The following is a 72,089-nucleotide window of genomic DNA, read 5'->3' as shown; positions in this document are numbered from 1 at the left end:
CAGCGTGAGTAGGTAGGAGGTACACAGGTGAAACGTGTCTTCCTTTACAAACACTCAGCTGAGCCCAGCCCAAATTGCTGAAACACAGAATCATGAGTTTCTTGTTTTAAGCCACAAAGTATGGGGGTGGCTTTTAGTGGAACAGTCAATAGCTGAGCCCTCCAGGAGGAGGCTGTAAAGGAAGAGCCCTAACCTGGGAGTCAGAGAGCCCACTTGCTCCAATCCTGGGTCCATCACCTGTTACCCAAAAGGTCTCAGGGAAGATGCTTCACCTCTCCAAACCTCAGTGTCACCAGATAACAACTGCTCTCTTGTCTACCTCAGTGAGTCGTAATGAAGTTCTCATACAACTACTTAGACCCCTTGAGGGAGCTACTAGCATGGTCTGAATAGCACCTGGCCATGAAGAAACTTTGTTGTTTAATAATTATTAATAAAGCCATAAGAATAAAGAGCTGCATTCACACTTTTTTTTTTTTGGATTTTTAGGGCCGCACTCACAGTACATGGAGGTTCCCAGGCTAGGGGTCCAATCGGAGCTGTAGCTGCCTACCTACGCCACAGCCACAGCAATGCAGGATCCGAGCCGTGTCTGTGATCTACACCACAGTTCATGGCAATGCCAGATCCTTAACCCACTGAGCAAGGCCAGGGATTGAACCCACATCCTCATGGATCTTAGTCGGGTTCGTTAACCACTGAGCCACAATGGGAACTCCCGCATTCACACTTCTTATACATTTTCTCATTTGATCCTGGTAACACCATCACAAGGGGGATACTATGATCCTAAATTATAAATGAAGATGCTGACATTCAGTGGGGGGCTGTAACTTGCTCAAGGTCACATAGCAGGACACAGGGAGACAAGCATGGGCGCAGATCCTACAGACTCTAGAGCCCTCTCAGTTCCCCCTCCATGTGCTGCCTCTCCTCCAGAGGCATTCTGCCCTCTTGGCGCCTCAGCCTCCTGAATGCTGGAGTGGGGTGAATCACACACTCCCCAGCTCCAGGCCCTTCACAAGGAGAGTTTGCAGGAGCTGAGTTGCCCACTAGCATTCAAAGCAGTTCATCAACAAATTCCACATGCACTCTGCCTTCCTTTCTGATACCCGGGCAGTTTCCCAAGTCCAGTTCAAACACTGCCCTGAATCACCAAAGCAATTTTACAGAGAATAAACCTACATCTTTCCCATTTGGGTTTATTTCTCAAAGACCCCAAGAATCTTTCTATGACAGAGAAGGTTATGCCACTTCCACTTCTTCCCTGCCTCCTATCTGCAGTTACCCCAGAGACAGGAGCCAGGGGAGAAAGGAACCCTCGAGACTGGCCCAGGGCACTCCGTTTGAAGGTCATTCAAAGCAGCATTTCTTTTTGTCAAGAGACTGCTTGGCCCAGAGTTCATGCAGAAATTGGTGGCATATCCACTGGCTCACTATGGTCCCTTCTGCACGCACACCCTACTTCCTGCTGGAAGCAGGCACTCCCCATCAACTCGGTTTTCCCAGGAGCCCATCAGCCTCTCTCTCTAGGACCCACACAGTTCTCTCTGCAGCTCTCTCCTCAGAATTTAAAGCATCTGTGTAAACTGAGTGTTGCCCTTCCCCCAAAGCTTGCACAGGCACCCTCATAACACAGTTTCAAAGCAGATGCTTCATTTCTTGTCATTTACCTGAATTTAGGGATCCTGATATCCCAACATTTTAACAACAGAAAAATCCACAATTCATTTGCATCTACCAATGGCTGGATTCCTAGTTGGCTTCCAGCTATGTTTTCTTGTCTTCTTTTAGCCTATTTATCAGCGAACAGGAACCCCCTAATCAACTGACTTCCCACCTTTCCCTCTGGCAAGTCACTTAGCATAATTGTAACTAGAATTTATTGAGGGCATTTTATTTGTCAGGCACCACTGCAAACAAGTCAAGACATTAATTTATAAGAACTCATTATAAGTAACATTATTCCATTTTACAGATGAGGAAACCAAGGCTCAAATAGATCAAATAACTTCCCGAGGTCACAGAGCAGGAAAGCAGTAGAGCTGAGACCCGAGATCAGGCTGGCTCCAGCTCCTGCACTCTCCAGCCCTTGACTACACTCCCCCCCAACAGCAGAGCTTCAGCTCAGACACTGAAGTTAATAAGAACAGCAAATAGTACTCAGGGGAGAGAGGCCTTTTACAATTTATGAAGCTATGATAAACACCAGTACAGCATTTGCCTTTTTAGAAAAGATCGCACTGTAGGTAACATTATCCTAGTTACTTCAAATAGACCTAACTGGAGTGAGTTTGGGTCCAGTTACAAATCACTGAGTAACCCTGGGAAAGTGTTTGTCCCTCTCTGGGCCTCCTTAGTCAAGTAAGCAGGTTAAACTCCAGGGTCTATGCTTCAAGATCATGGGACTTGAGAATCTCTTTGTTTGGCCTGTTTTATAGAGAAGGACAGGAAACTGCCAAAAGCAGAGGGTCGGGAGGGTGTGGCTAGGAGAAGAGTGAGACCACCAGGGTTTGGCTGCCCACTCACTTGCCTTGGGATGACTTGAGACACTTCTGCTGGCTCTTCACTTGGTCTCACATTCATTTTTCCAAAAGGACAACATATGCTGCCTTGCAACCCAACTGCGGATTCTTGGCACGAAGCGGGTGTGGGTGAGTGTTTGGCTCTTTTCTTCCTTGGGAACAATGCTCTGGGTAGCAGTTCTTTAGTTGGTTAGCTGAAGTCCTGAGAACAGAAAGGGACAAAAGATGCATTTGTCACAATATCAGGAGCCAAGGACTAGAAGGGGTAGAGCCTGGAAGGAAGGGTGCAGGCCTCGTTCCCAATGAAGAGGATGTTACTGTGGCGTTGTGGGCAGCGGCTGGGGCACTTGGTGCCCTTGACAGGAAGATACTGCTTCATGGTTATGAAGTTCTTTATCCTACTGGGACTTCACAGAAGCTGGGGTGGGGGGGAGGAATGGTGACAACGGTGCAGAGGGTGGTAAAGATGGTGATGACAATGGCAGCCTGTGTGCACGGAGCCCTCAAGTGTGCCAGGCACTGTGTGGAAGACTCCCTGTGTATTGACTCCAGAAGTGTCCCACCAACATCAGGAAGTAGAGGCCATTTACTTACTTCCAGGGAAGCTGAAGCTTAGACGGGATGAGTCAGGTGCTCATGGAAATGCAACAGAAGCAGAGCTGGGTTTTGAACTTGGATCCCTCCCACCCTGGGGCTTTAACTTTTCATTCTATGGGTGCAGTAGCCGAAGCTTAGAGCTAGCAAGTAGCTCAGAACTAGTAAAACCATTGTGGTGTTTAAAATTGGGGCGGGGGGACTAAATGCCCAAGTTGATGGAAAAAATAGAGACGGGTAAAACCTCTGGTTAGTGGCAGATGGAGTAGGAGTAGACCTGAGCCAAGAGTCCTCGTGACTGTCCCAGACCACCTCCTTCCTTCTTCCCATCAGCAGGTACCTCTTTCAGGACAAGAAACTGTTCATCCACAATCCTGGGGGCAGCCTACTATAGGCGCTCCACCTGCCCCTTCACCTCTTTCCTACTGTTCTTAAATCCTGCCCTCATGGAGCTTACAGTCTCTGGAGGAGAGAGAGGTTAAAGAAGAAGTCACACGAATTACTGTTACAAACAGTGCGTTGTCTGTGGGAACCCTCAAGAAGAGGTACAGGGAGACACATCTAATCCTGGAAGTGCATGGATGACTTCCCAGAGTATTTTGGACCAGGGACACCTTGGTCTGGGTCAGAGTTTTCTTTGAGACTCTCGAGGAGGGAGAAGTGAGCTTTTTTTTCTTTTCTTCCTTTTTAGGGCCTTACCCTTGGCATACAGAAATTCCCAGGCTAGGGATTTAATCAGAGCTTCAGCTACCAGCCTACACCACAGCCACAGCCACAGCAGATCAATGCTGCCCCTGCTACCTACTCCACATCTTGCAGCAATGCTGGAACCTTAACCTACTAAGCAAGGCCAGGGATCAAAGCTGCATCCTCATGGAAACTATGTTGGGTTCTTAACTGACTGAGCCACAGCAGGAACTCCAAGAGAGGAGTGAACCTTGATAAAAGAGAAGAAAGGATTGGCAGAGGATGTTCCCTAAAATTTATTAATCCACCCCTCCAGACTTGGGCCATACTGAGAGTAGGCTGGCTTGGGTCTCAGAGGCAGTGGCTCCCAAAGTGTGGTCTTTGGACCAGTGGCAGCAGCTTTACCTGAGGACTTGTTAGAAATGCACATTCTCAGGCCCTGCCACAGACCTACTGAATTGAAAATTCTGGGGATGGAGCTAACAACCTGTGTTTAACCAGCCCTCCTGGCCATTCTGCAACTTGCTGAAGTTGAGAACCATGTCCTAGACGCCCACAGCCAAGTGGATCCACCCGCTGAAAGTATAATATAGGTCCTGGTTCTCTCCTACTCTCTCATATGCTCCACATGGAGGAAGGATTCATAGATGTTCTGAGAGTAGGTCTATAAGGTCTGCAGTTGTAGAGAGAAATCCGACATATTGATTGATGGAGTTAGAGACGGAGGATAAAATACAAGGATTTTAGCAATTCAGAGATTCATTGCTCCAGGGATGAGACTCCAGGAGGTAAAAGCATATTCTTTGAGAACTGGAAAGCACCGAGCATACCATGTGCTACTCCTACCCTGTCCAACACAAGATCTGGGTAGGTGGGACCTCACCCTTTAAAGCAGCCTTTTCTAGGACTTCTCCTGTGGTGCAGTGAGTTAAGAATCCAGTGTGTCACTGCAGCAGCTTAGTCACTGCTGTGGCTCGGGATCAGCCCCTGGCCTGGGGACTTCTACATGCCACGGGTAAGGCCAAAAAAAGAAGAAAAACAAACAAAGAAAAGTGGCCTTTTCCATTGTTGGCTGGTCATGTCTGAGATGAAATTTCCCTCCTTCTGACTTCCTGTCATGGGCCTTAGTTCTCTGGGTGCTTGCTAAGGATATCCACTTCTTGGAGTTCCCACTGTGGTGTAAAGCGTTAAGGATATGGCATTATCACAGCTGTGGTGTAGGTCGTAGCTGGTCTCAGGTTTGATCCCTGGCCTAGGAACTTCCATAAGCCATGGGTGCAGCCAAAAAAAAAAAAAAAAATCCATTTCTTTCCCACAACCTCCCAAGGATGATAATCACGCTTATCCAAGGTTCTTAGGAAAGACACAATCACCGACTGACCAAAATACAGAAGGCCCTGGACTTATAAATGCGTTTATTAAAGCAAGAAAAAACATGACAGAAATTTCCAACACACATGCCCTTCAATTGGGCCTGCTGACATGAGGATGGTTTTGTGGGTTGGTCCACATTCTGGAGAATGTTAAACAAAAATTACAAGGATCTGACTCCTAACTCTGGCCCAAGTCTTTGAAGCCCCCTAGCTGACTGACACTCCTCCCATGTGGTTTCTTTAAGTCCTGCCTTCATGATTTGGCTGGTTAGGAAGACAGTTTTGGACTATATATTTCAACTATCACTGGTTACGGGGATTAACTACTTTGCAGCCAGAATCTACTTCGTTTCTGGAGGAAAGAGTCCTCAGAATGTGTTTTGTATGTCATTCTGAGGATTCTCATCACATCCAACCAATTCTATGTTCATTCACACATTCATGTAACCGTTCTGCACATCTAAGCCCAGCAGCCCACCCTCGGAGTTCCTGTCATGGCTCAGTGGTTAACAAACCCAACTAGCATCCATGAGGACATGGGTTCAATCCCTGGCCTTGCTCAATGGGTCAGGGATCCAGCATTGCCGTGAGATGTGGTGTAGGTTGCAGGCGCAGCTCAGATCTTCGTTGCTGTGGCTGTGGCGTAGGCCAGCAGCTATAGCTCTGATGTGGCCCCTGGCCTGGGAACCTCCATATGCTGTAGGTGTGGCCCTAAAAAAAAAAAAAGAAAAAGAAGAAAAGCCCAGCCCACCCTTCTCAGTTTGCCTATGATTTCTTCTCTAAATCAAGAAAACTTAAAAAAAAAAGAAAGAAAACTAAGACAAACCCGAGACAAATTCGATTCCAAAGAATATGCTGACAAAAGGTTCAGCGAAAACAAAACGTGACAGGATATAAAACTTGCACTCTCACGATCTCCCAACATCCTTTGTGACATGAGGAAGAGGGCAGAGAGATGATTAGCCCATTTCAAAGAGAGCCAGACTGAAGCCCAGAAAGACATAAAACACAGGGTCCTGCCTCTCAGCCCGGCCATCCCACCACCACTCAGTACCTTCCAGGCCTGGGAAGGCTCTCTGGACACCACTGTCTGCAGATGATATCAGTCCTTGGGGCCTTGCCTTCAACCAAAACAAAATGTCAAGAGAAACTTACTATGAAATGGGGCTCTGACACTTCTTGCAAAAAGACGGTCTTTGGAGAATCACATCGAGATAAAAGGTCATTCTTCTGAGGCTGGAATCACAGCTTCTCTATGCTGTTGATGATGTTGGACAAAAATGTGACCACATGATTTTAAACTGGCTTTCCACCAAACGCCAGAGAGCCAGCTCATTTGCCCATCATCTCGTAACAACAGGAGCCAAACCTCTGTTTCATTTTTACCAAAAAAAAAAAAAAAAAAAAGGACTCCATCCTACCACAACAGTCCATTGAATTCAGGCCTCTATACAGAGGAAGCAAAAGACTTCCTAATCTCAAGCAAAAAATGCCAGCTATGTGCTCCCACAGGGTTCCAGTCCCCTGGAGGCGTAGGGCACCAGGGCTATCACAATAACCTCCCAGCTGATCCACAGTTCAATTCTCTTTTGTGCAAAACTCCAGACACTGCCCAAGAGTTCAGATTCAAGCTTCAATCCCAGGTCAGTCCACTCTGTGCTCCCCCAGAAGCATGCCCTGACCTCACCAGGGGACTCAGAAATCTAGGCAGACTAGAATCTGGGGCCCAGACACTGACCACACAGCTCTAGCTCTCTTTTAGAGGAGAGGTGGATGTCCAGTCTCACCAGTCAGTGCTGTCTTGTACCAGACACAAGAGAGAAAGGGTGTGGATGAATGTTGGGGATTGTGTGTCCCATACCAAAGAAAAATGAGCCAAGCAGGCATAGCATGAGCTGTAACTGCTTTATACTATGCTTTAAGGGTCAGAGGAAATGACAGGTGGTTCCAAGAAGATAGATTTGACCTGGGATATTGCCTGTTAGTTTCTCCTTTCCTCTGCCACTTCAGATTTAATTTTGTGCCCAGCTGTGTCCTCCACAGTTCACCATAAAATATACTGTGTTTTTTATCAGCACTGGGTATCTGTTAAATATAATTTTATTTAGGGTTTTATTTTATTTTACTATTTTTCCTTTTTTTTTGTCTTTTTAGGGCCACACCTGCAGCATACAGAAGTTCCCAGGCTAGAAATCGGAGCTGTAGCTGCTGGCCTACACCACAGCCTCAGCAATGCAGGATCTAGGTTGTGTCTGCGACCTGCAACATAGCTCACGGCAACACCAGATCCTTAACCCACTGAGCAAGGCCAGGGATCCAACCTGCATTCTTAAGGATGCTAGTCAGATTCTTTCCACTGAGCCATGACAAGAACTCCTATTTAGGATTTTAAAGAGCTATAAAAAAAAGACATAAATCAGGAGATCCTTCTGTGGCACAGCAGGTTAGGAATCTAGCGACTCTGTGGTGGCACAGGTTTGATCCCAGGCCTGGTGAAGTGGGTTAAGGATCTGGCATTGCCATAGCTGTGGCATAGGTCACAGCTGCAGTGTGGACATGTCCATATGCTGCGAGTGTGGCCAAAAAAGAAAATTACATAAATCGTAATTGTTATCCATGATGTACTGGTTAAACCAAAGAGAGTTAGATACAGAGTAATGTATAGAGGAGAATCCCATGTTTTTTAGGTTTTTATTTTTTCTATTATAGTTGTTTTACATTGTTCTGTCAATTTTTGCTGTACACACACATGTACACACACACACACACACTTTTTCTCACATTATCCTCCATCATTTTCCATCGCAAGTGACTAGATATAGTTAGAATCCCATTTTTATTACCACTGCCACAAACAAGAACAACCACATCTGTGTGTATCAATTGCACCACATGAGATGTCTGTTCTTATGGGTGAAAAATGGTGAAGATTAGAGAGGAGTTATTTAAAATCTGCTCCTTCTTCCCCCTTCATATAACCTGAGATAGTCACTTCCTGCTCCTTCACCAGGGGCAGGGATATCTCAGACTCCAGTACAGGTGTCCACGGAGTAAGATCAGGGTACAAACCCTGCTTGGGGAAAGATCTGGGAAAGCAGGTAAGGCTTGACTAGCCTCAGGCATTCGCTCATTCTGCCCAAGGGCTAGTACGTGATAACCCAGTAGGAGGTTTCCTCCCCAGCATTGAGACTAAAGGCCAACCTCTAAAACCCTGAGCAAGGGAGACACATGGGGGGTAACAGGAGTGTTTAATGGAAGCTGAAGACTCTCCATCCTAGAGCCCCACCTCTCCCCTGACCATGAACTTACTGGGACTAACTCAGACTAGACTCTAGCCTTGGGCTCTAACTCAATACACATTCCAAGACAGAGTAGTGGGTAACCCTTGGGTGAATATAAACTCACCAGGCAAAACTAACTAGACGTCTGAAAAAAAAAAACTATCTGAAAAGAAGATCAACAAACTAGGCAACATGTGCCACTTGAAGCAGAAATATGACTAGGCAGAACAAGAATGTAAAAGAAGGATGATAGAAATACTTAATAAGATAAAGAAGAAGTATGTGAAATAAGATATGGAGTTATTTTTAAACTAGAAATATTATCTATGAAGAATAATATAGATAAAAAAATAACCATAGGAATTCCTGTCGTGGCTCAGTGGTTAACGAATCTGACTAGCATCCACAAGGACACAGAATTGATCCCTGGCCTTGCTCGGTGGGTTAAGGATCCAGTGTTGCTGTGAGCTGTGGTGGAGGTCGCAGACATGGCTCGGAGCTGGCGTTGCTGTGGCTGTGGCATAGGCCAGCAGCTACAGCTCCGATCTGACCCCTAGCCTGGGAACCTACATATGCCATGGGTGCAGCCCTAAAAAAAAGAGGAAAAAAAAAGAAAATTAGGCAAATATTTATATATAGATAGATATTATATATATATTTCTAGATAGGACACAGAAAACACAAGGGATAAAAGAAAACAACAAATTAGACTTCATCAAAATTTAAAAAATTTGTCCTTTGAAAGACATAAGAAAACAAAAGGCAAAAATATAATAGATGTTTACATCTATTAAAATGGATATGGCTAAAGAATGAGATGTGGAATAGACATTTTTCCACAGAAGACATACAAATCCACAACAGATACAGGAAAAGGTGCTCCACGTCGCTAATCATTAGGGAAATGCAAATTGAAACTACAAACCTGTCTCACTATTAGAAGAAAAGGCAAGAAATAAATGTTGGCGAGGATATGAAGAAAAGGGAAACTTTGCGCTTTGCTGATGGGAATGTACATTTGTTCAGCTACTAGGGAAAACAGTAGAAAATTCCTCAAAAAATTTAAAATAGAAATACCACATGATCCGGGTGGCCATCTGAAGGAAATATCCGCACTTTCATGTTTGCTGCAGCATTATTTATAATAATCGAGATGCAGAAACAACCTAAGTAGCCATCAGTGGAAAAATGGATAAAGAAAATGTGGTATCCATGTATAAGGAAAAACATTCAGCCATAAAAAGAGAAGGAAACCCTGCCATTTGCACCAACATAGATGGACCTTGAGGGCATTATGCTAACCTAAATAAAATATACAAAGAAAGGTAAAATACCATATAATCTCAACTATGTGTGGAGTCTAAAAATACCAAGCTCTCAGACACAGAGAACAGTGATTACCAAAGGTGAGGGGTAAGGGGATGGACAGGCAAAATGGGTGAAGGTGGTCAAAAGGTACAAACTTCCAGTTATAGGATAAATAATTCCCGGGACATAACATAAAGTATGATGACTATATTATATATTTGAAAATTACTAAGAGTAAATTTTTAAAGTCCTCATCAAATTGTTAACTATGTGTGATAAAGAATTTTAACTAAACTTGTCGTGATATTTATTTTGCAATGTACACATATATCAAATTATGTTGTACACCTGAAACTAGTACTATATGTCAATTATATCTCAACAGAATATTTTTAAATACCAATTTGTTTTATGTTGTCATACAATATAATACATTCTCTTATCTCTACCTAATAAAACTGGAAATCAAGATAAAAATATCAGAAAAAGGAGGGAGGGAAGGAAGGAAGGAAAAAAAGAAGGAAGGAAGAGAGAAAAAATTAATCGGCTAGGCTTAAGGCAAGTTATATAAAACTCAAGAAGAAAATATGAGTAAATCTTCTTGGCCTTGGGTTAGACAATGATTTTCTTTTTTTCTTTCTTTCTTTTTTTTTTTTTTTTTTGCTTTTTAGGGCCGCACCTGTGGCATAAGGAGGTTCCCAGGCTAGGGGTCTAATTGAAGCTGTAGCTGCCAGCCTACATCAGAGCCACAGCAACGCAAGATCCAAGCTGCATCTGTGACCTATACCATAGCTCACAGCAATGCCAGATCTGCAACCCCCTGAGCGAGGCCAGGGATTGAACCCACAACCTCATGGTTCCTAGTCAGATTTGTTTCCACTGTGCCACGACAGGAACTCCTAGGCAATGGTTTTCCATATATAACACCAAAAGTACAAACAAAAGAAAAAAATTAATCAGACTTTTTGAAAACTATAACTTACATGCTTCCAAGGACATTACCTAGAAAATGAAAAGGCAATCCACCAAAATGGAAGAAATTATTTGTAAATCATACATCTGAAAACAGTCTAGAATTCATAATAAAGAACACTTAAAACTCAACAACAAAAAAGAGAAATAACCAATTTTTTAATGGGCTAAGGATTTTAGTAGACATGACTCCAAAGAAGATATACAAATAGCCAACAAGCACATAATAAGATGTTCAATATTATCATTAGTCACTAGGGAAATGAAAATCTAAACCATAGTGAAATATTGTTTCATACCAACTAGGATGGCTGTAATCAAAAGACTGATAATAACAAGTGTTGGTGAGGATGTGGTGGTGTGATGCCATAACACACGCACACACACACCCATACACACACACACACACACACACACACACACACACACACACACACATTGCTGTAGTGGAAATAGAAGTGACGCAGCCATTTGGGAAAATAATTTGAAATTTCCTCAAAAAATTAAAATATAATAACTTATATGTGGAATCCAGTTTTAAAAATGATACAAATGAACTTATTCACAAAACAGAAACAGAGTCATAGACATATAAAACAAATTTATGGTTACTAAAAGGGGGATGTGGTGGCGGAGGGATAAATGAAGAGTTTGGGATTAATATATACACACTACCATATATAAAATAGATAATCAACAAGGACCTAATGCATATCACACAGAACTCTATGCAATAGTCTATAATAACTTATATGGAAAAAGAATCTGAAAAAGAATGAATATATGTATATGCATAACTGAATCATTTTGCTGTACACCTGAAATTAACACAACATTGTAAAGGCACTATAGGCCAGTAAAAAAGAAAAGAGAAAAAACAAAGTTAAAATATAGAATTTTCATTGGGCCCAGAGAATCTAAGAGAATCAAATCATTTGTTCACACAAGAACTTGTTTAAAATGTTCATAGTAGCTCTGTTCATAATATCTAAATGTAGGCACAATATCCATTGGCTTATGAATGGATAAACAAAATGTAGTATATCCATATAAACAAAATGTGGTATATCCATACAATGGAATTATTTGGCATTTAACAGGAAGGAGTTCTGATAGATGCTACACCATGAATGAATACTTTGAAAACATAATGCTAAGTGAGAGAGGCCAGGCACAAGAGGACACATACTGTGTGATTCCCTGATATGAAATGTTCAAAATAGGCAAAAAGAGACATAGTAACAGAAAGCTGACTAATGGTTGGCAAGAGTTGGGGGGTTAGAAGAAACAGGAGTCACCACTAGGAGATATGGAGTTTTTAGAGAGATAAAAATGTTCTGGGATTAGATGGTAGTGATGGTTGCATAACTCGTTAATACTTTAAAAACCACTGAGTTTTATACTTTAAAGCTGTGCATTTCATGTCATATGAATTTTACATACATCTTTAAAAATTATGCAAATATAATTTAAAAATAAGGCAAAATGGATAAATTCTTAGAAAAACACAATCTGCCAACTGGATTCAAGAATAAAATGGAAAGCCTGAATAGTCTGCTTCTTTAAAAAAATTGAAGCAGTAATTAAAAATCCCACCCCAAAGAAATTACAAGGCCCAAATGGCTTTATAGGTAAGTTCCACAAAACTTTCAATGAACTCTTCCAGAGAATAAAACTCATTCTACAAGATTTATATAACCTTACAAAAAAAAAGACAATAACAATACAAAAAAGAAAGATTATAAGCTTGTTCCACTTATACAGACGCAGAAGTTCTAAATAAAATATCAGCAAGTCAAATCAAAGTTATAAAAATGGTAATAAATCATAGCAAAGATGGGTCTATCCTAGGGCTGCAGGGATGGTTTAATACTATTAAATTAATAAATGTTATTCATTACTGTAATTGAGAAAAGATTTAAGCTATATCAATAGATATAGTAAAATAATTTGATAAAATTCAATACTTGTTCATGGGAAAAGAAAACGTCTTCATAAAAACCATGATTGCGAGAGCACTTATTTAGTCTGATCAAAGATATTCCTAAAAAACACACAAAAATCATTATAAATAAAAATTAAAATTAAAAAAAGGAGTTCCTATCGGGGCACAGCAGAAACGAATCCGACCAGCAACCATGAGATTGCAGGTTCGATCCCTGGCCTTGCTCAGTGGGTTAAGGATCTGGTATTGCCTTGAGCTGTGGTGTAGGTTGCAGATGCGGCTCGGATCCTAAGTTGCTGTGTCTGTGGCTTAGGCTGGCAGTTGTAGCTCCGATTAAACCCCTAGCCTGGGAACCTCCATGTGCCACAGGTGAGGCCCTAAAAAGCAAAAATAAAATAAAATAAAATAAAATAATTTAAAAAAATAAAAATCATTATAAACAAGGAAATATGTGGTTATGCCCTATAAAATCAGGAATAAGTCAATGACGCTCACTACCACCGCTTCACTTCCACACAGTACTAGATGACTTAGATGCCATGAGTTAAGACAAGGGAAAAAAATTAAAAGCAAAAAGAAGAGAAAGGAAGAAATAAAACATTATTTGTGGATTATATGATCATCTATACATAAAATTCAAAATAACCTAAATAATTAGAAATAATTAGAGGTTCCTAAATTTAATAATAACTCTATGGTTGTGTAAGAGATTCTCCTTGTTCTCGATAGATACATGATGAATTTTTGGGAGGATGAGGGTCATGATCTTTGCAATTTACTCTTTTCTTTTCTTTTCTTTCTTTTTTTTTGGCCACATGTGCAGCAGGATTGAACCTTACCCAAAGTGACAATGCAAGACCCTAAACTTGCTGAGCCACCAGGGAGCTTTAATTTACTCTTAAATGAATCTATAAAAACAGAATGTGAATGTAATCTCTATTATATTATATTAAATACACAAATACAGAGAGGGCAATAAAATGTGGCAAATATTATCAATGAATGAATTTAGGTAGAGGAAGAATGAAAGTTCATTGTAAAACTCTTGCAAGTTTTCTATAGATTTCAAATTTTTTCAAAGTAAAAAGTTTAATAAAAGTATTAGGAAGTCTAGTAAAAAGATTGGATATAAGATCAATAATAAAAGTCAATTGCATTTATTTGTATTGGCAACCAATTAAGAACTAATTTTTTTAAAAAAGGACTTAATTTATAACCACAGCAAAACTATAAACTACTTAAGAATAAATCTAAGAAAAAAAAAGAGTGCAAGACCCATGTAGGAAATTACAAAGCTTTTTGGAAAACATCAGAGAAAATGCAATCAAAAAAGAGACATCACATGTTAATGTCTAGGAAGAATTAACAGCTTAAAGAGATCATTCTCCACAAATTGATCTAAGGTTGCAATGCAGCACCAATACAGTTACCAATAGAACACACTCTTAACACCAGTCCTAAGGGACTGACAGCCAACTGAGGTACTTTTTTTTTTTTTTTTGTCTTTTTAGGGCTGCACCCATGGCATATGGAGGTTCCCAGGCTAGGGGTCTAATCGGAGCTGTAGCCACGGGCCTACGCCAGAGCCACAGCAACACAGGATCTGAGCTGAGTCTGCAACCTACACCACAGCTCACGGTAATGCTGGATCCTTAACCCACTGAGCAAGGTCAGGGATCAAACCCAAGTCCTCATGGATGCTATTTGGGTTTGTTAAGCACTGAGCCACGATGAGAACTCCAACTGAGGTACTTTTAAGAAATCAACATTCTAAGTCAGAGAAATACAAATACTGTGTGATCATTTACACGTGAAACCTAAAAAACAAAATGGTTTGACTACTTTGGAAAATAGTTTGGCTTCTGCCTAAAAATTTAACCAAGTGACATAGCTATTCCATTTCTAAGTATTTACCTAAGAGAAATTAAGAGTGTATATCCATATACAGACTTATACAGGGAGTTCCTCTTGTGACTCCGTGAGTCAAGGATCTGGCATTGCTGCAAACTGCAGCGTAGGTTGCAGATATGGCTTGGATCTGATGTTGCTGTGGTGGTGGCAGCAGCTGCAGCTCTGATTCAACCCCTGGTCCAGGAACTTCCATAAGCTGCAGGTGCAGCAGCCATAAAAAGAAAAAAAAAATGAAGACTTGTACCTATACAATGTTCATAGCTGCTTCATTTTTTTTCTTGTGTTGTAACTGAGGATTTGTTAAGCCTTCTATTTATTTTAATTTTTAAAAATTTTATTGAAGTACAGTTGATTTACAGTGTTGTGTTAATTTCTGCTGTTCTGCAAAGTGATTCAACTATACATATACACATAGTCATTCCTTTTCAGATTCTTTTCCCATTTAGGTTATCAGAATACTGAGTAGAGTTCTCTGTGCTACACAGTAGGTCCCCGCTGACCATCCATTCCATACACAATAGTGAGTATACGCCAATCCCAAACTCCAAATACATCCCTCCTCCCAACATTTTCCCTTTGGTAACCATAAGTTTGTTTTATGTCTGCTAGTCTGTTTGTTTTATAAACAAATTCAGTTGTATCATTTTTTTAAGATTCCACATATAAGTGATGCCATATGGTATTTGCCTTTCTCTGTCTTACGAATTTCATTTAGCATGATAATTTCTAGGCCCATCCATGTTTCTGCAAATGATATTATTTCACTCTTTTTATGGCTGAGTAATATTCCATTGTATATATGTACATCTTTATCCATTCCTCTGTCAATGAACATTTAGCTTGCTTCCACGTCTTGGCAATTGTAAACAGTACTGCAGTGAACACTGTGGATAGCTGCTTTATTTTTAATAGACAAAAACTGGAAAACAGCCCAAATATCCATGAATAGGTGGATGAGAAACAAATTGTGGTAAATCCATACAACAGAATATTCAGGAATATGGAGTTCCCGTCTTGGCGCAGCAGAAAACAAATCTGACTAGGAACCATGAGGTTGCAGGTTTGATCCCAGGCCTTGCTCAATGGGCTAAGGATCTGGCATTGCCATGAGCTGTGATGTAGGTCACAGAAGTGGCTTGGATCCTGTGTTTTTATGGCTGTGGCGTAGACCAGCAGCTGCAGCTCTGATTTGACCCCTAGCCTGGGAACTTCCATAGGCCACATGTGTGGCCCTAAAAAGCAAAAAATTAAAAAATTTTAAAAATAAATAGAAGAACAGAATATGGGAGGGAGGGATAAATTAGGAGTTTGGGATTAACTCATGCCCACTACTATATATAAAACAGATAATCAACAAGGACATCCTCTACATACAGGGAACTCAATATTCTATAATAACCAACTACACTGCAAATAAATCAACTATACTGCAATATAAAATGAAAATTAAATTCAAAACAGGTGCAGAATAATTTCCCTTAGAGAGAAAATCCTTCTTTTGATTCAAACACCTCAATGGGCCTTTTTGGTTGTGAGAGGTGAGGTCCCTTGGGTTGCCCTAGGAATGAACTGACCATAGGATAAGCATTCTTTCTGTAAAATAAAACTATAGGAATTTTTCATTTTTATGGAGGAGTCCAGAATTCAGAGAGGAGGAGAAAGAAGTCTCCAGAGAAGATGGGGAGAATCCATAAAACATGTAGCCAGCAGAGTCTATGGAGAAAGATGGCCAGTGAGAAAATCTCTGGGGCAGGAATGGTCACAGAGCTTTGATATCTAATATTCGTATTTAAATTATTTTCTAGGCTCTGACGTAGTCCCCTTGCATAATCCCCAAACCTTCAGCTAAGCCTATTCCAGTTGCTGACCTTGAGTTAATGGTTAATACCTTTCTCCCACTTTCTTTCTTTCAAAGAGGAAGAGATAGTTCCACACACCAGGCAAAACAGAAAGAGGCAGCAGCTGCAGGAATTATGAGATTAATTGAGATGAGTGGGAAGCAAACTGGAGGCAGGAATTAGAGGAGTAACTGGAAGATATAAGCATTTCCCTTCAGGAACTGCTAAAACATTAGGGTGGGAGAGACCTTTGTGCAGTATGTGGGATGGAGGAATAAACCATTTTATTTAAGCAGTAAAGGAAAGGGTGGCTCCAGATACTGGTGCACTTGGGACCACCCAATTAAACTTAACGTACTTTGTGAAAGGCCACTTTGGACCATGCTAGCTACCACAGAGGTGACTTGATAGGAACTGGGTCACAATAGACCATGATGTGAATGGTAAACACTGGAATTGCCCCTTGTGCTGTTAGTCCATCCCTGCTCTTTAGGTCAATCCTTCAAACCATTCAGAGTCCCTAAATTGTCAATAACCTACCTTTCTCCCACTTTCTTTCTTTCTTTGTTTTTTTAGGGCTGCACCTGCAGCGTATGGAAGTTCCCAGGCCAGGTGTCGAATCGGAGCTGTAGCTGCTGGCCTACACCACAGCCACAGCAACATGGGATCCAAGCCACATCTGTGACCTACACTACATCTCACAGGAATGCCAGAGCCTTAACCCACTGAGCAAGGCCAGGGATCAAACCTGCATTCTCATGGATGCTGGTCAGATTTGTTTCCACTGAGCCATGATGGGAACTCCTATCCCTCTCTTTCTTTCCCATTAGGGAAAATGAACTGGAATATTTTTAGTATTTTCACTTTCTTCCCAGCTTCATCCTTTCCCTGGATGCACCAGAAAAGAATCCAAGTCTTCTATTCTAATTGCCTCTCCTATTTCACCCCAAATACAAGCCACAGATTCCTCTATTATTACCCAACCTCTCCTAAGTCCCTTTCTCTAATAAAATATGGTTCACCAGGAATTTCAGCTGTGAAATGGAAAGAGAAATCAAGACAGCAGGGGTGGAAGGAAGGGGTTGTGAGAAATACCTTTGCCCCAATTGCCAGTCATGAGCCATCCATATGTCTGGACAGTTGGCTTAGAAGGACCTTAATATTGACATTCAGATTGATTATAGCAATGATGAGACAGGCCTCCTAACAACAGTCATGACCATAACACAAGCACCTCACACATAAACAAGTAGCTTATAGCTTATCCACATGTCCACATATTTATCTTGTGTTGTTCACATAATCTTGTTAGGCTTATTCTCCTTGCTCCCAGGAGGAAACCGAAGCTTGGGAAAGTTAAAAAGCATGCCTGGTTCTCCTGAATCCAAACCACACCGCCTCTTCACCATCTAAGATGCTATCCCTAAGTAAGAGCCAGTTTTATTAGGATATTTCGGTCAGAGATGATTAACCAGGGGTCCCTTGGCAGGGGACAGGGGTACAAGTGGGGTAACCTTCGAAGTGAGGAGTTCCTAAACTTCTTTGGGAAACACTTTCAACTTATTTCAATCACCTCTAATTGAAATTTAGCCTCTCCTTCATTACAAATGTGGGCAACAAACTACAGTAGTCCTAGCAGCACCTGTGACTTTGTCCCCAGTGGAAACCATGGAAATTTTCATATATATGCTATTGTCGCCAAGTCTCAAAATACAGTTTACACTCATCAGGAAAATGATGATTGTTATTAGGTTCTTGCTGGATCTTGTTATAGAATGCATTGCCAAATAAGCGTATCTATTACTATATGACCATTTTAATATTCTAATAAGTGTAATTCACTACCATTGCCTTCCTACGTATTTAATGCATTTAAAAATACTTGGAGAAAGAATCTATAGATTTCACATGCTTGCCAAGGGGTTTATGGTGCACATGCACACATGCATGGGCACAGGTACATGTACACACAGAGTTCCTGATCTAAAGGAGGCAGGTCACGGACACAAATGGTGTTGATCTTATGCCTGCTTTCCACATTGTATTGAATATATATATGTCTTTCCTTCACTGTTAGCCTGTGAGTTCTCACAAAGCAGGAATGGCACCTTATATTTTGTTGGGTCCTCAGTGCCTAGAACAGGGTTTAGCATTCGCTGAGCTATCATTTACAGATCATCTACTGTGTATAAGGCTCCAGTCCCACTGGGTGAGGCAGAAGAATGGAGGGACTCAAAGGAGAGCAATAATTCATTCACATGCCTGTTTGAGCATTCATTCATTTAGAGAATTGTCCAATGGCTGCCCAGTGCTACCACTGTGATAGGCTCTGGGGACAACAGGAAAAATAAGACTCAAGTCCTTATTCTCATGGAGTGCCTGTTTTAGCTAATGGAAAGAAGAGAAAACAAGATTTCTGAAGATGGACAAATGGGAATATGGTCATTTGTTCTGGAGATTCAGAGTCATGGGGAAAAAAGTCTAGTTCTTAAATCTATATTTATCAGCTGTTTCTAGCCAAAAGGTTACTGGGAAAAAGTAACCACATGGGTAGAAAATGTAGGTGACGATGCCCTTCCTAAGAGGACAAGTCTGTGGGATTTGCTCAAGGACAGTTTACCTTGTGTGGTTGCTGGTCTTGTCTAGCAAACTTGGAGGAGAAGTTAGCCTTCCATTGCCCTGGAGGGGCAGGGGTTTCAGGGGCTGGCCTCTCCAAAGACAGCTAAATGGATGTCTGCCTTCGCTGCAGTTCCGTTCTGGTTCAAGGATTCTATGATGCTATCAATCAGAATATGCAAGGTTGCCTAGATACCTTGGGGCTTTTCATTCTTGTAAGAGATCAAAGCTGAGAGACAAGTAGGCCAGCTGATCTTGAATTTGCCAGATGTGTGCTGAAAGACCAGGTTGTGGGAGAATGTGGTAGTACAACCACCTGAATCTCTGGGCCAGGTCACCCATCCAGGTAGGATGGCAAAGGGAGAGACCCCCAGCAGAACCAGGAGAGAGGGACTTGGAGCTGGGGATGTCTTACCAAGGAATAGGAGAGAGACTGGGACCTGGGGAAAGAGAACAAGGACAACAAGATTTGAGGTTGACTAAGACAAAATCTGTTAGGTTGAAATGTTTCCCCAAAGAGGCATAACCTTAAAATACAAAAAAATAATCCTAACGAATCCACACAACACCTCTGCAGAGAGGTATAACCTTAGAATACAACAGCAATTCCATACCTGTCTCCTAAATGTATGAAAAAATACTTCCTAGGGAACCTCAGCTCCCTCCTCAGCTGGCCTCTCTCTTACCCTCTTCCAGCCTCCTCCATCCTGTCTGAACGTTCTGCTCCAGCAAATGGTGACAATTAGCACTAGGAATAAGTACATACAGCAAAATAAATCAACCTGGACGATCTGGAATATTACTCTTTCCAGTTTGTTTCCCATGACATTGGCCTCCACTTTTTCTAAGAAAAATTGCTTAGAACACTTTATTTCAATCATACCTCTGACCCAACAACTATTTAATAAGAGGGGACAAGAATGGGTTCATTAGAAAAATACAAAAAATACAAAATTGTATCTAATAGGAGTTCCTGTTGTGGCTCAGCAGTAATGAGCCCAAGTAGTATCCATGAGGACGCAGTTTCAATCCCTGGCCTTGCTCAGTGGGTTAAGGATCCAGCATTGTGAGCTGTGGTGTAGGTTGCAGACACAGCTCAGATCTCATGTTGCTGTGGCTGTGGCGTAAGCTGGCAGTTGCAGCTCCGATTTGACCCCTAGCTTGGGCACGTTTGTATGCCATGGGTACAGTCCTTAAAAAATGAAAAAAAAATATAGATAGATAGATAGATAGATTTACATATATCTGTATCTATCTATATCTATCTATCTATCTATAACAAAGAGTCTACAATGTCCTGGGCCAGATAAGAAATGCACACAGATAACTCTATGACAATGTAGAAAGTCACAGGTGGTTCAGAGAAAGGGCTGGGGTGAGGGGTTGGGAGGGGATGAAGAGAGAGGAAGAGAGAGGATGTCCACAGGGAAAAATAGTTAGAAAGAGGCCATCTTCTCCTAATTCTGGAGGACAGAATGGAGACTGATGGGGCATGTGGGAGGGGCCAAGTTCCAGAGAGGTAGAGGTTAGTCTGGAGGTCAAAGCACTTCTGGCCAACTCCAGCTATTCAAAAGCAAGATCTGTAGCATCATGTGATAAATGCCCAGTCATAGGAAATACTCATTCAAATGAAATTTGGATAATCTGTTAAAGATACAGTAGCAGACGTTCCATATATTTTGGTAAGAAGTTTGAACTAGAGAAATGCTCTCAGCAGCCTCTGAGTCTACATGTCACTTATTCCACCGACAGGGCATGAAGCTACCAGCGAGCCTCCCAGATGAAATATTAAGTGTCATGCAAAGATTCTTGGGAAATCAAATATTTTTTATTCATTTACTGGCTTTCATATACCTAACAGTCCTTAAAACAACTATAAGCAGCACAACAAAAAAACACATATAAAATAATAACAGGTGCCCCCAAAAGCACCCTCCCCATAACACATGTGTATTGAGAAGCAAAACGTTACAGGGTGCTGATTTAACTCACTTCAAGCATGAAAAGTTTTCTATGGCCCTCCCTGGCAAGCAATGCTTCTTTATCTTGGGGCTGAATGCTCCAAAGTTTTTATTCTCTCTCCATGCTTGAAGTCAACATGACAAGTTAATGACAAGTTAAATCTCCAGTTGAGTCCTTATCCTTCTCAATTGTGCATCCACAAGTAGAAGGCCCAACCTACTACAAGCGATGGCTGAAGCATCCCAGTGGGGAATGCAGACGGCCAGGCCTCATGGCCAGATGGTGTATATGTTTCCAAGTCCAGTGGTTGAAGGACCCAAAGCCATAGAGAACTAAAAGCTCAGGTTTCAATTGAAAAATTTGCTAATAAATTTTTTAATAAAATAAAATAAAAACAGAAAAAAAAAGAAAAGAAAAATTTTCTGAAAGGGTATCTCTTGGGTCCAAAGCTTTGATTTTCTTTTCTTTTCTTTTTTTTTTTTTTTCTTTTTAGGGCCGTACCTGAGGCATATGGAAGTTCCTAGGCTAGGGGCTGAATTGGAGCTACAGCTACACCACAGCCACAACAACTCGGGACCCAAGCCGTGTCTGTGACCTACACCACAGCTCATGGCACCACCAGATCCTTATCCCACTGAGCGAGGGCAGGGATCAAACCTCATGGATCCTAGTTGGGTTTGTTAACTGCTGAGCCACGAAGAGAACTCCTGATTTAATTTTACAAGTCCGCCAATCTTTGGTCCAAATATGCCAAATAGAGATGTATTGAGGGGTTCTTTTTAAGGCTGCACCCATGATATATGGAGGTTTCCAGGCTAGGGGTCTAATTGAAGCTGCAACTTCCAGCCTACGCCACAGCCACAGCCACACCAGATCCGAGCTGTGTCTGCGACCTACACCACAGCTCAAGTCAATGCCGAACCTTTAACCCACTGAGCAAGATCAGGGATTGAACTCGCATCCTCATGGATACTAGTTGGATTCATTACCTCTGAGCCACAATGGGAACTCCAGAGATGCCATTTAACACCCTTGAAAACCAATAACAACATGCTAAGAGTACCCTAGAGCCTGGGGTTTTCTTTTGGCCATCCAGAAGGTTTAGGTCCGCTAGAAGCTCGCCTGTTGGTCCCTGACCAGCTCATCTGCCAGGGAAAGGCTGGTCAGTAGCCAAGGCACAGTAGGTCCAGACCCAAGGGGTTCCTAGTTGTCCTTCCGGGCCTGCTGTAACCTCTTGGCCACAGCAGTGATCAGAGCTGCTCCTTTTCCACTCCCATCTTCTGACAGCATGAACATCACATCACAGCGAGGAGCTAATTCTTTCACAGTTTCCTGCAATATCCGAGAAAAGCTATAAAAAAGAGAAAGAGAAGTATCATCAGCACTTAGTTATAGCATTTATCAATAATATTGCGGAGTTCCTGTCACGGCACAGTGGAAACCAATCGGACTAGGAACCATGAGGTTACGGGTGTGATCCCTGGCCTTGCTCAGTGGGTTAAGGATCTGGCATTGCCATGAGCTGTGGTGTAGGCTGGCATCTGTAGCTCTGATTAGACCCGTAGCATGGGAACTTCCATATGCCGTGGGTGTGGCCCTAAAAAGCAATAATAATAATAATAATAATAATAATAATAATAATAATAATAATAATGCAATAACTTTTTATGGTGGCAGATGGTTACTAGACTTATGGTGATGATCAATTTGTAATGTATATAAATGTCAAATAACTACATTGTACACCTGCAACTAATAAATATTGCAGGTCGACTACACTTCAATTAAGAAAAAAAGATTTGGGAAGTCACTCTCTTTAGAAAATTAAGTCTTCCGATCAATTAGCATGGGACAGTCTTCCATTTATAGGTTGTCTTTAATTTATTTCAAAAATGTTTTGTAGTTTTCAATATCCAAGTCTTAACGCTTTTGTTAAATTTATTACTAAGTATTTTATTATTTTCGATGTTATAAATGGAATTTTCTTAATTTCATTTTCAGATTACTCATTGTTTTTTCTGTTTTTGCTTTTTTTTTCTTTTTAGGGCCGAACTTGTGGCATATGGAGGTTCCCAGGCTAGGGGTCTAATCCCAACTACAGCTGCCGGCCTACACCACAGCCACAGCAACACGGGATACAAGCCATGTCTGCGACCTACACTACAGCTCATGGCAATGCCAGATCCTTAACCCACTGAGAGAGGCCAGGGATTGAACATGCAACCTCATGGTTCCTAGTCAGATTCATTTCCACTGCATCACAATGGGAACTCCTCAGATTATTCATTGTTAATGCATATAAATGCAACCGATTTTTTTTTTTTTGTCTTTTTGCTATTTCTTTGGGCCGCTCCTGAGGCATATGGAGGTTCCCAGGCTAGGGGTCCAATTGGAGCTGTAGCCGCCGGCCTACACCAGAGCCACAGCAACGCGAGATCCAAGCCAGGTCTGCAACCTACACCACAGCTCACGGCAAGGCTGGATCGTTAACCCACTGAGCAAGGGCAGGGACTGAACCCGCAACCTCATGGTTCCTAGTCGGATTCGTTAACCACTGTGCCACCACGGGGACTTCGCAACTGATTTTTGATACTGATCTTGCATCCTGAAACCTTGGTGAACTTGGTTTATTAGTATCCCAATAGACTTTGTGGATTCCTTAGGACTTCTGTATACAAAATCATGTCATCTGCAAACAAAGATAGTTTTAGTTTTGCCTTTCCAACATGGATCCTTTTATTTCTTTTTCTTACCTGCCTTGGCTAGACTTACCCTTGAATCAAGACTTGACTGAGAGACAAAAACCACATAACCATCTGGAGGTGGTACTAGAAGCAGTACCATGTTGAAGAGCAGTGGCAAGAGTGGACCCCTTGCCTTGTTCCTCCTTTTAAGGGAAAAGCATCCAGTACTGCCCTGGTAAGTATGACATCAGCTGTGGGATTTTCCATGGATGCTTTTATTAGGCTGAAGAAGTTCCCTTATTCCTAGCTTATTGAGTGCACTTTTTTTTTTTTTGGTCTTTTTGTCTTTTTGCCTTTTCTAGGGCTACTCCCACAGCATATGGAAGTTCCCAGGCTAGGGGTCTAATTGGAGCTGTAGCAGCCGGCCTATACCAGAGCCACAGGAACGTGGGATCCAAGCCGTGTCTGTGACCTACACCACAGCTCACAGCAACGCCAAATCCTTAACCCGCTGAGCGAGGCCAGGGATTGAACCCACAACCTCATGGTTCCCAGTCGGATTCGTTAACCATTGAGCCACAACAGGAACTCCATTGAGTGCTCTTATCATGAAAGGTATTAGGTTTTATCAAATGCTTTGTCTATATCTATTGAAAAGATCATGTGGTTTTTGCCTTTTGGTTATGTCTTGGTTCAAAGGAAGAGACTTGTAGGAACCACATCAAAAATATGTGATCCTGAGGGGGAAACCAAGAAAAGGTATCAGTCAGTTATTCTGGACAATTGGTCAGCATCACAGGAAGGGCTAAGAATCAAGGATGACAGTAATAATACGCTTATGTATACATTTTACCATGACAAGAAATTTTGTTGTTGTTGTTTGTTTGTTTTGTTTTTGCTTTTTTTAGGGCTGTACCTGTGGCATATGGAGGTTCCCGGGCTCGGGGTTAAATTAGAGCTACAGCTGCTGGCCTACACCACAGCCGCAGCAACATGGGATCCAAGCCGTGTCTGCAACCTATACCACAGGTCATGGCAATGCTGGATCCTTAACCCACTGAGCAAGGCCAGGGATCTAACCCTCAATCTCATGGTTCCTAGTCAGATTCGTTTCTGCTGCATCATGACGGGAACTCCAGGAAATTTTTATAAGCTTGCTAGTACCTTTCTTTATCACTAAAACAAAATGTAAAACATTAAATAAAAATAAAAGCTTTCATCACTGACTTTTTATGATGTGCCACACACTCTACAGATACAGACACTATTTAACTTAATTCTCCTGACAACCTATTTAGGTACAATTTTTGTCATTTTACAGATAAAGAACTGAGGCTCAAAGAGGGTAGAAAACTCGCCTTGGGCCTCCCAGTGTCCAGGGTTCAAACTCACTCTTCATCTTTCTGTCCACTGACTCTGAGCTCATACTTGACCCATGCTCCATGCTGTGCAAAAGATTCAGTTCTCATTGCTCTCTGGGAGGTCAGGTGGAACTATGTCAATAATAACCACTTACATTTAGTGAGCACTGGGTATAGCCCTTTACATGGATGAATGCACTCAGTCCTCATGCAGTCCTATGAGGAAGAGAATATCACTGCATGACTTGCACACGTGAGGAACCTGGGCTTCAGAGAGGATGGTGAACACTAGGATGGAAGCAGAGCCACCAGGGCCCACACTTTGTCGGATTCAGCAGGATCCACCCTCAGCCTCAGTTCCCCCACCCCCACCTCTTGGGAGCACTCACTGTGGATGCAGTTTGTACAGGGTGCCATCCACACCCACGGTGATCTTCAGGTGCTCAAGCCCCTGGTCTTCCCTCTTTTTCTCCACAATGGCGGCCAGGCCAGCGCCATAGAGCTGGGCCGCCCGCCGGGACACAGCTCCGCACACCTCCTTCACCACGATGCTGTCCTCACACGTGCTGTCCAGGCCAAGCTGCTGCAGGATCCCCCTGACCTGGAGGAGGGCCAGCCGATCGCTGCAGGCAAGCAGAGCAGATTGTCAGGATCTGCTTCTGGGGCTCTGGAACCTGCACGTGCCTCACGGTCCCCCATCCCTAGGTGCCTGAGCAGGAGGGAGAGGAAAATGATCCAAGCAATGGCTACAGAACTACTCAGAAGCTGAGATTCAAGAAGGGCTGCCACCCCCAGGAAGTCCCATCATATTTAAAGAATAAAGTGGGAGCACCTCTTGGAGTTCCCCTCACGGCTCAGTGGTTAATGAATCCGACTAGGAACCATGACGTTGGGGGTTCAATCCCTGGCCTTGCTCAGTGGGTTAAGGATCTGGCATTGCCGTGAGCTGCGGTGTAGGTTGCAGATTCGACTCAGATCCTGCGTTGCTGTGGCTCTGGCGTAGGCTGGCAGCTACAGCTCTGATTAGACCCCTAGCCTGGGAGCCTCCATATGCCGCAGGTGCGGCCCTAGAAAAGGCAAAAAGAGAAAGAGAGAGAGAGAGAGAGAGAGAGAGAGAGAGGGAGGGAGGGAAGGAAGGAAGGAAGGAGAGAAAGGAAGGTAGGAAGGAGAGAAAGGAAGGAAGGAAGGAGAGAAAGGAAGGAAGGAAGGAGAGAAAGGGAGGAAGGGAGGAAGGGAGGAAAAAGCCAGAGCACCTCTTATGTTAGGCACACTCTCATCTATCAGCTCAGCAGGAGTTGTTAACAGATTCAGCAACCCACACATCAAGTACTCATTTTTCAGAAGAACCTAAGGTTCAGAGTGCTACCACTTACTCACCCAGAGTAGGTAGAGAGCAGGGATTCAAACATAACACCTTCTCACACCGGCTAGCCTCTCTCACCCAGCACACCAGCTCCAGATAATTTGGCCCTATATAATGGAGGCCAACTTTCCTTCTGTTTAACTTTTCTGAGTTACGGCTCTCTCTTCTCAACGGAATTACCCTCCTTTGAGGGTAAGACAGGATTCTCAATAGTAGCCAGCAGAGGGCTGTGTACGTGCAATGGGCAAGTGCATAAATGAATAGACAGTGTACAATCATCACCTCAGTGAACAGGAACCTGCTAGCACCATAAGCACATGCAGCGAAGCACCAGTCCTGAGTAGAGGCTGGCTTTGAGTCTAGACCCTAATTATTTCACTCCAAACTTAGAAAGCTCTGACTCCCAAGCTAAATGGTATAAATTTCTATTCTTGGCCATCTCAGGTAACACTTAGGGAAGAAGCATGTTATCAAGAGAGCATAACTGAAAAACAACCTGCATGTCCATTTAGTGGACTCAGCAGATAAACAATAGTGTAGCCAGACTTTATAGACCTTAAAGGTGAGTTTGTGTGAGAATATTTAATGCTATGTAAAATGTTCATGACATAGTCGGCAAAAATATATATAAAACACTATGTGCCATATGATATTGGTTTGTTTTTGTGTTTTTGTTTTTTAATGTTTGTCCTTGAACAGAAAAAAAAAAGGACAAAAGGAAATTATTCAGATGCAGGTATGTTTACCAGTAATTCTTATTTTTTTCCTTTTGCTTGAGAATAAGTGATATTTGTGTAAGAAGGAAGAAAGGGTTTTTTTGGGGTTTTTTTTTTAGTGTATAAAAATAAAACCTGAAATTTCTTCCTTGTTCTAGCCCTTCACTGTTTACCTTGTTCTCTCATGTACATTCATTCCCTTACTCAATCCTCAGATCAATCCTTAAGATTAAGCAGCAGAGAAATTATCTTATAAAGAAGGAAACTGGGGTCCACAGAAGTGAAGGAACCTGCCTCAGGTCACACAACACAAACAAGTTAAGTGGTAGAGATGAATCTTAAACTCAGGCTCTGAGACTGTAAACCCAAGATTCTTCTCCTGAGAGTCAGTGCCCCACTGATGCAACACCAGACATCAAAGCAGGCCAAAGTCAGCAGAGTACCTACCATCTTCCAACTGGCTTCAGATGGACATGGTTTTCTTTCTATTCCATGAAGGTTAAAAAAACAAAAAACAAAAAACCCTCTAGAAATCAAAGTATCTAAAGCAGACAACTTTTGCATGACAAAAGCAAATACTTCTGAAGACATACAGTTGTCCTCTTGCCTGGGACAACTTTCATTGTATTCATTCCAAAAAAAGCAAAACAAAGACAAGTCAGTCTGCTTATTTCTTGCACCTGAGGGAGAAACTATTTTCCCCTATAGCAAATTGATCAATTTCTCTCTGGTCATCAAAAGTGACGACCTCAAATAGCAGCACTATTTATAATGCCAAGACATGGAAGCAATCTAAATGTCCATTGACAAATGGATAAAGAAGATGTGGCACATATATGCAATGGAATATTACTCGGCCATAAAAAAGAATGAAATAATGCCATTTGCAGCACCATGGGTGGACCTAGAGATTATTATACTAAGTGAAGAGAGTCAGAAAAAGACAAAGAGCATATGACATCACTTACATGTGGAATCTAAAAAAATGATACAAATGAACTTTTATACAAACAGAAAGACTCAAAGACATAGAAAACAAATTTAATGGTTGCTAAAAGGGAAGAAGGGAGGGATAAATTAGGAGTTTTGGAGTAACATATACATACTACTATTTATAAAATAGATACACAACAAGGATTTATTGTGTTATTTATATTCAATATCTTGTAATAACCTCTAATGGAAAAGAATCTGCAAAAGAGTATATATGTGCACAACCTGAAACTAACACAACATAGTAAATCAATCATACTTCAATTTTTTTTAAGTCCAAAAAGTGATGACTTTTAACTTGCACTTTCATGTCTGATAGGTCGAAGACCAGATCACCCCCCAAAAAGGCTGAATATCTGCTTGTTAATCAACACTTTGAAACACAAAATTGTTGCTACTGCTAACTGATTCTGCCACCATCTCCTCAGACAGTGAGAATTCCTTCGCAACGGTCCATCTGATGCTCTCCTTTCATAAAGAGTTTTCTTTTTTCCCTCAAAGTGTTGGTGCCTGGCCATAAAGACCAAGAGAATTAAAAGAATGATTTTAAACTGATAGAAATTTCAAACACGAAGCCTCTGATAATATCCAGTGCTGTATGAAAAGCAGTAAAACTGACACACTTGGACACAACTGGTGGTGGTGGAAACTGGAACTACCTTTCAAAAAAAATTATGTTCATAGAGAACAGACTCGTGGTTGCCAAGAGGGAGAGGGGAGGGAGTGGGATGGACCGGGAGGGGTTAGGAGGTGCAAACTACTACATTTAGCATGGATGATCAATGAAGTCCTACTGTATAGCACAGGAAACTATATCTAATCTCTTGGGATAGAACATGATGGAAGATAATATAAGAAAAAGTAGATATATAAATACACACATATATATATGACTGGGTCACTTTGTTGTACAGCAGAAATGGGTACAATATTGTAAATCAACTATATATATAGTTGTAAATGAACTATATATATAGTTGTAAATGAACTATATATATAGTTGTAAATGAACTATATATATAGTTGTAAATCAACTATATATATAGTTGTAAATCAACTATATATATAGTTGTAAATGAACTATATATATAGTTGTAAATCAACTATATATATAGTTGTAAATCAACTATATATATAGTTGTAAATCAACTATATATATAGTTGTAAATCAACTATATATATAGTTGTAAATCAACTATATATATTGCTTCTTAGGGCTGCACCCACGGCATATAGAAGTTCCTGAGCTAGGGGTTGAATTGGAGCTGCAGCTGCAGGCCTACACCACAGCCACAGCAATGCAAGATCTGAGCTGTGCCTGTGACCTACACCACAGCTCACAGCAACCTGGATCTTCAACCCACTGAGTTACGCCAGTGATCAAACTCGCGGCCTCATGGATACTAATCGGGTTTGTTACCGCTGAGTCATGACAGAAACTTCATCAACTGTATTTTAATAAAAAATAAATTTTCAAAAAGACAAAAAAAAAGGAAAACATTATATCCATAAAGAATGACTTATTTTCTTAACAAATGCCTCTACTCCTATGGAATAATTCATGTGATGCAAATGACTATGTGTACAAAAAGGAATAATTATGCTATTACTCATAATTGCAGAAATCCCAAAATTATAAGCTAGACATCCTATACTAAAGGGAAAGTTTGGTAAATTACAGTGTAGCAGCAGAGTGTAACATTATGCAGCATTTAAAATGATAATTACAACAAAGAGTTGATATGAAGTAGCTCCTCTTTCTAGAAGTAATCCATCTAATAAATGCAGAAGGAGTGACAGCATTACATTTTCATCATTTTACAATCTCTGGGGAAATAACAGATCTAGTCAAGGAGCATCAACGACTGCCGATATCATAAAAGAAAGGGACAGACAACTCAATGTCACCTATGAAATATTCTTGACCAAAATTTAACACTAATCTAACTGTGCATCTGGGTCTAATAACGAGTTTGCAGGAAACACAAGGGACAGAGGAAAATGCAAAATGCTGCAATCAGCAACACTGAGAACACAGGAAACTCATAGGATAAAATAACAGTTTCTTCTTCAAGCACATTATGAGGAGAAATAAGAGAGAAGGAAAGTCTATAGATTAAAAGAAATTTTAAAAGCCTATCAACCAAATACATGGCATGAGCCTTATCTGAATACTGATGCAAACAAATGAATTGCAAAAACAATTATTTTTAGGCAATTTGGGAAATAGGAGCACTGAAAGGATATTTTGATATTGAGGTTTATCATTAGCTATTTCAGGTACAGGTAATGATCTTTTTTTTAATTTTTAAATTAAATTAAATTTATTTATTTTGTGGCCACACTCGGCATACAGAAGTTCCTGGGCCAGGGATTGAACTCGTGTCACAAGAGTGACATCCCTGGCTCCTTAACCCACTGCACCATGAGGGAACTCCCTAATTTTTTTTTATTATTAAAGTATAGTTGATTTACAATATTGTGCCAATTTCTGCTGTACAGAAAAGTGACTCAGTTATGCATATATTTACATTAACTTTTATATTCTTTTCTACCATGGCCTATCCCAGATGATTGGATATAGTTAGTTCCCTGTGTGTTATTTTTTTTTTAAACTCATATTTTAGAAGTACATTCTGAAATATTTATGAATAAACTGATGAAAAAATGTGGGATTTGTTAATAAACCCAGCTCGAGGGTGGACAAAGCAGGAGTATATATGTGAACAGAGTTTGGCCAAGAGTTGATCATTGTTGAAGGTGGTGATGGAAAAATAGGTTCATTTTACTATTCCCTCTGCTTTTGTGTATGTTTAAAACTTTTCATAATAAAAAAATAAAATAGGAGTTCCCGTTGTGGTTTAGCAGGTTAAGAACCTGACTAGTATCCACGGTGATGTGGGTTCGATCCCTAGCCTCACTCAGTAGGTTAAAGATCCAGCCTAGCAAAACACTGCAAGCTGCAGCACAGGCTGTAGATGCAGCTTGGGTCTGGCGTTGCTGTGACTGTGGTGTAGGCTGGCAACTGCAAATCTGATTCAAATCCTAGCCCAGGAACTTCCATATGCTGTGGGTGCAGGCCTAAAAAGAAAGGAATGTTAAAAAACATTTTTTCAAAAAAGAGAATTATAAATGAAAATTTCCATGAAAACAACATACAGAATATTGTATCACATGATTGCAGTTATGAAAACATGTATGCACAAACTGGAGAACTTGAAAGGGAATATAATATGCAAAAATCAAAATACCTATGTTTAGTAGTGAGCACATGGTGATTTTTTTTTTTTTTGTCTTTCTGTCTTTTTAGGGCTGAACCCACGGCATACGGAGGTTCCCAGGATAGGGGTCCAATCAGAGCTGTACCCACTGGCCTATACCACAGCCACAGCAACTCGGGATTCTAGCTGCGTCTGCGACCTACAACACAACTCAAGGCAACACCGGATCCTTAACCCACTGTGTGAGGCCAGGGATCAAACCTTCATCCTCATGAATGCTAGTCAGGTTCATTAACTGCTGAGCCACGATGGGAACTCTGTGAGCATATGGTGATTTTTAAAAAACCCTTCTCTTTCATGTTGTGGATACATCATTTTTTCAGGATCAAAAAGGATCAGTTTTTAGCTTAGGCTAACTCCTGTACAGCCTTTTAGGAACCCCAGGACCCGGGCAGTCTGCTAGCCCCTCAGCTGAGTGCTGTGGTCCTGATGCAGCTGGAGAGAATGAGGAGCACCCCTAGGAAGCAACCCTCTGCCCAACCAGGCCCTTACTCTTTTTATATTTAAATCTCAAATCTGACTGAGCCTGACAGAGCACACTCCCAATTAGGGCTTCTCACACAGAGCAGGTAAAATTGATTACTAGTCACCTTTCAATCTGAGACAAGAACTTGGTTTCAAAGATGCCCCTGGTCCGGAGACGCTCTGAAATCTGCCCACGGAAGAGGAGACCCTGTTTGGTCAGGTCAATCAGGATCTGCCGCACGATCTCCCCCAGGTACATCCCACTGGTCATTTTCTCGTATCTGTTTGGAGAAGAGTGACAAGGTTGGTGAGAGCAGAACAATCAGTGCTGGTGAGTGTCTCCCGAAAGGAGCATGGAAGGCATATCGCTGGGTTGGAGTGGGGCAGAGTGGCCAGCAGGTCCAGAGGAGCAAATGCAGGAGACCCTATGATGTGGGAAAGCCAGGCTTTGGAGCCATGTTGACCAGAAGCCAGGTCCCAACTCTGCCATATATTAGCTGCATGAGCTGAGCAAGCACTATAAACCATCATCTCCAAAACAGAGAACAAAACATTGACCCTACAAGACTGTCGGAAGGAGGCAAGAGTCTGGGGTGCAGTAGGCTCTAAGCAGAAGTGAATGTGTCTCCTGGCCCCAAAGCTAGTTCTCTCTGGCTTTGTATTTGAAGAAACCTGTTCCACGAGAAATTCTGCTTCGTGAGATAACACAATGAACTGTATGCACACGCTGGGGGTGGCCCCAAAATGTCAACTGCCTTCCCTCTCTCTCTCTTTTTTTTTTTGTCTTTTTGCCTTTTTCTAGGGCTGCTCCTGTGGCATATGGAGGTTCCCAGGCTAGGGGTCTAATCAGACCTTCCCTCTTTGTACCAGGCTGTGAGAGCTCCATGACAGCAGGTGCAAGAGAAAAAGCTCTCTAACCAACAGGCACTGACCAGGCGCTCTGCCCAGGAATGTGGGGCAGTATTAATAACGATGCAGTGCTGGACTACCACTGCCTGCAGGCTCAAATGGAAATCTGAGTGTGCCTGAGACTTACATGCTGGACTTGTGTTCTCTCAACCACTCAAGACCTCGTCCGTCTAAGGAACCAACACCTGGACAAATAATGGTGACAGCAAGGCAAGTTCAAGTATGTTGCCACCTCAAGCTCTCACTCCAAAAAAGAGAGCCTCTGATGAATTGAGACACAAAGCTTGGATGTCCCAACTTGGGATTCAGAAATAAGGTCCCTTGTTACAGTCCATTGTGTTTTGGTCCCTGGTTCAGCTGGACCTACCACAACTCAACCCGCCCCCCAGCTACAGAGACTAGAGCCAAAAGAAGATGAAGGACCAGCAGGGCTGGTCTTGGTCTTGTCAAGCCGCTTCCTAGTCGGTATTCTCAGTTCAACAGCCAACAAGGCATCTGGAGCCTGCATCCCATTACATCTCCTATCCGCTCACATTTTCGACTTGGAGACCATCCATCACGATAAATCCCTATTTTCATCTTATTTTATATAGTAAGACACTGAGTTTAGTTATGACTAAGACCTACGGCCTGAGAGTAAAACATTTACTATGTGGTCCTTTATAGAAAAAATTTGCCAACCCCTGTTGTAATGGATGGGCCCACACTAGTGAGCAATTGCCAGCATGCTGGCTCTATCTATCCCTTTCTCTCCTACTCGAGAAGGAGTGCAAGTGAAAGTGTGCTCTGTTTTGTTCTTTTTAAAATAAAAACCATTACTTTCAGTATTTTTAGTCTGGTTAGCAACTAGAATACACCTCACAAGCGATTGTGACCCATGGTGGGGCATGACATTATGGTTAAGAACCAGGACTCCCATCTGCAGCCATTTCCCCACCTCCAGAATAACAGAGATCACCAACACAGCAGCCTGCTCTTGAAAGGCGAAGGATATTGACCTCTAAACTGGACCTATTAGAAGCCCATCTTGAGAGGGCCCACTAAGTCACTCTGCCCCTGCTCTGTGATACACAGCTCACAGTGAATGGACTTTTTTTTCTTTTTTGACAGACGCTGCTTCACTTCCAAAACCACCACTAAAGCTTCTGGTACCCTATGATAATTAGCAAAAGGCACCCCTTCTTTTTACTTGTTGGAAACTTGCCCTAACATTTTACTTTTGCTCAAATGGGACACTCCACTGACATCTAATGGAGAGCTGTAATAAATATACAAACAAGAGTGCCTGTAGGATGAAAATGACACCACTTAGATCCACTAAAGTTGTATACTGCACAGCCTACCAGCTGCTCCCCTCACCTCTGTTTGCCAGGATTCAGGGACCCCTCATCCACCTCCTTGTCGTATTGGGTCCGGATGTCATCTAGGCAGCCATTATCTCCAAATCCTCCCCACTCTGTGTTAATGCACATCTTCCCTTCATTCCCTTCCACCAGTTCAATGTTCTTCATCTCCTCCATGTAGCACATATTGCTGCCTGTTCCTAGAAGGAATCATGAAGGGAATTTAGTTTTCAAAAGCTACCACTAGGTCTTCAAGAGCCAGCAGAGTACAGTGAATAGGAATTTAGTCTGGAGTCAGATACCACTGGATGTGAATATCAGCTTTACACTCATAGCTGGGTGACCACAGACAAGTATCTCATCTTTCACTGTAAAAAGGAAATACCTGCCCTATAGATTTGGTATAGAGAAAAAAAATGAGATGATATTTGTAAGTTTCCTCCACATAGAATTGGCACCCATGATATAATTATCCTCTTCCCCTCTTCATCCTCATAATTACTGATAAGCCACAGGCACACAAAGCAAGTTTCCAAGTAGTCACAGAGCCAGCACTCAGAGCTGAAAAGGACCACGAGGAATCTTCTAGTCCTGGATAAGTAGAAATTTGGCATCTGAAAGCCATGCTAGTTTCCTTTGTCCATGACCTAGTCTTAGGACTATTCTCAACACAATAGTCCAGGCAACTGTTATCTTCAATCAAACAAATCTCACATCTCCGCCTTCTTAGATCTAGTCCAATCTTTCCCACAGATGAGGAAACTCAAGTCCAGAATAGGCAACCTTCCCAAGGTCATAAAGCAGGTAAGTGTTAGAGTGAGATAAAACGTCTTACCCAACATTGAAGATAGCTCGATACATCCCCATCTTCTTGTTCTGTGAACTACTTACCTTCAGGAAGCCCAGACAACCAGCTGGAACAACTTTCCCAGATTCTGTGATTACTTAACCTGTACCTGTCACTTGGAATGCACACCATTCTTGTCTCCACCTGTTCAAATGCCAGTTGTCCCCATGCCTCTTAGAGTCATTTCCCTGGAATACATCTTTCTCCCTAAACACTGCTAGACTCTCCCCATATGCCTATAACATACCTCAGGTCCCTCTCCTCTCCTCTCTTAGGTTTCCTTCCAACTCTTCCCGACCCTAAGCACCCTGACAACCAGAAGAGGTCAGAGAACAGAGGAGGTGTCTGTTGGAGTCAGCATGAAAACTCAGCTTCCTCAGCCTCAGGCCAAAATGATCCAGCTGTGGGGTGCAGGATAATCTGCACCAAGGCCCTAATTTGAAACCCCCCCTTCAATGTTATTCTCCTTCTTCAACAGAAAGGACAATCCTGGCTTAGGACCCTTAAGGGAAAAGATATTAAGTAAAGTCTTGGGAATTGGGAGACCTGGAATCCCAATCTTTATCTCTGCCTTGGACAGAGCTGGCTTCAGAGCCTCTTTGCAATGGAACAACGGCCTCCTGCCCCTCACCATGTTAAAAGGGAACCTCCAATATATCTAATGGGAGTAGGCCAACAGGATAGACCTAATCACTTACCCGCAATCAGGCCAATCTCACAATTACGGTCTTCATAGCCACAGGTCATCATGGTCCCCACTGTGTCATTCACAACTGCAACTATGTCCAGGTCAAACTCCTGCAAAGGAAACAGCTCCACTGTAAGAGGGTGCGCAACCCAAACAGGCTCAGGAGGGGCATGTCAGCCCGAGGTGGGCAGAGGCCAGAGTCACAGGGCTGGGTGGAGGATAGCAGAGCAGGGGCCTGGGGGAAGGAACAAGGTCAGACATGTGCCCCAACACTATATCATACATTTCGTCTCTTGATGGCTTCCCTCAGCATGTCCACCACGTCCTCCCCTTCACAGTCTGTGGCCTTGAAGCCTTTGGTCCACTCAATGAGTGTTCCCTGAAAGAAAGGAGGGCAAATTCATTTGAACAATAGTTTGCTTGGACCCCTGCACAACCTCAGCATTCAATAGATGAGACAGCTACTCAAATGCATATGCTTTTGTAACCCTAACACTGGTCCTGGAGGTGTCACAGACTGTGATGCTCAGACACCGTGAATGGAACAATTGCAGCAATTCATATCTTTCAAAGGTCAACTCATGTCCCCAGGCCATGACTGCACAAAACAAAGGCCACCTCTAATTTAGCCAATCAAGCACATCTTTGTAATTAAAGACAAAGTTACAAAATGTTCATCAAGACACTGTTTCACAGGAAAAACTAGAGGCATCCTGTCATTCCAACAATATGGATCTATCATTTTGTACATCAATATAGGAAATATTGATCCTATATAGCCATAAAAGATAATACTGTAAGAGAAGGTGAGATGTTAGAGAAAGATGTTCACCATACACTGTTTAGTAAGCTCACATTAAACAAATACAGATGGTGAATTATTCGATTACTCTTGCAAACCATACACACACACAAATATGGGAAAAGGCCTGGAACAAAGTATACACCAGGATATGGACAGTGATTTTCTCTAAAAGATACTGTAAAAAGCTATGAGTTCCTTTTAGTCTCTCCTTTCCGTTTGTCCAAATTTTCTATTTTTTGTAAAATTAGCATATGTATATTTTTTATGATAATAAAAATAGGATTTCTAATTTTTAAAAGGATATCCAAGGTTACACTGTTTTCCAGAAGCAGAGGTTAGTCTAGCCTCAGTCTCCACACCCTGGAGCTGAGAGTGGGTGAGGACAGGTGAGTCTGGGGTGTCTCAGCCAGATAAGCTCCTGGGATACGAGAGGTGGCGAGCAACTCTGACGGCAGCATCCCCAACCCCAGGGGCTGAATGGCCACTTCATCCTGAGGCCCTCAGCTTTGGTCACCTCCTTCTTCCCACAGTACTTGGGAAGCTGGGCTCCCTTGCTCCTTCCTAGTGAATATAGGTAGAACATTAAAAGTTCACCCCTAGTTGAAAAGTTGCTTTCTTATTAGCTGCAATTACTAAAAAAAAATCATATTTTTTAAAGTCTCTTTTTGAACAAATTAGTGGCTACCAGAAAGGAGAAGGGTGAGGAGAGAGGCAAAATAGGTGAAAGAAATTAAGAGGTATAAAATAAATAAATTACAAGGATGTAATGTAAAGCACAGAGAATATAGTCAGTATTTTATAATAACTTTGGAGTATAATCTATAAAAATATCAAGTTACTATGCAGTACACCTGAAAATAATATTGTAAATCAACTATACTTCAATTTTTTTTAAAGTCTCTCTTTTTTCTTCCCTGCCATCAGTGGCTTTGCTCCCAGCTGTCCATTGGTCTCCCTCCCTTCTTAGCTGTGCCTTCATTAGCTTGTTAGAAGTGCTGGGAGAGGGGCCTGGCGGCTCAGTGTTCTGGGTCAGGAGGAGCAGCTGTGTCTTGGTGGATCATTCAGGACCGTGGACAGCTGCACATGGCTCCCCCTTCCCGTGTGTATTAATTTTTAATGGCAGCAGTAATATAGGAATGCTTTAACTTGTAAAAAATTAAAGTGTTACTGATAAGGACAAAGTCCCCTTTAACTTCTCATCCCCTGAATCTGAGAGGTAACATCTATTATCTGTTTGATATGAATCCTTTTAGATATTTTTCTCTCTGTTTAACTGAATTTTTAAAATTTTTTTCATAGATGAACTTTGTTTCTATTTTATCTTAAGTTTAAGGTATGCGACATAATGATTTGACTTACATATATCATGAAATGATTACAGTAGGTTTAATGAACATCTATCATCTCATATAGATAAAACATTAAATAAATTAAAAAAATGTTTTCCTTGTGATGAGAACTCTTAGAATTTACTCAACAGTTTTCATTTATAAAGTACAACAGCGTTAATTATATTTATCATGCTATACATTACATCCTTGGTACCTAACATGTATTTTTTTAAATAAATAAATTCATTATGTGTATGGACTATTGCAATTTTCTCACTTAACACTATATCTTTTAGGAGTTCCCTGGTGGCTCAGCAGGTTAAGGATCTGGCATTAACATTGCTGTGGCTCAGACCGCTGCTGTGGCATAGGTTCAACCCCTGGCCCTGGAACTTCCACATGCCACAGGTGTGACCTAAATAAATACATAATAAAAGGAGCAGTAAACCTAATTTAGTTAAGAAAAATATCTTTTAGACCATTCTAGGTCAGTTAATATGGAAAATATTCCTCAAATATAATTGCACAGAAATTTCAAAATTCACAAAACTTACCTATCAAATAAGTACTATTTTTATTCTCATTTTTCAAATGAGGAAGCCAAAGGTACAGAGAGGTTAGAAAACTCGCCCAAAGTCACACAACCAGTAAGTGGAGAAGCCAAGATTGAAACTGAGTCAATGTGGTTCCAGACCTATGGTCTTAATTATTGCTCTGTTACCTCCTGAGTAGTATTATCTATGAAGGATTTTTTTTTTTTTTTTTTTTTTTTTTTGCTTTTTAGGGCCACACCTGTGGCATATGGAGGTTCCCAGGCTAGGAGTCTAATCGGAGCTATAGCCTTTGGCCTACACTGCAGCCACAGGAACGCCAGATCCCAGGCACATCTATGACCTACACCACAGCTCACGGCAATGCCGGATCCTTAACCCACTGAGCGAGGCCAGGGATCAAACCCACAATCTCGTGGTTCCTAATCAGATTCATTTCCACTGTACCACAATGGGAACTCCTCTATAAGGATTTAGAATAGCACCTGGCAGAGAGCAAGTACTATGCATGTGTTTTTTAAATAAAAATCAAGTAATTCCGTATGATTGATATACCATAGTTTATTTAGTCATTCTCGCCAGACATTTGGGTTATTTCTAATTTTTCATTATTAAAAAGTGATGCTGTTGTGAACATCCTTATCCATTCCTCTTTAGGTACATTTTGAGAAATGGCATCTTGAGAAATGGAATCTTTGAGAAATGGATCTTCCAGCTCTTAGCATTCTGGCATTTTTCATTTTGAGAAACCTAGCCATATTACCAGACAATTTAATCTTTGGAACCCCTCTCTCCCTGTTCTCTGAATGACTGGGGTTGGGGGCGGGGTGGTAGGCCTGGGGAAGCATGTTTTCTCAACATTCTCAGAGCCCTGGAGAGCTCTGCTTCAGTTCTGATTTTGCACCTACCGTTCAGATGAGACTTCATGCCTCAATTTCTTCACATGAAGAATGAAATAGGGAGAAAACAGAATATAATGCACAAAATAAGAGTAAATACTATTTCTTGAATTTTTGTTTGGATCACATATATGTAAGTGTACTGTGCACTAGAGCCAAAATGGTCCAAAAAACACTGGGCTCTAAGTCCTGGTCCCAAAGGCAGAGTATAAGAACCTGGGCTCTCAGGCCAGTGTCCTGGATTGAAGCCCCCACCACTGTTTATAGATGTGGCAACCTGGACAACTTAGCCTCTCTGTGCCTTCGTTTTTCTTTCTTTCTTTCTTTCTTTTTTTTTTTTGCTTTTTAGGGCTGCACCCGCAGCATATGGAGGCTCCCAGGGTAGAGGTCAAATCAGCTGCAGCCTACGCTATAGTCACAGCAACTCAGGGTCTGAGTCAAGTGTGTGACCAACACCACAGCTCACGGCAATGCTGGATCCTTAAACCACTGAGTGAGGCCAGGGATCGAACGTGCATCCTCATGGATACTAGTCAGATTCATTTCCACTGAGCCACGAGGGGAACACTGATTTGATCTCTCTTTTAACAGTACTCTTATGCATGTGTCCCTTATTGTACACTATCCTAGATTATTTTTATAAACTTCAATCCAAAAAAACAACAATAAAAATAGTAAATAGTAAATAGAAAAAAGTTAAATGGTTCAAATTCTCGAGCATGTTCCTCAGCTGCCCTGAACCTGAGACCCCTAAATAAAATGAACAGTGACTCAGAACTGCCTTGAGATTCCCCCGGGGTAGGAGGGAGCCCACGGGGCTGGGCTGTCTTACCTTGTCAATGCTCGCCTGCCTGCAGGGAAATGAGAATGTGAAGCCCAAAGGCAGCTGGGCTCCCTTGAGGCCCATGTAGTCCAGGAAGTCTGCGATGCATTGCACGATGTGGTCAAACAGCTGCAGGGAGAGAGCGGCAGTCGTACCAGGCAGCAGGCTGACACCTTGGCCTGCAGAACCCCCTGCCTGGTGTTTACCTCCTCGCCGGTGCCCTGCATGATCTCCAGGGGGATGGCGAAGATTTTGTTGTACATTCGCACCGACCTCCGTCCACTTCTGATCTTCACCAGGAGGACCCGGAAGTTGGTCCCCCCCAGATCCAGAGCGAGGAACTTTCCTTTCTCTGTGGTGGAGAAAGTAGGGGGCTGCATTCCACCAGCATGCACCGAAAAGGGAATTGTGTGCAGGCACTGGCAGGAAGAGGAGCATGGCGGTCACTAAGCAGAGTGATGGGCCCAGAGCCCATCTGAGGCCGACCTGCTCTTCTTGGTGTCTGGTAAAGGCCACACATGATACTTATGCTCAGTGAGTCTCTGAGGGTGACTCCAGGCCAGGCTATCATGACCACAATGGACTCAGGACAGTGCTCCCATCCTATGTGCATGGTCTAGAGGAACGGTTCATCCTGAGCATGAAATGATTGTCCTGTCCCACTCTCCCCTTCCCGGGATTCCCACACCCGCACCTGACTAATAAGAAACCATATCAAGTCCCACCCCCATTTTGTCCAAGGCTCCCATCACCACCCACTTGCAGGGCCTCTCAGTTCTCTGAGCATCACAGTCTATTCCATGTAACTCTTTACTTCGTTCCCTGCCTCACTCCCTCTGTTCTAGCTACACTGGTCATTCTGCTACTCCTGGAATTTGCCAGAGACCTCACTCCCAGCCAGTTCTCTTAGCCCTTAACCTGCTCTATCTTTCCTTATAGCCATGCCATTACATGGCACCATCTGGCATTTATTTGTTTACGGTCTGCCAACCCAACGGAACATAGGTCCCACAGGGGTAGGGAGGGACTGTGTTTTCCTCACTGCTCTATCACCGTATCTACAACAGAGCCTGACACATAGCAGGTGCTTAATGAAACTTTGAAGAATGAAGCCAGAAGGATAAAAGGCTTGAAAGAGTGAGTAATTGAATAGTGTATTTGACTGCTCTATTTTCCCCCTGCAAGTAGATTCGAAGGATATTCACTCTGGAAAAGATCTTTGTTGTTGAGAAATTCCAAGTACAGCTGTGTGACCTTGAATACGTCACCTAACTTGAGTCTCAGTTTTGGCATGGATAAAATGGGAAACATTCTCTCTTTATGTAGTACACAGTGTGGTTGTGAGAACAAAATGAAATGAAAAGTTCAAAAACAAATTAAAGATATAAAGCACTTTACAAAGGTCATTATATCTGAGTGAGGCTCCTGAGATTCAAAGAGGTGGAGGAACTTGTCTAAAGAACTGACTCCACTGTTTCGTGGCTGAGCACAGTGGACCAGGAGAAGGACCAAGTTTTGGAAACATCATGGGAAAAGAGTGAAGAGAGGGGAGAGGAAGAGAGCCAAGGCCCAAGAGAGAAGGGAGCTGGAGAAGAGGGTGGAAGGCAAGCCAGACATTGCAAGTGTCCAGCATCTGGGTCGTTACACACATGAAACTAACCTGGTATCTCTCACTGCCAGTGCCTTGGATCAACCAAAGCAAGATTCAGCAGGGTACTGACCTTCTACCCAACTCCCCCTCCCTCCATCATAGACAGGAAACCAAGGCTCTTAAAACAAAAAACCTAACTGGATTTAAGGAGTTTCTATGGGAGCTCTGGGAGGCCCATCAGAGAAGGGAGCTGTGCAGGGCCCACCTGTGCCATCTGGCATCCCGCGGACGTAGGTGGGCAGCATCTTGACTGTGGCCAGCGGGTGGGTGTCTTTCTTCAGCCCGTACTCCAGCTCAACCCGCATCTTGTTCTGGACACTCACAAGTTGCTCCGGGGTCAGCTGGAACAAAGCCAGCATCTTGTCAATCTGCTTCCGCTGGGCCTGCACGCGGGAGGCCACTGCTGTCACCATGGCAGCCCCCTTGGCGCTGCCACTCTCCGACAGGAGGAAGCGGACGTCACAATTTGGGACCAGTTTCCTCACCACCTTGTGCAGGCGTTTTGGGTATCTGAAGGCAGAGGTGATGGCAAATATGTAAGTAGCAATCATAAAGCCTAGACTCAGCCAAGAGGAACAGACACAGGTGTAGCAGTGGAACGGGGTCCTGGGGAGCTCTGCTGGGCCAAGGCTCACCCCTTTGGTCATGGGATGGTGGGGGAAGATGGGGGGGCTGGGGGGTGGGGACTAGGGCAGCTGGGGCAGAGGAAGGGACATCTGGAAGGCCCAAAGAAGTGGTTATTTTATCACTAATATTTCAACCAGTAGGTCATGTCCATACATAGTGTACTGGCTGAACATCATCTCTGCCCAAAGGGGAAGGATTCTTCCCCCAGCTCTTCCCAGGGTGTACCTGCCTCACTTCCAATACCAGCTCTATTAGCCAGAGGGGCTTCTGTGCTCCCTTTTACTGGGAAGTTCTCATTTCCCTGTGTTTTCCTACCAGTATGTCCTTCAGGTGAACTTGGAAACCTCTGCCATCCCAATTTTTCCTAATTTATAAGTGGAAGTATCTTACTTTCCAACTTTCCCACATAGTAAGTATTTAGTAACAATGGCTAGATAGATGAAAAAAATGGAGAGATAAATGGACAGATGAATAAGCACATGGATGAATGGCGTTGCTACTCAGCAAATGGCTATAGCAAAGTATTTCTTTAAGAATGATCCCCCAGGAGTTCCCATAGTGGCTCAGCAGTTAATGAACCCAACTAGAATCCATGAGGATGTGGGTTTGATCCCTGACCTCACTAAGTGGGTTAAGGATCCAGTGTTGCCATGAGCTATAGCGTAGTCACAGACACAGCTTGGATCTGGTGTTGCAGTGGCTGTGACCTAGGCCAGCAGCTGTAGCTCCAATTAGACCCCTAGCCTGGGAACCTCCATATGCTGTGGTTGTGGCCCTAAAAGCACACACACACACAATGAAAGAATTATCCCCCAAAGCAACTGAGCCAGCCAGTTGAGTATAACCTCTGAATTCACCCCTTCCCTGGTCATCTCAGGACTGCACAAGATGGGTGGTTCCAGCACAGTTTAGAGAGAACACTGAACTCTCTTCCAGGAGAGACTCCTTTGCGGGGGGGGCGGGGGCCAGTGGCCAGCACTCACTGAGGGTGGATCTTGTAGAGTGTGCCGTCCATGCCCACTGTGGTCCGGAGCCGCACCAGCTTCTTGTTCTCCCGGAGGCGGGTCAGGATGGCTGCCAGAGCCGCTGCACAGAGGTTGGCCGAGCGGAAGGAGACGATGGTGCAGACATGCTGGACCGCGATGCAGTCGGCCTCCGAAGGCTCTAGACCCAGATCCGTCAGGATCTCTCTTGTATTGGCCAGACCTTCTTTATACCTGGCCAGGGGACAGGAATGAGAAGAACATACTTCTCCATCCCATGGGCTCTCTTTCAGAGAGCCCGCATTCCCTCCTCTCAGGATTGTGAACATAAACAGGCTGACACATGGTCATAGAATAATAACAATTTCAACAATGATCAAGGCAGCCACCGTTTATTGTGCACTCACTATAAGTGCTTGCCTAAGGACTTAACATGTGAGGCACAACAAGAAACTGCCCAGGTCTGAAATTATCCTGGTGAAGAAGGAAGATCTGAGAGTTCCCATTATGGCAAAGCAGGTTACAAACCCTGACTAGTACCCATGAGGGTTCGATCCCTGGCTCCACTCAGTGGGTTAAGGATCCAGCGTTGCCTAGAGCTGCAGCATAGGTCAAATAGGCAGCTCAGATCCAGCGCTGCTGTGGCTGTGCGTAGGCCGGTAGCTGCAGCTCTAATTTGACTCCTAGCCAGGGAACTTCCACATGTCATGGGTGAATCCCTAAAAGGAAAAAAAAAAAAAAAAGAAGAAGGAAGCTCTGGTCCCTCTGTGCACCACTGCCATGAGCACACCAGACCATGGCCATGGACCTCTTCGGAATCAAGGGGAAAAGACCCTGCCAGCAGCTTACCTCTCCATGGCAGCCACGTGTCGTGTTTCAATCTTGCCCTTAATGTGAAGAGCAGAGGATTTCTCACCGCCAAACAGGAGGCCTGCCTTGGCCATCTTCAGCAAGATGAGCCTGACAAGTTCGCCCAGGTACAGGCCGCTGATCATCTTCTCAAACCTACAATTTGGTGAAGAGATCAGTGGCAGCAACACCTTTGGTTATGTAGCATCCTTTCCCAAAGCCCATGAGCCTCTGCCCACAGTCAGGAGAATGAGAAGTGGATGGGCCTCTTCATGGGTCAGGAGGCCTCAGTTCCTTCCTAACCTGGGGTGCCCTTGGGAGTCCACTCCTCCTCTCTGAGCTGTACTTTCCTCACTTATAAAAGGGGAAGACTAAACTAGAGCAAGTCTAAGATTCTTTCTGATCACAAAGTGCTTGACTCCAAGAATCTTTAACTCAAAATCACCCTTGGCCACAGGAATGCCATTCTCAAGTTAAACATAAGGAATTTCAACTTCAGAGACTTTAGACATTTTCCCAAGGTCACCAACCATGCATGACAAATCCAAAATTCAAATGTTTCCAACTCCTACTCATGGTTCTGTCCAAGCGAGAAAGAGGTGGCATCTGTGAGATGGGGTGGGATAGCCCCAGAGAGGTTCTACAATGCGATGAAATATCCCACCAGGCTACCTCCATTTGGATTCTCATCCTGCATTCAACAAGCAATTGATAATTGTTTCCATAATTTTTACTTTGCAAACATGATAAGAAAGGAAGTCAAAGACAACTTGTTCCCTGATTAACTTTACATATTTCATTATACAAAACCTTAGAACATTACAGAAACAGAAGACAATCAGAAGAAATCCAGGTTGGGGAATTCCCTGGTGGCCTAGTGGGTTAAGGATCCAGCACTGTCACTGCTGTGGCTCAGGTTACTGCTGTGGTGTGGGTTCAATTCCTGGCTCAGGAACTTCTGCATGCCACAAGTGTGGCCAATTAAAGAGAGAAGAAATCCAGGGTGAGTTTGGGGGAGTGAGATTTATTTTAAGTGAAATGGATAGGGTGAGAATGATAAAGTCTAAAAAACAGGTTCCACTTCCTTTGGCTGTGACTGCTCTGTGTCACCAGTGAAATGGGTGTGTAGAGGGGAACAGGTACACCCAAAGCAGAAATTTGCTTCCCAGGTATGAGGTTCTAGTGTTTGAGTGAGTTGGGAGTTAGGAGGTACTTAAAATATTTATTGACAAGGGCTTCCTGGGAAAATGATTGATTCCAGGGCTGGGGCTGAGAAAGTGCACGGTGAGCCTGGAGTATCTTACCATGTCAGAAAATAAAGAGTACGTAAAGAGTGATGGAACTATGTCAAAAGGACATAGAGCCTGGCTTGAAGGAGCTTCCACTGGCTAAGTCTGAAAAGAACTTGAACAGCAAAATAAATAATGATAGGAAAAAATATAACCCATTAAATTTAAAAAGAATCTGGAGTTCTCACAATGGCTCAGGGGAAATGGATCTGACTAGTAACGATGAGGATACAAGGTTCGATCCCTGGCCTTGCTCAGTGGGCTAAGGATCTGGCATTGCTGTGGCTGTGGTGTAGACCAGAGGCTACAGCTCTAATTTGACCCCTAGTCTGAGAACCTCCACATGCCATGGGTGTGGCCCTAAGAAAGACAAAAAAAAAAAAAAGAGAGAGAGAGAATGTACTTGTTTTCAGATTTCATACTCTGCATTATTTAGGAGTTAAGGGATGTTTCCAATTTAGTCTCAAATCGTTCAGAAAAATAGTTTCATACAGATATACATGTATTTTATGTGTATGTGTATTATGTGTGTGTCTATACATAGATACCAGACAGAGAGAGAGAATGCTACTATTTAGGGGATCTGAGAGAAGGGGACTTTTGTACTATTTTCACCATTTTTCTTTGTCTGAAATTTTTTTTTAATTTTACATGTTTTTTCATTCAACAAACACTTTTTTTTTTTAAGGGGTGCATCTGCAGCATATGGAAGTGCTGGGCTAGGAGCTGAACTGGAGCTGCAGCTGCCAGCCTATGCCACAGCCACAGCAATGCCAGATCCAAACCACATCCATGACTTACATTGCAGCTCACAGCAAGGTTGGATCCTTAACCCACTGAGTAAGGCCGGAAATCAAAACTGCATCCTCATGGATACAGTCAGGTTTTTAACCTGCTGAGTCACAACAGGAACTCTAAAACTTTTTAAGAAACAAATACAAATGAGCTACAATAATGTGTCAGACACTGTGTAGGAAGGGAAGGAGGATCACAGCACAGCCTGTCTTTGGGAAGCTCAGCACACAGGTAGAGCAGGGCAGCCCCTACCCAGTTATACAGGTGAGTGTGGGATGAGAACAGAGAAAGGCTCCCTGAGACCCAAGCCCGGGAAGGACTCACACCAGGTGTTGTCTGATTAGGCCTCTGAGAAAGTGGGTGCAGGGGAAGCCCTGGAAACACAGATGAGAATGTGTGCTTCCTTGGGCTGCACTGGTTTGGTCTGTGACCACTCATCCGAATGCACCAAGAGTGCAGGGCCCAAGTCCCCTGGTTCACAGCAGTATCTCCCTGCCTCCAGACTGAATTAGAATCAGGGGTATGAGGGGATGGTGGGGATGGATTGGGGGTTTGAGATGGAAATGCTATACAATTGGGTTCTGATGATCATTGTACAATTATAAATGTAATAAAATTCATTGAGTTAAAAAAAGAATCAAGGATTTCAGAATCTCTAGTTTTTTCCATGTTGCTGAAAATGGCATTATTTTGTCCTTTTTATGGCTGTATTGTGTTCCACTGTACGTATGTACCACATTTCCTTAATCCATTCACCCATTGATAAATATTTAGGTTGTTCCCATGTCCTTGCTATTGTGAATAGTGCTGCAATGAACACAGGGGTGCATGTATCTTTTTGAATGAATGTTTTGTCCAGATATGCCCAGGAGTAAGATTCTCAAACTAACTGAAGTCAGAAGGAGAAAGACAAACACCACATGATATCACTTATATACAGAATCTAAAATACAGCACAAATGATCCTATCTAAAAAACAGAAACAGAACCACGGACAGGGAGAACAGACTTGTGGTTGCCAGGGGAGAGGAGGGAGTGGGATGGACAGGGAGTTTGGGGTTAGTAGATGCAAACTGTTACATTTAGAATGGATAAGCAGTGGGGTCCTACTGTACAGCACAGGGAACTATGTCCAGTCTCTTGGGTTGGAACATGACGGAAGATAGTATGAAAAAAAAAGAATGTACATATATGTATAACTGGTCATTTTGCTGTACAACAGAAATTGAAGGAACACTGTAAATCAACTATACTTTAATTAAAAAAAGGAAAAAAAAAGAATATGATGCGGGGAAACCACTCATTTCCTTGGCCTCACTTTCCTCATCTGCCCAGTGAAACTGAACTATAAGGCTTGCCTCATAAACTCCCTGTGATGGGTGACAAGTCACAACTAAAAGACCCCCTGGGTAAAAAGTGTCCCTGAGTGACTGGGCATTCACTGGCACCGATGCCCACATTACAGTGCAGGGTACTCACAGCTGCTTCCCCGGGTTGAGAGAGCCAAGGTCCAGCTCCCGGTCAAACTCGGTGCGAATGTCCTCCAGGGCCCCGTCGTCCCCGAAGGCCCCCCACTCAGTGTTGATGCACATCCTGCCCTCGTCGCCCTCCACCAGGTCGATGTTGCTCATGTCCTCCATGTAGCACGCGTTGGTGCCCGTGCCTGGACCAGGGATCAGAGAGAAAACGCAGAGATGCGAGGGCTCCCAGCTGGGCAAAGACAGAGACAACTCTCAACTGCCTGAGAGTCCTCTGAATGCACCACAAAGTGCTTTTGATCCACTCCCGGGGCTGATTCTCGCTGAGGGAAGCAGCTTTGGCAAGCCCGGGAGTTCATGAGGAATAAAGCTGACATGTCAAGTCTGCACTTGTCAGGATGTTAATGGTTTGCTGTTATGAATGGAGTCAATTGTGAAGAGTCCCTGATGAATATGTACGAAAGCTGACAGAACACATTTACAAAGAGGAGGATGAATTAACCTAACCTTGAAAATGTATTTTTTAAAACAATCACCAACCCACAGTCGTTTTTTTAATCCTTCCCCTGTGCTACGTAGCCTCTTCTCTATTTGATACTAAAAATATCCCTTACTCAGAGCCTGCTACAAATTGTTCCCAGCAGAATCTACATCCTTATCTTTGAGTCATTAGCAGTCACATAACAAAGCAACATGCCATTATTAAAACACAAATGCACTCCAAGGAAATGCCTCCATCACTTGAGTAGTGGGGAGTGGCACAATCTCTTTAGGACCTATTGGGATGTTGACATGTTTTAATTGGATTGTGGTGATGGTTACAAAACTCTGTAAATTTACTAAAAATCATTGAATTATATACCTGAGAGGATTTTTATGTCTCTCTCTTAAGCTGTTTTTTGTTTGTTTGGTTTTTTTTGCTTTTTAGGGCTGTACCCAAGGCATATGTAAGTTCCCAGGCTAGGGGTTGAATCAGAGCTGTAGCTGCTCGCCTACGCCACAGTCACAGCAACCCCAGATCCAAGCTGTGTCTGCGACCTACACCGCAGCTCACAGCAACCCCAGATCCTTAACCCACTAAGCAAGGCCAGGGATTGAGCCCATGTCTGCATGGATACTAGTCAGATTCATAAGCTGCTAAGCCACAATAGGAACCCCTCAATAAAACTGTTTAAAAAAAAATTAAGTATCTTCCCCTGGGTAATACTCTGGTCTCAGGATTTTAAAGCCAACATGAGAAATAAGAGATGCTGAGAAGCAGAATGCAATACAATATTTGGAAAAAGCTTTTCTCAGAAAAAAACACAGACATTGTTTAGGCATGACACCCAACCTGCCAGTTACCAGGCACAGTCACTGAGACTGTGGATAGTAGAGGATGCCTTGGCAGGCAAGGGCCAGGCCCATTCTGAGGTGTGAGGCTCCAGAAACAGGACAACAGATTAAGCCCCTCAGTTGTAAAAGTCCTTGCCCTTTGGGAAAGTCAGGCTGAGGAAAATGGGCTGGAAGTTAAGAAAAAGCAGTTCAGAGTTCTCGTCATGGCTCAGCAGAAATGAATCTATGAGGTTGTGGGTTCAATCCCTGGCCTCGCTCAGTGGGTTAAGGATCTGGCGTTGCCATGAGCTGTGGTGTAGGTCACAGACGCGGCTCAGATCTGGCGTTGCTGTGGCTCTGGCATAGGCTGGCAGCTATAGCTCCGATTAGACTCCTAGCCTGGGAATGTCCATATGCCATGGGTGTGGCCCTAAAAAGACAAAAACAAAAACAAAAACAAAAACAATCAATCCATTTGGCCTGACTGTTCCTAAAACAGCTTTTCATAGGCCTCTCCAGGGGAGCCCCCTCCCAGCCCAGGTATTGAGACCACCCAGCAGACACCCCCGCTGAGCTGGGGCCTCCCTGGCCCAGGCCTCCGCCTCGTCTCCCCTACACAGTGCAATGGCCTCTGACTGGCCTCCTTGCTCCACTTCTGCCCCCCACAACTGACTCTCCACATAGCAGCCAAATGAGTTTTTTGAAAATGCATAACCCATTTATCCACCCCTTGCCCAGAGTCCTCCTGTGCCTCTGTCTCCCTGGGGTGAAAGCTAAAGACCTTGCAGTGACTGTGACCCATGTCCTCTGACACAGGAAGATGGGGACAGTTCCACCCACTCCCACCTGAACAGCCTTTTACTCTCAGCCTTCCCTCACTTGGATTCAGCCACATTCAGCCTTTTAGGGTGCCCAGGGCACCCCAGATGGGCAATCCCATCTCAGAGGTCACAGGGCCTCTTTTCCTCTCCATCTCTACTTTGTTCCCTCCTCCTGATCACCGAGGGCCCTGCTCAGAAGCCACCTGCTCAGAGAGCCCCGCCCTGGCCACCCCACCACACTTACTTTCGGTCACATCACTCTGCTTAATTGTCCTTATCATCCTGACCACCACCTTGAATTATAGTATTTGTTTAGGTTTTCGGCCTTTCACCCTCCTCCCCACTGAAAGCTTCATGAGAACTGGAACCTGTGGGACTCCCATCACTGAGAAGCCATTGCAGAGCACCAGGCCAGCCACGGGACAGGTTCACAGTAAACACTTGTTGAATGAATGCGTGCATTAATCTTCCATCTCCCTGTGTTGCTTCTTCTCAACAGAAAGGGCCAATAGCCTTCCCACAGAATTTACTCAGAATTCCTGAAACTAAGCCCCACACCAGCCCCTTTTGCCCACCCCCAAAAAGCAAGACAAATGGAGTTACCAATGATGACACCAACTTCACAGTAGGGATCGTCATAGGCACACGTCATCATGGTTCCCACTGTGTCATTGACCAAGGCCAGGATGTCCACATCTATGTCCTGTTGGAACACAGGCCCCAAAGGGCATCCGTGGGTGGGAGGGAGGCATTTTCCCTCTACCTTTCCCCACAGAGGAAGCAAAAGCAGTGAAGATGCCTGGTTGGGACAATCACGATCCTGCCTTCTGGGCCTGCCTGTAAGAAATAAGGCCTTTGACAGGGTTCGAAGGCCCAGAGGAGAGAAAGAGCAGGGAGCTGAAGAGTGGAACCATCTCAGGTTTTATGGGCAAAGGCCTCTGTGCAATAAAAATACGAGGCACAGATCATCAGGACTGTAGCCTGTTTGAGGGGCCCCAAGGAAAGCATGTTTATCCCAGGAGCGATGGTGTTTCCAGGAGGAAAACCTCCACATCCTCACCCATGGGGACATTTTAACCACCCTCAGCCAAGTCATCTCTGTGGGCAGCACTATAGGTTCCCTGTTCTACCAAGTCCACTTGGGTTATGGTGCCATGGTTCTGCAAGGTTTGGGGGAGCATTTGAAAGTAAAATGAAAACGGTAAGAGAAAAATCTATAAGGATACAAAAGCATGTAACAGCTTTAAAGAGAAAAAAGTCTGGCAGGGTATACGTCAAAATATTCCTCATGCTGTCAGGGTAACAAGTCGTTTGGATTTACTGGGATACTTAGCTCAGCAAGGAGCATGTCTTGCTTTTCTAGTTATTTACATTATTGTAAAAGGTATTCAACAGATCGAGCTCTTTAGTGAATAGAGATGGAAAGTGGGATAGAGAGAGCCAGACTGGAAAGAAAGTGACCTTTTGAGACTCTGAGAGGAGAGGTGGGGTTGGAGCCTCACACACAGCAGTGGGTCTAACCGAGACACCCTAAGGGGACTGTGGCAGCTGGAGACCCCAAAGGAGTGTAGGCCACCCTCCCTCTAATAGTGACTGGAACAAGCTCCTCAGACAATGGCCACATCTGTGCCAGTGAGACCTCCCCTGAGGTCAAGTCCTTCTCTGATTCGCCTGAGGGCAGGCACATAGGAGAGCCTACCCCCCACCACCCCCGACCCCGCCGCAATCCCACCACCCTAAGAGAAAGATTCTCACCTTGTGTTTTCTCATGGCATTGCTCAGGGAGCTTACTATGTCTGTGTCCTGAACTCCCCGCGCCTTAAACTTCTTCGTCCATGAAAGCAGGACACCCTGGGGTGAGATTTTAGATCCAGACAAAATGAAGAAGGTTCTCAGTTCTGAAAATGAGCTGCAGAAACTTCATGCATCCCCCGTGGCCTTCTCTTCTTTAAGTTGAATCGTCCCCATTCTTTCAACATTTCTTCGAAGGCCTTTTCTAATAATTTCAACATGTTTATTACTCTCATCGGAACAGTTTATTTTATTCTCTACTTTTTTTTTTTTTTTAAGGGCCCTGCTTGAGGTATATGGAAGTTCCCAGGCTAGGGGTTGAATCGGAGCTGTAGCCTTCGGCCTATACCATAGCCATAGCAATGCAGGATCCAACCTACGCCACAGCTCATGGCAACACTGGATCCTTAATCCAATGAGTGGGGCCAGGGATCGAACCTGTGTCCTTATGGATACTAGTAGGGTTCATTACCACTGAGCCACAAGGGGAACTCCTCATCTGAGCAGTTTAAAGCATTATACATCTGGGCTGAAAGAACAATGGCTGCAGACTCGGAATGCTTGGATTCATAAGACACTGTCCAAGTCATTTAACCTCTCCGAGCCTCAGTTTACTCATTTGTAAAATGGAAACATCACTTCCTGCCTCTGTTACAGGACTGCTCTGATGGAAGTACCCAGCATGTGTTAGATGATACGTGATGTGTACAGAACACCTGGTCTGCCAGGTCCACAAAGCAGAACTGACACTACCTTGTAAGATTCCCTCAGGATCCTGCTGTATAGTACAGGGAACTATATCTAGTCACTTGTGATGGAATATAATGGAAGATAATGTGAGAAAAAGAATGTATGTGTGTGTGCGCGCGCGCGCGCATGTGTGTGTCTGTGTGTGTGTGTGTGTGTGTGTGAGAGAGAGAGAGAGAGACTGGGTCACTTTGCTGTACAGTAGAAAATTGACAGAATACTGTAAACCAACTATAATGGGAAAAAATCATTAAAAAAAAAGATTCCCTCAGGGACTTAATTTCAACTTAGAAAAATGATTCTCAATTTGCATTATCAACTGTTTATAATTGGTGTTTCCCAAGAGTTTCATATCGAACATAGCAAATAATTACAGAACTTTTCAGACTGGAAGAAAATTTGGAGATTAAGAGACTTGCCTAAGTTCACATAGTCAAGAAGAGAAGAGCCCACACAAACTCCTAGACCACTCTCACCCACCGCTCACCCACCCCACATCCACCCCCTCAGTTTAAGGATAAAGGAGCCAAGCTTTAGAAAGGAAGGAAACTGCTTCAGGACTCATGGTGAACGAAGGATAGAACTCAACTAGAACACAGGTCTCTGATGCCCCACCAGCAACTACGTTTTTCTCCGGCACCACAGCGCCGTCTACTGGTAGCTCTCCCTAACTTCTGCCTTCAGGGGCTATGGTAATATCCCTGCTCTGCAGGGCAGAGAAGTGAGAGATTGCAGGGTGGTGTGCCCCCAAATCGGTGCAAGGGACAATGTGGGACCAGCTGGGGAAAGACTGTACCGGGGGAGTGGGGAATAAGTGCATGTGATATACTGTTAAGTGAAACAAAGCTGTACATACAACCATATATTTTTAAATTATATATACACAGTATAACACCAGAATTTAATATAGGTATGACTGGAAGGGAAACCCAACAATTCTAGTAATTGGTATTTCTGAAGGTTGGGATTAGAGGGGATTTCTTTTTTTTTTTTCAACGTTTTAATTCCTACCCTCATTTTTTCTTTGTTTCCCTACCTTGAAGAAAAGTATTACTATTTTATCATCAGAAACATATACACCCACACCCACACACCCCTCACATACAGAAATTTCTCTTTGACTAAGACTTTTCCATTCCCTCATTTTTTTTTAATATTTATTTTTAAATGATTTTTTCCCATTATAGCTGGTTTATAGTGCTGTCAATTTTCTACTGTACAGCAAGGTGACCCAGTCACACATACATGTATACATTCTTTTTTCTCACATTATCATGCTCCATCATAAGTGACTAGATACAGTTCCCAGTGCTATAGAGCAGGATCTCATTGCTTATCCATTCCAAAGGCAATAGTTTGTATCTATGAACCCCAAATTCCCAGTCTATCCCACTCTCCATTCCCCATTCCTTCGTTTAAACAAACAAAACAAAATAACAACAAAGTGACATCCTCCTTTAATTTCCATGACCTGATCTTCTTTAATCATTTTTTAGCTTCACAAAGAATCCCTCTTAGCCACACCTCCTCAGAAAGTCTTTCCCTTCCCAGATCCTTCTGCGCTTCTAAGGCTGATCAGACTCTACCTTCTCCAGAGCCCTTACTTTCATGTCAAAAACCTATATCTGCAGCAGAATCATGGTTAGACATGATTTGCCCACTCTCAGTTATTATTATTAATGCATTTCCTTGTGGCTGAAGCTTTTCTACTTTAGGCTTCACTGAAAGGCAGCCTGGGGGGAACCTTTATAAAATGCAAGTAATTCAACTAGACTTTGATGTAATCAAACCCCCTTGCCTAGTTTAAATGGCGCCTGAAAATCTTTATTGGGGTACAACACAAAATGGGTCAAAATGCTTTCAGGCGCCTGCTGGCATTTTATTTTATTTTATTATTATTTTTTTAAAATGAGAGTTGCAACATTTATTTCAGGTTCTCTCTTGTTTTTGTTTTGTTTTGTTTTGTTTTTTTCTTTTTTGCCAAACAGGCAATATGTGGGAATTCCTGGGCCAGGGATTGAACATATGCCGCACAGCAGCAACCAGAGCCACAGCGGTGAGAATGCAGGAGCCTCAACCTGCTAGGCCATCAGAGAACTCCCCTGATGGCATTTTAAACAGAGTTCTAGAGCTGAGTCTTTTTGCTAAGTCAGTATGGTCAGGAGGTTTTGAGCATGGGCTGAGCCAGTCTTGGCTGTGTGACTTTGGAAAAGTCTCAACCTCTCTGAACTGCAGTTTTTCTCAAATATAAAACAGAAATAGGAGTTCCCGTCGTGGCACAGTGGTTAACGAATCCGACTAGGAACCATGAGGTTGCGGGTTCGGTCCCTGCCCTTGCTCAGTGGGTTAAGGATCCGCCGTTGCCATGAGCTGTGGTGTAAGTTGCAGACAACACGGTTCAGATCCCGCATTGCTGTGGCCCTGGCGTAGGCCGGTGGCTACAGCTCCGATTCAACCCCTAGCCTGGGAGCCTCCATATGCTGCGGGAGCAGCACAAGAAATGGCAAAAAAAAAAAGGCAAAAAAACAAATGATGATATCTGCCTCATATGATTGTTTTGGGATTTTAACAAGGTAACGTATACAAAGGGTCCAATATAGGGCAAGATCCAGTATCAAAGTCTGAAGTACAGTCTATCAATATCATCATCATCATCATCATCTTCCTTCTTCCTGAGGTCTCTGTTCCTCAGCCCAAATAAGAGGTGTTTAACTATTTGGTGAATCAAAGCCTGATTCCTCACTCCTCCCACTCCTGCCACTGACTCAGGGGAACCCTGCTTTTCAAGCTGCAAAGAAAAGCAAAACTCCACCTGGCCTCTTCATTCCCTAAAACCTTCTACATACTTTTTTTTCCAAATTACTTCTTTAGAAAATAGTTAAAAAGTAAACTTCAGCCCATCTCCCATGTAGACAGACGATGGCAAATTCCCATTCAACAGAATCTAGTAAATGACTGACTGCACCTTTCAATTGTCAGATAGTTATCAGGCAGCTATTAAATATGACATTGCGCTAGAGACCCTGGGTGTGGAGAAGAACAATATAAAATAGTACCTGCCCACTAGAAACAGCTACTGAACTGGGGGGCAAGGTATAAAAGCATAAGGAGACAAGTCGCATAGGAACAATCACTAAAACCTGGCAGCTACCATTGATACACCAGGCCCGGTGCTCAGCCGTGACAGATGCTTTGTCCAAGCTTCACCTCAGCCCAGCAAGTAGATATTATCCCTGTTTCACAGATAAGAAAACAAGGGGGAGTTCCCGTCGTGGCACAGTGGTTAACGAATCCAACTAGGAACCATGAGGTTGAGGGTTCGGTCCCTGCCCTTGCTCAGTGGGTTAAGGATCCAGCATTGCCGTGAGCTGTGGTGTAGGTTGCAGAAGCAGTTCGGATCCCGCATTGCTGTAGCTCTGGCGTAGGCCAGCGGCTACAGCTCTGATTCGACCCCTAGCCTGGGAACCTCCATGTGCTATGGAAGCGGCCCAAAGAAATAGCAAAAAGACAAAAAAAAAAAAAAGAAAGAAAAGAAAACAAGGGACCCAAGAAGTTAAATACCATGCCCAGAGGAGATGACTTATTCTGAGCCATGATTCAAAGCCAGGTCTATGGAATGTGAAAACCTACTTCCTTTCCACTATCCCCTTATTGATAACTGGCTCAAGCCAACAATATCAAACATATTCCAAGGCAGTCCCTGACATCCAGCTGGTTCATGAATTGACCGTCTGCTGGGTGTCATGACCAGTCTATGTAGCAGGAACTCATGAACCACCACCCCAGGCAGGAGAGGCCTGGGAAGACCTGACTCTGACAATAAACCACCCTCCCCAGAAAGCTCAATATCCTTCATTTTTGCTTTTTTTTTTTTTAGGGCCGCACCCACGGCATATGGAAATTTCCAGGTTAGGGGTTGAATCAGAGCTACAGCTACCAGCCTTCGACACAACCAGAGCAACGTGGGATCCGAGCCACGTCTGTGACCTACATCACAGCTCACGGCAACTCGGGATCCCCAATCCACTGAGTAAGGCCAGGGATCAAACCTGCATCCTCATGGATCTTGGTCGGATTTGTTTCCGAAGTAACTCCTCATTGTCCTTCTATATGACCTCTTATTTATTTTTACAGATTCACGTAAGATCAGGTTTGCTTTCTCCCTATTTACAAGCTGAAAATCTGAGGCATGACGAGATGGATTGCCCACGACCCCCAGATGGCTAGTGGCACTGCATGCCCCAAGTGCAGGGTCTGCTCAGTAACACTGCCACTCCAATGACCCCACCTGAGACCTCCTCCTAAGGGCTCACTGTAGGGGAGGCTCCCTGAGCCTTCGCACTCTCATTCTAGCTAGCTGTATCGGTGGTTCCAAGGGTGGTCTCCAGGCTAGCAGCATCCTCATCACCCGGTAACCTACCACAAATATGAATTTAAGGCCCTGCTGATTAAGAAACTCCTGTGTGGGGCCCAGGCATCTGTGTTCAACGAGCCCTCCAGGGATTCTGGCGCAACCAAGGCCTGAGAACCTGAACTTGGTGGTAAAACTATTTCATTCCCCGTGCCACGCCAACATTAAGTATAAAATCAAGTCAGCCATGTTAACATAGTCTCCGCCTCACATTTCTACCCTACTGTTAAAAAAAGAAGCAAAAAGGAAAAGCAAACAAGAAAACGCCTGCCGACCTCCTCTGTTCCCAGGCTGACTCCTGCATGCCACATTCTCCAGCCCCAAACCTAATTCCTAGACAGCTCCTTCCCTCCCTTACACCAGCCTTACCTCTTCTAATTTAGTCTGTCTGCAGGGAAAAGAAAAGGTTAGGCCAAGAGGCAATTTCTTCTGCTTCAACCCTTTGGTTTCCATGAAATCTGCCAGACAGTCAGCTACGTATTCAAATAGCTGCAGAGAAAGAATAGGACACAGGGCAAAGGCATGGTCACTTGTAAGCTGGATGCCCAGTTCCTCCCGCACCTTCCTCGAGCCCTTGCCCGGTACCTCCGTGCCGTTCCCTCGGATAATCTCATTGGGTGTTGGGTAGAACTGACTCTCCATCTGCACATTTCGTTTCCCCTCTTCTGAGACTTGCACCTTCAAGACTCGAAACTTGGATCCTCCAAGATCCAGGGAAAGAAACTCCCCGTTTTCTATTCAAAAGCAAATTTTAAAAATTATCATTTATTGGGGCTCTGCTATACAGCCAGCTCTGTATTAGGAGTTGGACCTGTAAGAAATGTCATGAAGTCTTACAACCGCACCCACAAGCCAGGTATCACCATGCCCAGGCAACAAGGCTCCAGAAGTATGGCCATTGATGTGCCAGGAAGGACAAAACTGGGGTGTGACCCAAGTCTGCCTGCCTCTGCAGCCTCGACTGTGCCCACTGAGCCATACTGTAGAAAATAAACCTATTCATTTGGAGAGGGCACATGTGAACTCACTTCAGGCAGGTGGTATTAGAAATGGGCCTTGAGGGAGGAGCTTATTCTTGCATGCCACAACCCCACAACCTCACAACCAGGAGGAAAACGCTGATACTCTGGAAAATGTATATAAGGCAGAAAAGGCAGGGGGACTGCAGGGAAGAGAAAACAGTCCCGCAGAAGTCAGCCTTGTGGGTAGAGAGAAAACACTTGAGGAGGGAAAGGAGATAAGAACCAAATGCTGGCCCTTAAGGAGTCAAAGATGCTCAATTGTGTGAGACAGAGCTACTGCAAAAGAAGAAAAGGTAACACAATCTAGCCTATACAAGACAGATGCTGTTACTAAAAAGGTGAAAGTGACACATGCGTTGGCCCAAGGAAGCCAATCCAGAATGCATCAACTCAGGATCCAGCCAGAATTCCTACCTAGGACCCTGCCAGTATCTTCAGCATCAGCCATAGATATGGGATGGAAACTCCTGTGTGCAAACCCTGGAACCAACAAGTCTTTGTGTAGAATTACCTGTGCTGCAAAATGGCTGCATGTACCAGGCACACTTCATAACACATGCCCAAGGCACATGTTACTGAAATTCCATGCCCACAGATCTGGTCACCCAAGGGGACTTTTTGGGGTATCATGTGACCCTAGACACAGCTGCATGTATCTAAGAGACTAGCTGGTCATTCAGATCTAAGGGACCAGTTGTTGTTGTGAAATGTGAAATAAAACATAGAGGGAAATTGCTAGTAGGTGGTAAAAACTGAAATGGAAGCATCCCAAACACCAGAGGTCAGCTGAAACATGTATATAGGCTGAAACCATGGAGGAAAACTCTTTAAGTTCCAATTCCTTTGAAACCTAAGTGTACCATGGTTCCTGTCCTCAGAGTCCCACAAGAGCCTGTGTGTCTCCCTTTTGGGTTTATGTGTCTTATACTACAAATCTCCTTTCTTGACCTGGCTTGACTGAGCTTCTCTGTTCCTAGTTATCAAAGAACTAGAGGCAGGCCCTCCTGATAGCGCAGAATGGTGCTCTTCGAACTTTAATGTGCATTTAAATGTCCCAAGAATGTTGTTAACATGCAGACTGTGATTCCCTGGAGATGGGGCCAGAGGTTTACGTTTCTAAATAAGCTCCCAGGTGTGCTGCTGCAGGTCTGTGGACCACGGTTAAAGAAGCAAGGTTTAGTTAGAGCCCTTTTGCAGACCCAGCCAGCTGGACATTTTGCTATTGTGAAGATATCTGGAAAGCAAGATTCTTAGCTTCCTAGATCCGCCCTGAAAGGAACCTGATGGAGCCATTTTTTTCAGGGAGGGAATCCAGGGATCTATTCCTATACAACTTTACCAGCACTCATTGTGTACCATGCAAAAGATACTTTCACAGATGTTGCATAGGAAGAAGGACTGATCACACAATGCATGTATGAACATTTACTGAGCACTGATTCTGCCAAGTGATGGGCCGTGTGCTAGGAATGCAAAGACGAAAGACTATGGGCCCCCAGGGGAGCCCATCAGAAATACAAGAAGTAAATTAGCATTTCCTTACAGCAGGGCAAGTACTCAGATGTGGGCAGCATGGGAAATGGTATCAAATCTGAGCAGGAGTCAGCACCCCAGGGGAGCTGATACAGAGCTGAGCACAGAAGAATGAGAGGAGTCAGGCAGCCAGACAGAGGAGAGCAGGGGTCCAGGAGAGGAAGCCATGAGCAAAGGAATGAGATCGCCTAGGGTGCGAATGGTGTGTGCTTTTGAGTAGGATGTGTGGCAGAAATAAGGCTGGAAAACAGACTTAAATTAGGAAGGATTTGGAAAAGCTGTCCCACCCTCAAGAAACTTGGGATTCATCCAGAAGGTGAGTGGGAACCTCAGAAAGAATTTTTTTTTTTTCCTGCACATGTGGCAAGTGGAAATTCTCGGGCCAGGGATCAAATCCGAGCCTCAGCAGTGACAACACCAGATCCTTAAACCACTGCACCACTAGGGAACTCCCATAGAAAAGATTTTAACCAAGACCTGATTGAGGTTTGGGGAAAATGCCTCTGGCACCAACCAGGCTAGATTGGATTTTAATAAAAGAGGCAGTCCTTATGCTGCCATCTAGATTGGAGGTGATACACAAGATCGGTGTAGAATCGGCAGAGATTCAATCCTTCCTCCAGTCACCTCAACCAGTGATTCAGGATGCTATTTCATAGGAACCACAAGGCATGATCCCTTCTGAGACTCTGATGCAGAGAAAGGACTCACTGCACCCCAGGGAAAGGAGGACCTGCCTAGAAGAAGAGGGCCACAGCGGCCGTGGGCCAACCAGGACCTTCACAGCAATTATTAAAACTATATGATCTCCCATCACAGGGCTATAATGTATAGCACAGTGACGATAGCTAATAATACTGTATTGCATATGTGAAAGTTGCTAGGAGAGATTTTAAAAGTCCTCATCACAAGAAAAAAAAATTGTAAGTATGTGTATTGATAGATGTTAGACTTGTTGTGATCATTTCATAGTATATACAAATATCAAATTAGTATTTTGTATGCTTGGAAACTAATGTAATATGTCAATATACCTCAATTTTTTTTCTTTCTTTCTCTCTTTTTTTCTTCTTTTTAGGGTTCACATGTGGTAGGCTACCAGGTTAGGGGATAAATCGGAGCTGTAGCTGCTGGCCTACACCACAGCCATAGCAACTTGGCATCCGAGCTTCGTCTGCAACCTACACCACAGCTCATGGCAACTCTGGATCCTTAACCCACTGAGCAAGGCCAGGGATCAAACCCACAACCTCACGGTTCCTAGTCGGATTCGTTTCTGTTGAGCCACACTGGGAACGCCAATATACTTCAAATTTTTAAAAATAAAAAGAGGGAGTTCCCATCGTGGCTCAGTGGTTAATGAATCCAACTAGGAACCATGAGTTTGCAGGTCTGATCCCTGGCCTCACTCAGTGGGTTAAGGAGCCTGCGTTGCCATGAGCTGTGGTGTAGGTTGCAGACGCGGTTCGGATCCCACGTTGCTGTGGCTCTGGCATAGGCTGGCGGCTACAGCTCCAATTCACCTCTAACCTGGGAACCTCCATATGCCATGGGAGCGGCCCTAGAAAAGGCAAAAAGACAAATAAATAAATAAATAAAAATAAAAAGAATACTTTTGTTTAAAGAAATGAACTGGAGTTCCCGTCATGGCTCAGAGGTTAACGAATCCAGTTAGCATCCATGAGGATGTGGGTTCAGTCCCTGGCCTTGCTCAGTGGGTTAAGGATGCAGCGTTGCCGTGAGCTGTGGTATAGATTGCAGATGCGGCTCAGATCCCAATTCGACCACTAGCCTGGGAACCTCCATATACCTCGGGTGCGGTGCTAAAGAGAGACCAAAAAAAAAGAAACGATCTTTCAAGAGGGCAAGATTTCCTTGACAATCTGCCTGTGGGGATGATCCTCAGAGATCTTTTAGCGGCTTCAGGCTGCTGCGGACACCAGGGATTTCCTTCTCCTAAGCCACAGCCAGGCCTTGTGAGCCTGCTCCTTCCCTCCCCCCGGTACAGCATCTCCCAAAGGTGCACAGACTGAATATGTGGACCTCCAGAGGTTCAGAGTCTCCAGGGAGAGAAGCCTGGGTAGTCATTATGATGAGGAATCACCCCAAGTGAGTCTTATGCTCAGGCAAGCATGGGACCCTTGACCTAGTGCAGACCCCTGGGCCCATCAGCTGGCGACACTGGGGCTCCTGGGCTCACCCTCCTGGAGGCAGAGGAGGCTGTCTGGAGACAGAGGCCAAGAAAAGAGGCAGCTGGGGCAGGGCCCCAAAGAATCACAGTCCCTTTCAGGTCACAAGATGGGCACTTCCTGTTCCCTTCCCTCATGACTGGTGGAGAAAAGACACAGATGATAACCATGCTTGAAAGCACTTGTAAGAAGAATCCATGACAGGAGTTCCTCAGCTGAAACGAATCTGACTAGGAACCATGAGGTTGCCGGTTCGATCCCTGGCCTCACTCAGTGGGTGAGGATTCGGCATTGCTGTTAAAAAAAAAAGAGAGAGACAGAGAGAGAAGAATCAACCACAGCTCCCTGGCTAAAAGGCTGGGCAGTTACCCCCTCTCAGGTAGATTCACAGGAAAGGAGGGGAAACTAGAGAGCAGGCCAACTCAGAAGGATTTCTCTGGAAACTGCATGCATTTCTGAAATGGAGGTCCCAAGAGATTAGGAGAGTTTTATCTGTTTTGGTTTTGTTTGTTAGTCATCGTGAAATTATGCCACCAGCTCACAGGAGCTCTGTAGGACTTGGGACATTTTGGAGAATTTAAAGCATTCCTTCCACGTGACTGATCCTAACAAACCTACAAGGTGGTAGGACAAACTGGCCATGTCCTTTTACTAATAAGGATAGGAGTACAGTGCTTCTGGGACTTAACAAGGTCACCTGCTCCAGAGGCACTCTGGGTCCAGGGACCTCACTGCAGTAGGATCACTGGTGAGATTTACTGGTGACAAGAGGCTCTGAGGAGACAGTGAAGAAAGGAGATGATGTCCTCTAGCATGAGGAGGAGAGAATTTCTAATACTTGGCCAGCTTTGGAGTTCCCATCACAGCGCAGTGGAAACAAATCTGACTAGGAATCGTGAGGTTGCGGGTTCAATCCCTGGCCTCTCTCAGTGGGTTGAGGACCCAGCATTGCCATGAGCTGTGGTGTATGTCTCAGATGCAGCTCAGATCCTGAGCTGCTCTGGCTGTGGTGTAGGCCGGCAGCTGTGGCTAAAATTGGACCCCTAGCCTGGGAAATTCCATAGGCTGTGGGTGCAGCCCTAAAAAAGCAAAATAAAAATAAAAATAAATAAAATTTGGCCAGTTTCACTTCTAAACCTTCCTGAAGCAGCAAGGGCCAGGAAGGCACCTCTAGCCAGCAGCCTCCAGACCATCAAAGGCCACTCTCCTTTGCTTCTGGGGACACACCTCCACAAGAGGAGCCAAAGTACAGGAAGTCAGGAGGACTTTGACCTGGTGCTCCCTCCCTCGCACACACCTCATGACTCAGGTGCTTCCTTGGGATGGCCCCAGGTGACCCATCAAAGATGAGGGTCCCTTCAGCATTCTCAAAGGGCAGTGTCAGAATTCAGCAGAGATTTCAGACAGGGCTGCCTCTCTCCACAGCTTATGTTCCTCCACAGTGGTACACCACCATGCTCTGCACCCCCACCAGCAAGGGGACTGGGTCTTTCCCAAATGGCAGAGAGGGGGCCTCTCTCAAATGGCAGAGCCAAGCTACCTTGGCTCAGGCACTGTTACAGAGGAGCCCAGAGCCCTGATAATCCGATCAAAGGTCCCTGACAGCTCCCCAAACCTTAGTCCCTGCTCCTTCAAGAGTCCCAAAGCTGCTCCTGGAGCTTGGTTGGAGCACTGAGATCCTGACATTGGGGAAGCCCCTTGGTCCTCGCAGATCTCATCTGATGTCGGGACAAGAGTTAGACCATGGGGTTCTTACAGGGACTGTGTGAGACAGCGGGTCCCTAGCACCCTGTGACCACAGGAGGTGCCTCGTAGATACCAGTTCCTTTCCCTCTTACGGTTTTATACAGAGGCTGAGCATGGAGAGTATGATGGAACCCCATACATTCTCTCTAGAGGTCTCAGGCTGTAGTGAATAAAACAATGGCTCCCCCAGGATGTTTACATCCTAACTCTTGGATCCTGTGAATATGCTAGGTTATGTGACAAAAGGGAATTAAGGTTGCAGATAAGGCTGATTGGTTGACCTTGAGGTTGGGAGAATATCCTGGATTACCTAAATGGGCCTAATGTAATCACAGGGTCTCTCTATCTTTTCATTTTATTGGAACTTTCCAGGCCAGGGATCAAATCCAAACCTCAGCTGTGAAAACACTGGATCCTTTAACCCACTGCATGGGGCTGGGGATCAAACCCTCACCTCTGCAGCACCTGAGCTGCTGCCGTCAGGTTCTTAACCCACTGCACCATGGAGGGAACTCCAATCACAGGGTCTTTAAATGTGGAAGAGGGAAGAAATGTCAGAGTCAGAGATTTGAAGATGCTACAATGCGGCTTGAAGATGGAAGGTGCATGAGCCAAGGAAGGCGGATGGCCTCTAGAAGCTGGAAAAAGCAAGGAAATAGGCTCCAGACCCTCTCGAAGGAATGCAGCTCTGCCAACACCTTGATTTCAGTCCAGGGAGACCCATTTAAACTTCTGACTCCCAGGAATTCCCACTGTTGCTCATCAGGAAAGAATCTGACTAGTATCCATGAGGATGTGGGTTTAATCCCTGGCCTCGCTCAGTGGGTTAAGGATCCAGCATTGCCATGAGCTGTGGTGTAGGTCACAGACACAACTTGGACCTGGCATTGCTGTGGCTGTGGCGTAGGCTGGTGGCTACAGCTCCAATTCAGTCCCTAGCCTGGGAACTTCCACATGCCCCACATGTGGCCCTAAAAAAGAACAAAACTTCTGACCTCCAGAGTTATGAGAATAAATAAAGTTGCTAAATTTGTGGTAACTTACTACAGCAGCAATAGCAAACACATTTTACAGATAGAAAAATTAAGGCTCAACATTTTCCCAAATGTCACTGAGGAATGACAGTGCTGGGCCTAGAATGCAAGTTTCTTGAATTATATTTAATACTGTTTCTACTACATCTTCCTATCTTCCACTACTTCCCATCTATAGCCTAGAATCTAGGTACCTAGGCATGAAATGCCATTTAGTATCCATTCTCCAAATGCTTCAGGGCCCTAGTGTGCATCAAGCACGATGCAGCACTCAGAGAGCTGTGGTAAAGAAGACACAGACCAAAAAAAAAAAAAAAAAAAAAGGAGTTCCCGTCGTGGCGCAGTGGTTAACGAATCCGACTAGGAACCATGAGGTTGCAGGTTCGGTCCCTGCCCTTGCTCAGTGGGTTAAGGATCCGGCATTGCCGTGAGCTGTGGTGTAGGTTGCAGACGCGCCTCGGATCCCGTGCTGCTGTGGCTCTGGCGTAGGCCGGTGGCTACAGCTCCGATTCAACCCCTAGCCTGGGAACCTCCATATGCCGTGGGAGCGGCCCAAGAAATAACAACAACAACAACAACAATAACAACAACAAAAGACAAAAAAAAAAAAGAAGACACAGACCCTGCCCTCAGGGAGTGCTGGACCAGTGGGGAGACTCTCATATACAGCAAGGTGATAGGCACTCTGACAAGCACCTAACCCATGATGGGGATGCTTCCCAGATGAAGGCAGTAAATCTCTACGCTGGGATTGAAAAGCCAAGCTGGCGTTCACAAGAGGAAGAATGTTGGGATCTCCAGCAGGAGAGGGAACAGAATGTGTAGGACCAAGGTGGTCAGGGAAAAGGCAAGGTGAATTTGAACTTTGGTCTGAAACTTTTGGTATTGAACTTGACTGAAGCAAAGAGAGTCAGGGAGGGTGAGGGGGTGTGGAGAGAGGGATGGATAGATAATCCAGGGTACAGCAGCAAACTTCAGGTATCCATCAGCCAAGAGCCAACCAGCCCACTCACAACAACCTGGCAGCCCCCAGCCCACTCACCTGAGCCATCTGGAATGGCCCTGACAAAGGTGGGCAGCATCTTCACTGAGGCTGTGGGGTTGGTGTCCTTCCCCAGGCCCTTCTGCATTTCAGCCTGGAACCGGGCCATGATGTCCAAAAGGGTCTCATCTGAGAGCCGCATGTGATACAAGAACCTGTCTACCTGGAACAGATGCCAGAGTCATCAAAGTTGGCTGTATGGGGCACCTGCCCTCCATTCAAGGCTATAAATTCCCACTCCAGGCATGAAGCTGCATTCCTGACTTGGGCAGCTTCTTGATGTGTATACCCAAAAGTTTCTTGCCTAAACCCTCATCAAGCTGGGGCAACATGGGGAGTTAGAACAGAATGGAATGGAAGGCTGAGGAGGTAGAGACTTATTCCTCTAAAGGACAAACTCTGAGGAAGAAAAATGACTCCCCCACTTTTCTGATGGGACAATGGAGGGGCAAAAACTAAAAGGATTCAGTTTCTAATTCCTAGTTCAAGGACTTCACCATTGATCCATTGCCTCTCTACTGGAAAAGACTGGCTATAGCTTGAACTATAAATTTCTTTTCTTTTCTTTTTTTTTCTTTTCTTTTCTTTTTTTTCTCTTTTTTTTTTCTTTCTTTTTTTTGGTCTTTTTGTCTTTTTAGGGCCACACCCGCAGCACATGGAGGTTCCCAGGCTAGGGGTCTAATCAGAGCTGTAGTTGCTGGCCTATGCCAGAGCCACAGCAACGCCAGATCCAAGCCGCATCTGCGACCTACACCACAGCTCACAGCAATACCAGATCCTTAACGCACTGAGCAAGGCCAGGGATCAAACCTGCAACCTCATGGTTCCAAGTTAGATTCGTTTCCACTGTGCCACGATGGGAACTCCAAACTATACATTTCTAAACACATTAGCTTTCTTTTGTGCAATAATAACAATATACATTCAGACATGTTTCCCTTTGTTTATAGGTTGCTAGGAAGCTCAGTGATAAATTCAATCTCCAAGAGCAATCTCTAAAGCTCAGTGCTTTAAATTTCCAATTGTTTTTTAAGAGTTTTTTTTTAAACTCAATGAATTTTATGACATTTTTAGTTGTACAACGATCATCACAACCAATTTTATAGCATTTCCATCCCAAACTCCCTGCCCATCCCTCCACCCTGCCTCATTTGAAAACCAAAAATTTTTCAAAGTCTGTGAGTCAGTATCAGTTCTGCAAAGTTCATTATGTCCTTTTTTAGATTCCACATGTGATAACATATGACGTTTGTGTCTGTCTAACTAACCTCACTAAGCATGATAATTTCTACTGAGGTTGTTTTAATTAAGATGAAGTTTACTTTTTTTATTTTGGCCATGCCCACGACATGTGGAAGTTCCCAGGCTAGGGATCAGACCCAAGCCACAGCAGTAACCCACCGAATCCTTAATCTCTAGGCCACCAGGGAATGCCTGAAGTTTAATTGTTAAAGTCAGCTCAAATTGCTATTAGAAATGTCACTCCAGTAACCAGGAAATGGGACAAAGGACCACTGCCCCAAGGGAGGGAAGATATAAAAATGACTATTGCTGTACATAGTCCACTTGAAGGTAATAAGTCATATCGAAGTACCTTCCACCCCATGCTAATGCTAATCACTTGGTGGTGGTGGCCTGGATTCCCAGGACTTGTGGGATAGAGTATCAGGAGGAGGGACAGTGGCATAGGCACCCCGTATGTGCCACCCTGCTTTACATACTGATCAGCCTTTCTATTCATCCAGGTCACAAGGAGGCTTGATCTTGGCATATTCTTGCAGGAATTGCTCCCCCATGCTTTCATCTAAGGCTAAGAACATTTGTTGCAGTCTACAAAGTGCTTTCATGTATGTCACTTCATCTAATCACCAAGACATCCATTTGAGGCAGCCAGGTAAGGCCAAAATTATTTTCCCTAATTGATAGATGAGGATTCCAAGATTCAGAGCCATTAAGCAGCATCAGGAGAGCTGTAGATAAGTGGAGGCACTAGGACTATAATGAGATTTCCACATTCCTCACACCATGGCCTGGTTCTGCTTCATGCTTCATGTGGGACTCTCAAGCCCCACAGACAAATTATACCAAAGTTCAAAGGCCACATGACCTTTATTATAAGAGGGTCCCCAGCCATCAGCCAGGCCTAGAGGGCAAGCATCCCAGATCAGTCCAGGGCCACATGGAGTCCTAGGCACTGAAATGATCCATAGCTCCAAGATCCATCGATCCCCCAAAGATTGGGGGCCAGAGAAGCCAGAAAACCATCAGAGAGCCATTAACAAAAGAAGACAATTGGGCTTTCAGCATATTTGAGGAGAAAGGGTGGAACAAGGTCATGCTTCATTAAGGGCTTCCTGTTCACCCTGAGCCTGTTTATGACTAATTGGTTGGCACAGTGCGACACACAAGGAGAAAACTGACAAAAGGGACACGACCCGAGTAATTGGGGTTTAGAGAAGGGTGAAACATACTACACAGGAACTAAACTTATTCCTTTATCAACCCAAGGCCCCTCAGATAGTGCCCAGAATCTACTGCTCATTTTTGCTCAGCCCCAGCGTATAAAGAACATTTCCAGGCATCCCCATAGTACCATCCCCTGTAATGGTTTTGAGACATTTTGGAGGTCATCTGCCTGCTGAAGTTTAACAGCATCATTCAGTACTCTGGGTTACTATTCCTGCTGTTTCAATACATTAAAGTTATGATAGAAAAAATGTCAACTTAGCATTAGTTTCTTGTTTATTCTTTCTATCTTCCACAGCACTGATACAGCAGCTAGAAGGCAAGAATGAAACACATACGAGGACAAAAAGGCTGTATTTTAAATCCAAACAGGTGATTTGAGGCCTGCGTAACTGGGCACATATGTTGCAGGCACCAAGGAAGGGGACTTGGGTTGCAGAAAACCAACCCCACTCTTAGAGTGCCTCACGGTTTGTTAACAGAAGAGCCAACGAGTAAGCTCAGAGCTGCTGAATTATAGAATGCAGAAGCTGGAAGGGCCTCTAGCAATCCCTTAGTCCAAAGGTCCCATATTATGAAGGAAAATCATAAAATGGTTCAACTTTGTAACTTAGTGGTTTCACTTCTGGGAATCTAGCCTTAGGAAATAATCCCCAAATATGGAGAACATGAAATACATGCCAATGTCTATCATAGCAATATTTTAATTATTAAAAATGTTTATGAAAGTGGCTGAATGTCTAACAAGAGGGAGAAGGTTAAATTACAGCATATCCAAATCGACTGAATATTAGGAAGATATTAAGGTGATAATTATGGAGAAAGGGAAAAATGTACATTAAGTGGTTTCAATATAACAGTAAGTGAAAGACACAGATCTGGAAGGGTATCGACAATATAAATATAACTGTAGAAACACCCGCTGTGAAAAAAAAGACTGCAAGGGCTTCCACATGGCAAATATGATAGTGTTTGTGAGGATTAATGTTTCCACTTTTTGTAATGTTGACTTACTAAACTGTAAAGAGTATACATGGAAAAACTTAACCAGTCCTCCTTTTATGAATGAACAATCAACAGGTTGGTGACCGGACCCAACCCAGTGTTATCAGTAGGTCAAATAACATCAATATATTGAATTGGAAAAGAAACCATAAGAGTTGTTTCCCCTTTCTTTTCTTTCTCTTTTTTCCCTCTCTTTCCTTCTTGTTTTAATGCTGATATGGGGAGATTTAAAAAAATTGTTCCAGGGTCTGAATAGTAACCCTTGAGGGCAAGCAGGGCCCAGGATCTTGACTCTAGAGGCAGAAAGCACAGGAAGTAAGGAGGAGATTCACTACCTGGATGAGATAGAGAAAGAGCCCATGACTTTTGACCAGGTGTGTTTTCACCATGAGGAGGACTGAATGAGTTGGTGTTCTCAGAACCTGTGACTCATCCCAGCAACTCATAAACCAGCCTCCCTTGCTCCCCCTGACACCTGCTGGGTCACTCAAGGTGACTGCAAAGTGCTCCTGACTATCCCTGCTCAGTTCACTCTCTTTCCTTCCTTCCCCAGGCCCTGACAAAGGCTGACCTTCCTCCCAGAAGGACCTGGAACAGATCAGTGAAGGCTGCATATCTTGCCTCCTGGGCCTACACCTGGGCTGGTGGACAAACATGTCCAGCCTGATCCTAGGGTGTAACTAAAGGTTAACCACCACAAAGAGGCCCAAGGAAACGAAACTAATTTACAAGAACCAGAGGAATAAAGATTCCAAAGACTCCCCTTGTGGGCTGGAAAGACACCACACAGGTGGCATCTTTACTTAGAGGTCATAATAAAAAATGAATTCTGGAGTTCCCGTCGTGGCGCAGTGGTTAACGAATCCGACTAGGAACCATGAGGTTGCGGGTTCGGTCCCTGCCCTTGCTCAGTGGGTTAACAATCCGGCGTTGCCGTGAGCTGTGGTGTAGGTCGCAGACGCAGCTCGGATCCCGCGCTGCTGTGGCTCTGGCGTAGGCCGGTGGCTACAGCTCCGATTCAACCCCTAGCCTGGGAACCTCCATATGCAGCGGGAGCGGCCCAAGAAATAGCAACAACAACAACAACAACAACAAAAGACAAAAAAAAAAAAAAAAAAAAGAATTCTTACAGAACTTTCCCACCTCCTTAAGAAGCCAGTAGAGGGCTCCGTGAATCTATTCAACAAATGAAAGTTAAGACAGCTTAACTCTGCTGATCACAATATTTTAAGATTTGCTATAACCTGTAATCCAAGTCTCTAAAAGAACAGAATGTAGTGGAAGGTTATTCCACCCAGCACAGAGGGCTGCCAGGATGCTGGCTTTCTCTCAGTTTGAAAAGCCAGGAGGCATCATGACACAATGGAAAGAATATTGGAGGAGGAGTCAGAGACTTGGATTTAATACCTGGGTAATCGTGGTTAAATCCACTTGTTGGGAGGACTTCTGCTATCTATAAATTGAGAGATGTTTGTGCCCAGGGCCCTGCCACTGGCAGCTGGTGTGGCTAGAGTGGCAGGCTGGGCTCAATCCAGGCTGCTAGGAGAGAATGCCCATGGCCCGTAGTTGAGCCTTGGCAACTTTTAACCAGCCCACCTTGGGATGAATTTTGTAGACAGGCTTCTTGGGCAAAGTAGCAAGATGATGCACATCATTAACAGTATACCACTGGCAAACAGCCCATGCCCATTTTACATATTTTGATTATTGTATGTGAAAACCCACACCCCTCTTGAGGTCTGCATTTATATTCTTTCAAGCACGTGAAGAATCATATAATTTTTTTTAAGGCTGCACCTGCAGCATATGCAAGTTCCCAGGCTAGGGGTCAAATCAGAACTGCAGCTGCTGGTCTACACCACAGCCACAGCAATGCCAGATCTGAGCCTTGCCTGCGACCTACACCATAGCTCATGGCAACGCCGGATCTTTAACCCACTGAAGGAGGCCAGGGATGGAACCCACATCCTCATGGATACTAGCTGGGTTCTTAACCCACTGAGCTGTGGTGTCCAAGAATCACATGAATCACATGAATTATTTTTAAAGTTCTCAAATTTTAAAAATGACTCTCCACTGTAGCCCTTCCCCTGAAACATCCCTCACATCAAACACAATCGTCTTCAAGCTTTCTAAAGCCTTTCTGCTCATTCCCTTCCTGTCTGGTATCTACCAGGAAGTCCGAGTGAAATTCAAGCCTCAGGACAGCATGCAACATGCAGCCCATGGGAGATTTACTTCCTCCTCTTCCTCTATGAGTATTTCACAGCCCCTGTGTTCCCAGCACCTCTTCTAACAAGCTCTCTTAAACCCTTTCGCATGTAGGCATGGGAGCAGTTAGCTCTGTCAGAAAAGACTGAACCAAGGATATCTCAGCTCTGTGTGTCCTTACCTTCTTGATCTGATCCTCCTTCAGCTTGGTGAAGTAAAATGCCATCAAGTGTACCGCAAACATTTTCCAAAAGTGTGGTTTCTCCTGAGATGAGCAGAGATTTCCGGGGGCAGTGTTTACTCCCCCGTCTCCAGAGCACTACCTGCTTCTAGTTCAGTCTGGAGGCCTCCAGGGAACTAGGTGCTACAGATTAAATACTTCCAGGCTGCTTAGTTCAATGATTAAACTTCGCCCCCCTCCTCTAGTCCCTCCCTCTGGCACACACTTGATTGTCTAATAGGAAGCTCGGGATGGTAGCAGAGGGTGGGTAGAGGGCTGGCAGGGGATGGGTTGCTTGATTCTTTGAGAATCGGGTGCCACAAAATCTCGTTGCTAAGCGACACTCTCAAGCTAGTGTCCCACCAAGCCCACTCAGCCGAGGAAAATCGTCTGAGAAGTTGGGCGTTAAACAAAGGCAACTTTCAACCAGCTGAGCTGCTCGGCTAATGTCTAGTCTCAGGCTTTTCTCTTGAGTCCTTTTCATCTCAACCCAGAGATATAACTCCTGACTTCTTCCTGCTCCTCTATAGCACTATCTTAATTAAGGACTAAGCATTGCCCTGGTCAGAGAGATTTCAAGAATGTTGAGGCAAATTCTTCCGTTTGTGACAGATCAGATCTCTTAGCTAACAGCCCATGGTAATGGGAAAAAAATCAATAAAGGTTTGTCTATTCACAATGATAAGGGAGAAATCCTTGATTTCACAGGTAATGAACCAGTATAAAAGTATCCATGAGAAAGAATGAGGTCACTTGTTGCAATGATTGCATTTGGAGTGGATAAACAATGAGAT

The 72,089-nt window shown here is 43.9% G+C and overlaps 1 protein-coding gene across 1 annotated transcript; it reads right to left on the bottom strand.

The window, feature by feature from the left end:
• Window positions 1–21,986: 21,986 nt before the first annotated feature.
• Window positions 21,987–71,451, bottom strand: HKDC1 (hexokinase domain containing 1). Its single transcript, XM_047762789.1, has 18 exons — window positions 71,257–71,451; window positions 65,394–65,556; window positions 57,413–57,561; window positions 57,197–57,316; window positions 51,634–51,729; window positions 50,482–50,581; window positions 47,745–47,928; window positions 44,182–44,337; window positions 43,333–43,566; window positions 41,928–42,232; window positions 40,278–40,423; window positions 40,081–40,200; window positions 35,946–36,041; window positions 35,673–35,772; window positions 34,144–34,327; window positions 32,001–32,156; window positions 25,447–25,680; window positions 21,987–22,363 (listed from the first exon to the last, which is right to left on the bottom strand). Exons 1-18 carry the CDS (start codon window positions 71,317–71,319, stop codon window positions 22,216–22,218), a joined length of 2,754 nt encoding a protein of 917 aa, XP_047618745.1. The 5' UTR covers window positions 71,320–71,451; the 3' UTR covers window positions 21,987–22,215.
• Window positions 71,452–72,089: the final 638 nt, after the last annotated feature.

Source organism: Phacochoerus africanus, chromosome 15 (assembly GCF_016906955.1).
Source record: "Phacochoerus africanus isolate WHEZ1 chromosome 15, ROS_Pafr_v1, whole genome shotgun sequence".
Classification (NCBI taxonomy): Eukaryota; Metazoa; Chordata; class Mammalia; order Artiodactyla; family Suidae; genus Phacochoerus; species Phacochoerus africanus.
The sequence above is the reverse complement of the archived record's forward strand: the minus strand, read 5'-3'. Positions and strand labels throughout refer to the sequence as shown.

What these genes read in the sequence shown, in the direction of transcription:
- HKDC1 (XM_047762789.1), bottom strand. Translation starts at nt 71,319, where the DNA reads ATGTTTGCGGTACACTTGATGGCATTTTACTTCACCAAGCTGAAGGAG. An exon ending in TGCAGGGCACCGGCGAGGAG is followed by an intron (nt 40,201 to 40,277) that starts GTAAACACCAGG and finishes CTCTCCCTGCAG; the next exon opens with CTGTTTGACCACATCGTGCA. An exon ending in CTGAATCCTGGCAAACAGAG is followed by an intron (nt 32,157 to 34,143) that starts GTGAGGGGAGCA and finishes TTCTCCAAACAG; the next exon opens with ATACGAGAAAATGACCAGTG.